General features: G+C 43.0%; 2 protein-coding genes across 3 annotated transcripts; both read left to right on the top strand.

Moving 5' to 3' along the window:
* Window positions 1-17,732: 17,732 nt before the first annotated feature.
* On the top strand, window positions 17,733-25,926 carry LOC311011996 (uncharacterized protein). Of its 2 annotated transcripts, XM_084007256.1 has the most exons (17): window positions 17,733-17,777; window positions 18,545-18,778; window positions 19,210-19,348; window positions 19,433-19,507; window positions 19,604-19,975; window positions 20,144-20,239; window positions 20,329-20,558; window positions 20,794-20,972; window positions 21,064-21,151; window positions 21,367-21,714; window positions 21,830-21,947; window positions 22,478-22,569; window positions 22,658-22,772; window positions 22,905-22,994; window positions 23,538-23,699; window positions 24,167-24,346; window positions 24,442-25,926. In XM_084007256.1, exons 2-17 carry the CDS (start codon window positions 18,716-18,718, stop codon window positions 24,645-24,647), a joined length of 2,553 nt encoding a protein of 850 aa, XP_083863382.1. In that variant the 5' UTR covers window positions 17,733-17,777; window positions 18,545-18,715; the 3' UTR covers window positions 24,648-25,926. The 2 variants fall into 2 exon arrangements, with proteins under 2 accessions (XP_083863382.1, XP_083863381.1); XM_084007255.1 differs by having other exon boundaries at window positions 17,736-18,778.
* Window positions 25,927-29,642: 3,716 nt separating this feature from the next.
* On the top strand, window positions 29,643-34,463 carry LOC311012411 (uncharacterized protein; the record flags this gene model as incomplete). The annotated part of the gene is made up of 6 exons (XM_084007876.1): window positions 29,643-29,699; window positions 30,380-30,659; window positions 32,610-32,708; window positions 32,960-33,039; window positions 33,140-33,183; window positions 34,271-34,463. The coding sequence occupies 6 exons, from the start codon at window positions 29,643-29,645 to the stop codon at window positions 34,323-34,325; spliced, it is 615 nt and encodes a 204-aa protein (XP_083864002.1). The 3' UTR covers window positions 34,326-34,463.
* Window positions 34,464-72,089: the final 37,626 nt, after the last annotated feature.

Raw genomic sequence — 72,089 nt, forward strand, 5'->3', positions numbered from 1 at the left:
GGGGTACCGGGGTCGTTGCTATGAGCCATGCGGTCCTTGAATAACCAAAGTGAGACTTGTGTCCGTATACTTGTCAAAAGGTCAAAGACATTCCCAGTGTGTGTTGGCCTCCGCCAGGGTTGTCACTTGTTATAGAAGCTGTTTGGGATCTTCATAGACAGGATCTCAAGGCCCAGCCGGGGGAAGGGGTGTGTCGGTGATGTGGTTCTGTTGGCTCCTTCAGAACGTGACCTTAAGGAAGCTCTGAGGTGGTTTGCAGCTCAGTGTGAATGAGTCAGTGCCTCCAAGTCTAGGACCATGGTTCTCTGCAGGAGAACTGTGGAGTCACTATGTGAGTCACTGCCCCAAGTAAGGGAGCTCAAGTATCTCAGGCTGTTTTGCACAAGTGAAGATCGAGGACCGGGGGCCATTTCTAACTGGGAAAAGGCCCCCGGGTAGGCTTCAATGAACTTATACAGGTTTGACCCCCACAACACTTAGAATCTCTGTACAGTTTGCTGTTTGGATTTTTCTGCAGATTCCTCCTTCAGTCTGACCTTCTAGAATGATGATGTTGATGATGATGATGATGATGATGAAGAAGACTGCAGCATCTCCATCATTTCTGAAGCTTCCATCAGCCTGAATGCAAACAGACTCCAGCAGGAGGAGGAGCTAAGGCTTCATGTAGAAACTGAAGAGCTGCTGTGTTCTCTCTATTGTTCCTTCAGAACTAGTGAAGATAATGCAGCTCTTTTTAGTTTGGATGATGATGTTCACTTTTCATACTGGTAAGTCAACTTTAACAAGAGAAGTTGAATGTTGTCATGAACCTTTTAATACCATTAAACTCAGTTTAAAGAAATACAAATGTGATGATGAATGATATCTTTGTTCTTTTCAGGATCCTCTGAGGATTTAGTGAAACCGTTGAAAGATGTAATGCTGGCTTTGGAGGGAGACGATGTGACTCTCTCCTGCAACTATACAGGCTCTGTAGATAACCTCTACTGGTATCAACAGAAGTCCAGTTCATCTCCACAGCTTCTCATCAGGGAATATTCAGAGGAAGTTCCAAGGTTGTCTTTAATACAAAACAAACCATCTAAAGAGTTTCATCTGGGCATCTCGTCTGCTGCAGTGACAGACTCTGCTGTGTACTACTGTGCTGTGAGGCCCACAGTGACAGGAAACACCAAAACTCTGTACAAAAACCTTTGGATCAAAGACAACGCAATACTGCACAACATCCACTAGAGGGAGTCACACACTGTTAAATTCAATAGTATTGGTTGATAACATATATTCCAGATACTTTTCACTCATGAGACACTCATTAGAAACAGTGTTGGGCAAGTTACTTCAAAAGCGTAATGCATTATTTATGACTTGTTACTGTCATTTCAAAGTAATTAGTTACATTACAATATTACTGTCTTTGAATTGTAAGGCATTACACTACTTTTACATTACTTTTGCATTACTTTTCGCCAAAATAAAAGGAAATATGGATTCTGTGTTGTCAATAGATCTTCTTGTGTTCAATACAGCTCATTACACAGCAGGATGGGATGTTTTTCGCTTCAAAATAAAAGAACGAAAACGGAAAACGACTCGTTAACTGATATTAGATATTGCGTTCATGAATGGGATTCCGGGATGAAATAACAGTGCCATTTGTCATTCCAGATGTTAGCGTACGTCTTTTTTAATTACCCGGAAGGCGCTGTGTTATGCTGCGAAATTACCTGAAAGCCTACTTTGAGACATTTAGGGGAGCTCTAAAACACTGTTCATAAACGCTCTGACAGCGTCTGACGCTCGCGTTTTGAAGTAAACCTACTGTTTTAAACTCGCACCAAAAGCGTTATGACGCGGACATAAAAGCGGTTAAAAACCGACGGGGAGAATCGGAGCCTCCGCCTCTTCGCCGCCGCCCCTCAGCTGTTGATCCTCGGTGTGACTGCCGGGGTCGGCTGCGCTCTGACCGACCGGGAGCCGCTCCGTGAGTCGGTGTCCAGCTCATGGAGCCTGCTAACAACAGCGCTTAATTAACACAGTGTAGAGTTACACGGACCGGCTTTCACACTTTTCCAAAAGTGGAGCGTATGCACAGGCATGTGCAGGGGAGGGGGGGGCGGAGGGTGCTGGAGCACCTGCCCCTTGATGCCCAAAGTGCCCTTTTGTCAAAGTGATTCCCCCCCCCCTAAGAGTGTGTGTGTGTGTCTGTGTGGCCCCACATAATAAATAAAACAAAATAATAATCATTTAGATCTACCTTGGTCGGTCACATGATCCACAACGTGCCTTCCTCTGCCTGCCCTGACGTGCCCAGACATGCCCTGCTGCTGAACGCTAAGCTGCTGGAGACGGCCACTGCTAGTCTCTCGAAACCTCACTTTTTGACAGACAGGGAGTAAACAACTGGTCCGGTGAGTAGGTTTGCAGCGGTATTCCTTTGTGCACGGTGTATTCTTGCAAGATGACTGACGAAGTGAAGTGAGCAATGAGCATCCTCTGTGTCGTCCAACTCTGCACACTCACCTCTCACAAGTTAGAGCCGTTAGTTAACCACACACAGCCTGCTGTGGGGGAAAAGTATGTCAGGCTTTTTTTAGTTTCTGTACGTTTCTCTTGTCATGAGCAAAGTGCATTAGACAGATATCATGTGTTATTTTACTGTCACGCTGTTTTCTCCTATATCTCCATTAACTGTTTTTAATTGATTTTGTCCTTATCTTTGTAAAAGAAGTTTCTATGATGTTCTGTCAGGATGTGATTCCATCCAACATCAGAGGCCTCCACTAAAGTTGTTCTCTCTGTTTAATCCTTAAACGTTACATTACATTCATGTGACTCAGACTTTTAATCAAAGTGATTTACAGTAAAGAGTTTCTGTAGACTTTCTTCTGTCCTGATGTCAATGGGGAACACGTTGCACCATTGTGGAGCCAGGACGGCTAAAAGTGAAACTGGTTCACACACAGTTTGAACCACAGGAATATACTTAAATGAAAATGTAACCCACCTGATAGGTAAGAACACTGGGCCAGAATACTCTAGACTCATATGAGGGAGTGATGAAGAATAGGATTAGACACCGATTGAGTAAAGGAGACACACAGAGGTAAGTTTAGCAATGCAGTGTATTAACACATGAACAATAAACACATTTACAATATATGGCCGGCCTTCAGTTCGTTTTCTTTTAAAGTGTCTCTTTAAATTGGGTGCACCCTTAAAAAAATAAAATAAATTGTCTCTTGTTCTCCAAGGAAAGGAAAAAATAAAGATTGTTCCTTTAAGTCTTTCTGAGTCTTTCTCAGTCCTACCACACCGACAGGACGACGGACGAAGAAGAGAGGGTCCTCTTCAGCTCCAATCCAGATGTTCACACGGTTAGCTCGCCATCTCCCTTCTGGGGAGAGAATCCAGAATCCAGGGTATCCAAAAAACCCAGCCTGTATAGCACAACAGGGCTTAGTTAATCTATTCACTTCTTTTTTAACTGTACAGTTTCTATTTTCTAAGTATAATCAATTTCACTGTGCAATGTAACTTTTCACTGTTAACTTGTTACAAGATAACTTCTACATTACAGTGTTAGCATATGAATTGTTAACTTCACTGTTTTTAATGAAACCAAAATCATGAAATGACTGATAAACAATCAAAAATACACATGTAAATGATTTTAAACCACTCACAATTAAACAATAAATACCCACACTGGATTAAAGTGAGTAAAATAATGTAATCTTGTAATATTCTGTGCTTATGTGCAACAGCACTATATTACACAAAAGAATTAAGCATCTCATAACCCATGACTCAGCTTAATAATGTCTCTTTACATTCACACAATGCAAATAACAGGCACACGTACTCTTTTTTTCACACACACACACACACACACACACACACACACACACACACACACACACACACACACACACACACACACACATGCACGCGCACACACCTGCGCACACACGCGGTTTCTCTCATCACAAGAAAGTAAACAACAACAACAGGTGAGCTAATGCTACAGCTCGGTGGCTAACACACCACGAGGATATGCTAACTCACGGAGCTAACTGCTAACTACCCACACTTCACAGCACTCACCGGGAAAATAAAAGAATGAACACAGGTAAAGTTCCCAGGGTCGCTTCTCCGTGGTCCACCAGACGCTCAGGTATCGGCCCAAACGGTTCCTTTTCCTCCACAGTTCCTCAATATGTGCGTTATCAAGTATTTTTTCTGACTTTTCCACTCCGACTTCTGTGTCTCGGTGCTCGTCCTGCCGCCGCTCGGTGCTGTGCGTGTATCACTGCGCGTCTCACTAACCCGCAGCAAGGGGGCGGGACATGACCCGATCTCTCCAATTGTAATTCAACTTCACCTCTATGAGCGAATTAAAGCTAGTGCAAGCGAAAATAGACCTCTGGGATAAAATAAATAAATAAATAAAATACAGGATGAAATAAAGACTACAATTATTAATTAAATGAAAATTATGCTCAATGAAAGGAAAATATAAAAATAAAATATTTCTAACTGTTTTTTCTCTTTTTCAGGTAGGTAACAGGTAGGTTCTTTTTCTCATTTTTTCAGGTTACATACTAACATACATCTCTTTTTTCAACAGGTTACAAAAACACATAGAATGATCACTGATTGCTGTTTATCTTTATGTTGACTGTATTCTTCAGTCATGGTCCAATTTCAGCAGATCAGACTTCCCCATACATGTGTTTTGTGGACTTGCAGAAGGCTCATGACCTGGTTCCCCATGCAGACCTGTGGAGATACTGTGGGAGTATTCAGGTACCAGGGTTGTTACACTGTTCACGTACCTACGAAAAGTAACGACCTATCATTCATATATAACCACTGTTATGGTCGGCTCTTGGACCACAACAAATGTAGAAGCCTCACGCAGTTTGGAGCAGTAAAAGTATATTTATTTCACAAAACAAGGTTAAACTATACCAAAAAAAGTGCTTTTAACAAAAAACTCTACATAACAAAACTAATGTCACACAGGAACGCTTAACCTGTGTGACCTAGGAGGGCAACATGTTATCCGGGCCACCCAGGGACACAGACTGGCACAGCTTATGGAGGAGTGGATTGATGGCAGCTGCCGTCAATCCCCAATCAGCCGGTCTCTCCCAACGCCAGACCTGTAAGAGAAAAATAACCCTGCATGGGGCCGTAACACACTTTGCTAGATTAACAGTAAGGTGAGCCTCTGCCAAGCGGTCAAACAGTGCTCGAACACGCTCAATGTGGTCAGACCAATTGTCAGAATATACCACCACATCATCCAGATAAACAGGGCAGCCGTCTAGACCCCCCACCACTTTATTCATTAAACGCTGAAACGTAGCGGCTGCGTTACGCAATCCAAATGGCATGACACAGTACGAATACAGCCCAGACGGGGTAATACAAGCTGAAATTTCCCGTGCTCTCTTGGATAAAGGGACCTGCTAATAGCCTTTAAAGAGATCAAATTTGCTAATATACTCTGCCGCACCAACTTGATCAACGCAGTCATCCATGCGTGGTAAAGGAAATGAATCGGGTTTAGTGACGCTGTTAACCTTTCTGAAATCAGAGCAAAATCAAAGAGTATTATTCGATTTTGGCACAAGCAAACAAGGTGACGCCCAGCTGGAAGATGATGGCTCTGCTATGCCATTTTCCAACATATAATGGACTTCAGCATCCAAAAACTTACGCTTATCATGGTTAACCCAATAAAACCGTTGTCTTATCGGCTCTGCATCTCCCACATCAACATCATGCTCCAAAACATTTGTACATGAAGGAACATCACCAAACAGACAGGGATACCCCTGTATAAGCCCCACTAACTCAGTGCGCTGCGGCCCAGACAGATGATCCAAAACCCCCTTTAAGTATGCCAATACCTCAGAATTCTTAAGCCGACCAGTCAACAACGCCGAGTCATGGTTAGGCAACCCGTCCTCACAAAACGCCTCATCCTTAATTGTGTTAATAACACAAACAGGATGAGCAAACTCTGCAACTGGACCCTGCTCAGAAGACTCCCGCTCATGATACGCCTTTAACAGATTCACATGGCAAAGCTGATGATGTTTAGCACGCTCTGGAGTAGAAATTAAATAATTTTGGTCAGACAGCTGCTTTATCACTGTATATGGCCCCATAAACTTGGCCTGAAAGGGAGAACTAACCAGCGGCAACAAAGCCAGAACCTGGTCACCCGGACTGAAAACAAGCCGCTCAGCCCGACGGTCATAACGTAATTTCATTTTCTTTTGTACCCCCGCAAGTTTCTCTTTTGCCAGCTCCCTTGCGGCATACAGACGCTGTTTGAAACCATTTACATATTCAATTAAGTTCTTCGGCGGCTCCCCGTCAAGCCAATCATCCTGCAAAGCTGCCAACGGCCCCCTTACAGTATGACCAAACACCAGCTCGTTGGGACTGAAACCAGTGCTCTCCTGAGTGATGTTGGGGACCTAACCGTTAGGACTACACAATGCGGCCTACAAAAGCCTACACAATGCGGCCAGGACAAAGGAACAAAGGAGATAAAAACTACAACCACCATTTTAGTGTCACCTCGCACCTGGTCGCGAGATGTGACGTCACACAACTGGTGCCCTATTGGCTGACAACTGCAGGGGACTTTCTCTCTCCATCGTAACTCGCGTTACACCAGGAGGTGAAGATTATATCTGCAGCGTTTTCCTTTGTCCTAGGCCGAAGTCTTTCCCCCAAACTCGCTGGACGAGCAACAGACTGTTTTACCCCTCTTTTTCTCTACTCGTTTTATTTTTCTTTTGTTTATCATTTTGGATCCCGAGGAGACCGCCGCGACAGCGCGACTCTCCCGTTCCCTGCGGTAAGAAGAAAAACTTTCTTCGTCCCAGCTGCCAGCAGAACGGATAACTCGACCGTCTTTGTCTGAAATCAGCTGACTAAATCGCAGAGCCCCGCGATTGTTCATCATTCCCTGCAGAAGGAAGAATTACTAACGGTTTTCTTCAACCAATTGGATCCGGCGCTGAACGAGCGCCCACGAACTACCGTCTTGCCGGCGTCAAGAAACGCCATCACCGCACGGGACGAAACCCTCACATCGACGCATCTCACATCGACAAAAGTAAGAGGCTATTTGTCTGGGCAGAAGGAAGCCGAGATTCGATAGTGTAGGACATGCTTCTTAATGTGTTTTAAGTTCTGATCGCGGACCGCCGAGTCCGTTTGTTCATGTGCTGCTGTATTCGAATGCTGATCGTGTACCCACGCCGTTGGGTTGATTTCTGTAACAGTGTTTTCGACTAACCTCCGCCATATTCGCGAGCTCAGAAAGCCTCTACTATCAGTTAAAAGAGCGGTCTCGCGGAATAAACGCCAGTTCATTCACGCGCGCCCGTGTGATAGCGGCACGCCTTCTGAGCCCCCAGAATATCGCTCGCGCATTCTCTCTCTCTTTGTTTGTGTCCCGCTAACACACACACACACATACACGCCGCACACACGTGTCCTAAGCAAGCTGTTCCCGGCGGACGCTGAGGACGTAGCTACATCTGGTGGCTACACTCGGCCATCTCTCTCTCTCTCTCTCGCTACTCCATCGGACGTCAGTGGCTCCGCCCCTGAACGCTGTGAGGAATAGCTCCATCTGGTGGCCGCACATAGCCATCTCTCCCTCTCTCTCTCTCTCGCTGTCTCTCTCTCGACACACACGCACGCACTCCACATGTGTCTCTCCTTCGGTTTAGCTTAGTTTTGTGTGTTTGGTAGTTAGGTAATGAGGCTTTGTTAATTGCAGTGTTATTGATTGTGATCATTATTACTGATTTTAATAAATCTTATTATATTATAACTAGTGGTCTCTTGTGCTTGTTGTGTATATGTCACTGGATAAAAGCAGGTTGTGAAGGCTAGTGCTTGAATTTCAAGCCCTTCTTAATTGTTAGATTGTTTTTATGCTTCCATGCCAATGATCCCGATGATTGGCATGTGAGTATAAAACCTTTATATTGAGACTGAATACAGTTTTAGGTTATCTTTTCCCTGATCCCAGGGTGGTGCCCCGTTTATTCATGATTATATCATGATAATATATTAAATATAATTATTAATACCGATAATCATATTGATATTAATAATTAACTGTTGATAACCAAATCTGCTCCTGCTACAACCCCAACAGTGACCTCTCTCGCTGCAAGCAATAACCAAGGTAAACCCTCTTCCCAGTCAGCAGCCATTTGCACACAGTACGCACGCATCAACGACTTTAATGTCTGATGGAACCGTTCGAGTACGCCTTGACTCTGAGCATGATATGCAGAGGACTGATTATGCCTGATGCGTAGCAATTTTAATACCTGTGCAAACAGATGCGACGTGAAATTTGACCCCTGGTCACTTTGAATAGTTTTTGGGATACCAAATATGGATATGAATTGGCTGAGAGCACGCACAACCACCTTTGTTGTTAATGTACGCAACGGGTACGCCGCTGGATATCTGGTGTTTTGGCACATAACAGTCAGTAAGTACACCGCACCAGACTTTGAAGGAGGAAGCGGCCCCACACAATCAATAATTAAGTGCTCAAACGGCTGACCAATAGCTGGAATCGGATACAACGGTGCCACTTTAATGGTCTGATTGGGTTTTCCGGTTAACTGGCAAGTATGACATGTTTTGATGTAATCAGCAACACTCTTCTTAACACGTGGCCAAAAGAAATGCCTCAAAATGCGGTTGTATGTTTTAGAAACCCCCATGTGACCGGATTCATCGTGTGACACCCTCAAAACTCTGTCACAAAATGTTGCTGGCACGATAACCTGGTACAACGGATCGCCAATACCCCCTTCACCATGCGGTACCCACTTGTGCAATAATACCTCATTCTGGATGACATAACGGGCCCTTTGGATGGTCAGCCTTTGCCTTGCCTGAAATCCGACCAGCACATGCCACTGGTCTCCCCTGTGTAGCAATGTGCCTGCCACAAGCCTAGCGCACCCCACAGTCTTTTTTCAGTGACCCCTTTTGTGACAAAAATGGCACACATCGTCAAACTCACGGCCGCCACGATCACCTCTCAACCCCAGGACAAAACCTCCACCTGATTGCCCAGAGAAATACCCAGCCTGACCATTTTCCCCATCAAACCCTAAACAGTTAGCGCGGGGACCCATACTTTTGTGTGTCAGCCAATATTCATCAGCTAAAGCAGCAGCTTCTGCCGCAGTCTTTACTTTCTGTTCACTAATGTACATGGCTATTTTCTGAGGGACTGAGTTCCTAAATTGTTCCAGCACCATTAAATTACACAAACCATCAAAATCATCAACCCCAGATGCTGCACACCAGCGAGTGAAGTGAGTACCCAAATCACGGGCAAATTCCAGGTAAGACCCATCTCCCTTTTCCCAATATCTAAAACGTTGTCTATACGCTTCGGGGACTAACTCGTACACTTTGAGCACCGCACCTTTACCTTTTAGAATAAACGGCACTGTCTGCTGTTGACAATGATGACAAAGCCTCCTGAGCGCGCCCTGTGAACACACACTGCAACAAAATTGTGCGGTCGGAGTCCACCCAGCCCCTTGCGTCTGCTACACGTTCGAGTAAAGAAAAAAAAGTCTCTCATCTCATCATCACAAGTTACATTTTGTAAGTTCTGTTATAAATACCAGACAAATAAACACCTCCCACCTCCAGATGGTACAACAGGCTGCTACTAGTCTGTTAACCAGGAGGAAGAGTAACTGAGAGAAGTGAGAATACAGATCTAAGAGGAGATGAGAGATTCAGGGAGGAGCTAAGATGTTACTGAACTATAGAAGAGAGAGGAACTTCTAGATTCAACAGAGTTCAACACCAAAAACCATCAACATTACCTTCATTCAACATGATGTCATCAGACTGTTTACTTTCCCTCCTGTTCATTTCCATTCTAAGAGGTAAGATTCTATGTAAAATAGTTCAATTGCAATATTATTTGAATGTGATCCATTAACTGAGTCTTTTGAGTTTTCTCTCCTTTAGGTGTCAGCTGTGAAGAACTCAGTCCAGCCAAGAATGAAGAGTCCAGTTTAGAAGACAGCACTGTTACTCTGTCCTACAAATACTCCAAACAAGCAACCAGTAGTGATTATTTCTTCTGGTATCGACAATATCCAGGAAAACCACCAGAGTTCATCATCTCACACTCTGGTTTAGGAACTGTATTAAATAATCCAATCACTGGACTGAAGATTAAAGTGGATCAAAACCAAATCAACATGAGCATCTCGTCTGCTGCAGTGACAGACTCTGCTGTGTACTACTGTGCTGTGAAGCCCACAGTGACAGGAAACACCAAAACTCTGTACAAAAACCTTCAGAGCAAAGACAAACAATACTGCACAACATCCACTAGAGGGAGTCACACACTGTTACACTGCAATTGTATGTGATGATAGTATATAGTCCAGATACTTTTCACTAATGAGACACTCATTAGAAATGATACTACTTTAACATATGAGTCTCTTCCTCCTGCAGATTTGACTTCATGGCAGAACTGTTTGATTTATTAAACACCACAATGAAAGTGTTTGTTGTGGTGTTTAATAAAAACGTCAGTTTTCATAAATCTCATGAACTGATCTGGATAGAATGTCAGCAGAGCAACTGAATCCATTCTTTGGAAAGAAAACACTACAGGGACTTTATTTTGCTTGAAACTAATTTCAAGTTTTACTGATCATTCTAAATTTCACCTGTCACACATTTTTAATCAATAATCTTCATAAACTGGTTGTCATCACAGACTCAGGAAATAATTGATCAGGTTATGTTGTTCTGTCAGGCTCTGATTTCATTTGGTATACCACAGGGTCCAAACAAAGTTCCTCTAATTTTGTCTTTGGACCAATTTCCTTGTATATTCAATTGTAATTCAGTAATTAATGTGGCTGCTTCATTTCATGTGAAGTACTGCTGTTCCAAATTTGGTACCCAGACATCAGGCACAAGGACTGTAAGCACGGGGACCCCCCAGGGCTGTGTGCTGGGTGTCCTGCTGTACGCCCTCTTCACCCACGACTGTGTCTCTCCACCCATCATCAAATTTGCAGATGACACAACAGTCATTGGGCTGATCACTGGTGGGGTGGAGACAGCTTACAGGAAGTAGGTGGGTCAGCTGGTGTCCTGGTGTTCACCAATAATCTCTTCTTAAACACGGGGAAAACTAAGGAGATGATTATTGACCAAAGGAAGAGGCTCAGGTAGAAAGGGTTAAAACTTTTAAATCCCTCGTCATCCACATCAGCGAGGATCCCTCCTGGTCTCACAACACAGCACACTGTCAGGAAATCTCAGCTTCTGTAACTTCTTAAGAAAGCTGAGGAAATTTGTATTACCCACCAAACTCCTCAGCAACTTGTATAGATGTACAGTGGAGAGCATCCTGACAAACGCCATCACAGTGTGGTATGGGAACTGCACTACACTGGACAGGAAGACTCTCCAACGGCGGATTAAAACGGCACAATACATCTGTGGAGCAGCCTTCCCATCACTTCAGGACACTTATAACACCCGGGTCATGAAGAGGGCACAACATCACCTCGGACACTACACACCCCAGCACACACTGTTCACACTGTTAACAACGGTACCCTGCTTGCCCATGTGATCGATTTATTTCTGGCAACAAAACAAATGCGTAAAGTTGTAAAGATGTGACTAGATGTCTCCTCGTCTCCGTGGCGCATTTCTCCGTTTTGTTTATGTATATCGATCAGTATTTTCATCCGCCATCTTGCTAGTGACGTATAGAGTCACGTTTATGCATCGGACGCTCGTATTGGTTCCCGTAGCGGCTTTTACAGCCAATCGGAAAGCCTGATTTACGCTTGGCCGTGAGTTGTTGTGTTTGCTCAAACGGGAGACACAGAGGAGTTCAGAGCATTGCAAATGACGGTCAAAGAGTTATTGTAGTGATAGAGAAAGATAAATACATAAATGGCACAGAAGAAGTACACTATATAAACACATATTTAGGGCAGGGAGTGGAAAGGACCATTTCTGGCAACAAAACCGCCCATGGACACTATCCAAAATAATATCCATATTTCATAGACAGAATAAGCAGCTAGAAGCTTGATGGAATGGAATTGTCCTGTTGTAATAGCTCGCCACATGCAGCCCATAGGAAAAGAATGAGACAACAGATTCAACATAGGCCAAGTTATGGACCGGCAGCTTAAAGCAGACGCATAGGGGCGGCAGTGCTAACATGTGACTAAAAGTAATGACTAAAAGTTGACTAAAATGTTTTTACTTTTCGTCAACTAAAACTAGACTAAAAATATGAAGGTAAACAATGACAAAAATGTGACTAAAACTAATAAGCATTTTCGTCTAAAGACTAAGACTAAATCTAAAATAGCCGCCAAAATTAACACTGGTCTCGTTCTTACTCCCAGGAGAAGTCGACTGTCGGAAAGACGTTTTGAAAATCTTCTTCTGCTACGTTTTAATCACTACTTTGAAGAGTAAATGTGAGTGATTTTATTCAGCCTGATCATTTTTGTTCGACATAGATCCAGCTGTTGACATTTCTGTGTTTATAAGTAGCCTAAGCCCACTTTATGCACTTTCAAAAAAAATTCAGGAGTTACCTAATCTTGTTTGCTGCTCATATATAGGCTACCTGGGCTGGGAGGTGTGAATTTTGATTCATATGTTGTGTGATAAAATAAAATATGAATTAATAAAGCACTATGTGGCATATTGCTAACTGTCTTTATTGTTATCCCGAGTTAATTTGGTTGGATCACTGACGTTATTCATCATTGTCACAACTTCTCGGTGCATTTAAAGGAGGCTGTGTGTGTCAGTTAAGTTGCAGCATGTGTGAGACGCTGCAAACGGCTTTTCATTTTTGGTAACGCATGAGTACTCTAACGCGTTACTTTTCGTCACAGGTAACGCTGTAACGTAACTGATTACTTTTAATTGATGTTAACGTTGTAACCTAATCAACTACTTTCCAAAATAACTATACCCAACACTGTCTGTTAACCAGGAGGAAGAGTAACTGAGAGACGTGAGAATACAGATCTAAGAGGAGATGAGAGATTCAGGGAGGAGCTAAGATGTTACTGAACTATAGAAGAGAGAGGAACTTCTAGATTCAACAGAGTTCAACACCAAAAACCATCAACATTACCTTCATTCAACATGATGTCATCAGACTGTTTACTTTCCCTCCTGTTCATTTCCATTCTAAGAGGTAAGATTCTATTTAAAAATAGTTCAATTCCAATATTGTTTGAATGTGATCCGTTAACTGAGTTTTTTGAGTTTTCTCTCCTTTAGGTGTCAGCTGTGAAGAACTCAGTCCAGCCAAGAATGAAGAGTCCAGTTTAGAAGACAGCACTGTTACTCTGTCCTACAATTACCCCAAACTGTCACCTGGTGATTATTTCTTCTGGTATCGACAATATCCAGGAAAACAACCCCAGTTCATCATCTCACACTCTGCTTCAGGAACTGGAGGAAATAATCAACCTGGACTGAAGATTAAAGTGGATCAAAACCAAATCAACATGAGCATCTCGTCTGCTGCAGTGACAGACTCTGCTGTGTACTACTGTGCTGTGCAGCCCACAGTGACAGGAAACACCAAAACTCTGTACAAAAACCTTCAGAGCAAAGACAAACAATACTGCACAACATCCTCTAGAGGGAGTTACACACTGTTAAATGCAATGGTATGTGATGATAGTATATAGTCCAGGTAATTTTCACTCATGAGACATGTGAAGGCTATTTAACGGTCAATCATTTTCATAAACTGATATAATTCAGTAATGGATGTGGCTGCTTCATTTCATGTGAAGTAGCCTACTGGTGCTCCAAACGTTTCTACAATTGAGTAAACTGAGATTGTTTTAAAGCCCTTAAAATTGTATGTAAAAATGTAAACCAGGTGATGTTAAACTTGGAGTTCTGAACTTCTACAGTGAAGATAATACAAATGAGGTCTTTCTTGTGCTTTCAAACTGAAAAGGTAATACATTATCACAGATACCTTCCAGTGGAGATGGGAGAACAACCCCCTACAGTATGTCCAGCTGGGACATCAAGGGGGGCATTAGCTCAGGAGGTAGAGCGGGTTGGCTGGTAACCGCAAGATTGCTTGTTCCATCCCCAGCTCCTCCTAGGTGAGTGTCTGGCGTCCCTGAGCAAGACGCCTCACCCTAATTGCTCCTGACGAGCTGGCTGTCGCCCTGCGTGGTTGACTCCGCTGTCGGTGTGTGAATGTGTGTATGAATGGGTGAATGTCAGTCAACACTGTAAAGCACTTTGGATAAAAGCGCTTTATAAATGAGGACCATTTATCATTTACATCAAGTGTAACTGAGAGTGAAGTGAAATTACATATCTAAGAAGAAAGAGATTCAGGGATCAATTGTCTCAATAAACTGGTTATCATCACAGAATAAGGTATTGATTGATTTTGTTCTGTTATTCTGTCCTGCTCTGGTTTCTTGTGGTGTACCACAAGGTTAAATCATAGCTCCTCTCATTTTGTCTTTGGATCAAATTGTGTTCAAACACAAGATCAGTTTCATTGATTTGCAAATATGTGATTTGAGAGGATAGTCATGACACACGTTAAAAAGAGCATCCCGGACACTCTGGACCCCTACCAGTTTGCGTACCATCAGAACTGGTCACAGTCAACGCTGCCCTCCACAAAGCCCTCACACATCTGGAGAACAAGGACACATGCATGTTCGAATGCTGTTTATCGACTCAAGCTCGGCATTCAACACGGTCCTCCCAACCAGACTGGCCAAGAAGCTCCTCACCCTCAGATTGACACCCTCCCTCTGCAGCTGGGTTCTGGATTTCCTCACAGACAGACCCCAGACTGTCAGAGTTGGTACCCAGACATCAGGCACAAGGACGGTAAGCACGGGGACCCCCCAGGGCTGAGTGCTGAGTCCCCTGCTGTACGGCCTCTTCACCCACGACTGTGTCTCTCCACCCATCATCAAATTTGCAGATGACACAACAGTCATTGGGCTGATCACTGGTGGGATGGAGACAGCTCACAGGAAGTAGGTGGGTCAGCTGGTGTCCTGGTGTTCACCAATAATCTCTCCTTAATCACTGAGAAAATTTAGGGGCCAGTTGTTCAAAGTTAATCTGATCGGATGTTGGTTATCAGATTGGATCAAATCTGGAAAATGGGTTGTTCAAAAGGGAAAGAAGGATTCTGAAATTGGATCATATCATGTAATCCAAACCGAGTTTGGAAATGGATCAAACCTTCAGTTTGTGTTGTTCAAAACTTTTCAGTAGGATTTGGCTAACTTTGATCCAAAAAACAGGATTACACTGATCCCAACAAGGGGTGGATTTCAAGGTGGATTTCAGGAAGAAATTGTAGTAAAACTTTAAAATTGGTCAAATAGTACATTTGTATCATTTAGTGTATATACTAGGCTTCACGGTGGTGTAGTGGGTAGCACTGTCGCCTCACAGCAAGAGGGTGTTGTGTTCGGTTCCCGGGTCGGGCGCGGGTTCCTTCTGTGTGGAGTTTGCATGTTCTCCCCGCGTGGGTTCTCTCCGGGTTCTCCGGCTTCCTCCCACAGTCCAAAGACATGCAGGATGGGGATAGGTTAGTTGGTGACTCTAAATTGCCTGTAGGTATGAATGTGGGCGTGAATGGTTGTCTGTCTCTATATGTTGGCCCTGTGATTGACTGGCGACCTGTCCAGGGTGTACCCTGCCTTCGCCCAATGACAGCCCCCCGCTGAAAAAAACAATATGTAGCATGTGTGAATGGCACTTACAATGACCAGGATACATGCTTCTAACTAAAGGTAGTGAAAATGACCTTAAAACAGCCTAGGGCTCATAGGGTTAAAGTGACCCCATGTTGGCTCTTCTACCTGTTCTTTACATAGCTGGTAATCCAGATTTGGTAATCCTGAAAACTGTGTATCTGGATCAGGGTCATGAAGAGGGCACACAACATCACCTCGGACACTACACACCCCAGCACACACTGTTCACACTGTTACTGTCTGGCAGACGCTACAGGAGTATGAAAGCCAGAACAATAAGAAGAAAGACTCAGAAACAGTTTTCATCCACAAGCCATCAGGCTGTTGAATGACTGTCACACACAAACCAACTCTGTGAACTGTGAACTGTATATTTGCACTGTGCACAATGCACCATGTTCATTGCACTATATCCTTTTATATTTATATCCATATCTTCAACAAACTTAAATACAATCTTAAACAAAAACACAACCAACACAATAGCAACTAAATGGGTTTTTTTATTTTATTTTTTTTAAATAAAAAAAAACTTCTTCTTGCTGAGGAGCTTGTCTCTCTCGACCTTGTTGTCTGTGTTGTCTGCTGGTGACTCCTGGTTGGCAGTGACCTGTTCTTCAAGGACTTCCTTCTCCTGCTCCTGGTCCAGGGTTTTAACTCAGCTCAGAGGCCCTGGTGGTCTTCAATGCCAGTGTGGAGGTTAGACAGCAGCTCCTGGTTGGATGAGACCTGTTCGTCTTTCAGGTCCTCCGAGTCTTTGAGGAGTGCAGCTGTTTTTCCAGAGCCTCCTTTTGCTGCTCCTGCTCCAGGGTCTTGCACTGGTACAGTTTTTTGAGCTGAGCTAATTGGGCTCGGAGGCCTTGAGTGACTTGCTTCTCAGCATGGAGGTTAATGTAGCTCTGCCGTCAGACTGAGCCCTGTAAGTTCAGGCTCTCACTCATGTCATTTAAGGCCTCCTCTTTCTCAGAGAGGTCTTCTTTCAGGGTCTGGATCTCCCCCTGCAGCTGGGGTTTAAGAACAGGCTTCTCATGGGTGACCTCAGCCTGGAGGTTCATGAAGTTCTCCAGGCTGGTTGAGGACTTCAGGTTCTCCTCTTTCTGGAAGTTCTGGGGGTCACTTGCCCTCTTGAGCTTCTCCACTTTCTCGCGGAAGGCCTTCTCCCGATTAAAAAACACTTCTTTCAGGGTCTTCTGCCGTTTCAGCTCGTCAGCAAGCTCCATCCTCTTGCGATGCTCAGCTAGTTAACATCCGATTTATTTATTGTTTCGGTTGTGTGTGTTTTTATTCAAGTGCATTTTTGTTAAACTAGATTGAGAGTCCATTTTATTTATTGTTTTTGGTTGTTTTATTTATTTATTTTGGATATTTTAAATGTTTTCCAGTTCTCATGTTAAATATTCTTTAGAAATAAACGTTTTGATCTTTGAAAGGGTGTACTCGCATTATAGCAGTTGAAAATGGTCTCAAAACGGCAATATTATGGCTTATCGCAATCATTTGTGGGACAATTAATCGCGCAGCAAAATTATTTATCGTGACAGGCCTACCAAAACATACGATTGTCATATGTAAGGGTTTGTCACTATATTTATTGTTATGTTTAAATCCACTGTTTACTATATATCTCCATTAACTGTTTTCGATTGATTTTGTCCTTGTCTTTGGAAAAGAAGTTTCTATGATGTTCTGTCAGGATGTGATTCCATCCAACATCAGAGGCCTCCACTAAAGTTGTTCTCTCTTGTAGCGGGGAGGTCTGACTGTCGGAACCGACGTAGCTCACGGGCTCTTCTTCCGGTCGGGAGATAATTTAAGGACGGAACGGAAGCCGGGTACATCCTCTCCCTTTGATTAACGGCGCGACGCGGAAGCATTGACAGCAGCGTGACAGACGGCAGGTGATTGTTTGCGGTAGGTTCGTAGTCTATCGCTACACTAAGTGTAAATAAAGAGCGCACGAAAAAGACGTTATTAAAACCATGTGCATGTGTTCCCGTCAACCCAGTCTCATAGAAAAACGTACCTTGGCTACGTTGGTCCAAAGTGCAAAACGTAGAGGGACTACAATAATGGCCCCTTTTTTGTGTTACTGTTACATTTTTCTGCTTATACTCTTCCTATTGGTTTGCGTCCAAGTCACGTGACCTTCAAGATTCCGGCCGTGAGAACAAAAAACATGGCTGACGTTTCTCTCATTTTTAGTGGAAAAACCAATATTTTGAGTTAGTTTCTGCATAAAAATGCGTTTTGATTACATTTCTAGCGAGAAACATATATTTTATTTTCATAGTATTTACTCAGTGAATGTACATAATCACTCGCTTGCTCGTTTTTGTGAAGAATTTTCAGATCTCGCCAGGATAATGTGACACTGCAACGTTTTGGTGGCTATGGACGCTGCTATCACCTAGCATTAGCAGTGGCCCCAGATTTCACATAGGACTCCCTTGCGATTTCGCTCCGTCTGACGGTTCAAACCCTCGCCCACTGCATGCGTTGCGTCTGAGGTTGATTTGCTGATCAATACATGGCACGGGAGGAACTAATGCTGATAAAGTGATGATTTACGATCGGATGTTTGTCCGCTGTGTTTTATTTCGAAATCTACCGGATCCTCTGTGCATTTAACTTCCTGTGTGGTGCGATCGCATTGGTGGGTTTTGACCTTTACGCGTTAGGGCCCCACGAAGAAGAAGAAGAAGAAACAGAAGAAACGAAGAAGAAGAAACGAGGGAGAAGAAGCCGGAAAAGGCACAGCCAGTCTACGTATTATATATTAGAAATTATCTGGAAAAGGTAAAAGAGGAGGAAGAGGAAGCGTTGTAAAACAACTTGACCAAGCTAAATAAATGAATCATCTTGAACCTGACGATGCCATATTCCTGGTTGATGCTTTCCTGGATGGGTGCAAGGTAAATAACATTATCTTATTGATGGAAAAATCATACTGCTAATTACAAGGCTACCTTGTTTAATGTCTTTATATTTAAATGCAAGCTAGTGCTGAACTGAGTTCACAATAATTCTGCGTTCACACAAAGCGCGATAGACGCGAATTGAGCGGCAACTCTACATTGAAAATCAATGTAATTGGCGCGATGACACGCCATTATGGCGGCTGGTGTGAACGCTTATAGCCAATGGGAGTTCCATTCAATATTGTGTCATAATGTTTCACTTTCTTTTTTTAATGTAGAAAGGGTTTTCTAGATCTGTCATTACAGTACAGGACCACAACAATTAGACTGAATTTTTACTATTGGTTTTTATATAATGCGATGTTTGTAGCTGGCAATAACCTTGGGGGGCGGTGGGTTATTCTGTGGCTGAATTGTTTATTTAGGTGGATCAGCATGGACACACAAAAGGAGGGTCAAAAAAATCCACAAAGCCGTGTGTTTGGCTTGATGAGGACAAAGATGGTCAACCTCTGCCAAAAAGATGTAGAGCTGGGGAGAAACGAAAGCGAGATTCAGCCACTGGTTGGTTTTTTGTTTGTCTTTTCATCAGTAGTTGCATTCATTATTCATTGAGCAAGTTCTAAATGGATATTCATACTTCTGCAGTGTCTTCAGCAAGCGCAACACTCCCCTCTGCTCCGTCTACCGACACAAGTGGAGAAACTGTGATCATCAATTTAGGTTTTTTTTTTCTTTTTTCCCTTAATACTTGTTTCCTTATTTGTTATGTGGTAATTGCCCAGATTTACCATTGCCTTCTTCGCTTTTCATTTTCAGACTCCCTCATTCAAGATGTCCGAGACCTCTTGGGAAGTGGTGCCGAACAACCTCTCCCCTCACACTGGAGGAACAGGCAAACTTCCTCTCTGGAGAATTGGAGAGTGATGAGGCCCTTCATGGTGAACAATATGTTGTCATCTGAGAAGCCCAAGGAGGGGGTTTGCCATCATTGTGGACACAAGGCTGCAGTAGTGATGTGTAGGGACTGTTTACCGCGATCACTCTACTGCACAGCCTGTGACCTTTCCACACATGAGGCCCTGGTCCTTCATAACAGAGCATCCATGGTGGAGGGGTTTTTCAGACACCTGCCGCCATCCACTTTTGTTCAGCAGCATGAAGAAGGGAAATTCTCCTATCATGAAAAAGGTAGTTTTTAAGTCTCAGGTTATATAGACTATTTTACATTTTTATAGAAGCCCAGGTTTACTCCAACAAACAGGCTGGATGAGGTTTTGTTTGATAGAAACAACACCCTCACTGTTGGTGACTTTTTGGTTTCATTTACTCTAAATCTAAACTAATTCTGCTTTTTAGATTGCATGTTACCAATTGTTGCTCCCTGCTGCGACTGCTCTACTGGACAAACAAGCTTTTCCAAGGGAAAGCCAATTATTTTAATTGGAATGAATGGTAACTTTTTTATTTTATTTTTATTTCTTCATATTGTTTTTTATTCATTTATTTATTTTTGAGAGATTTTTTTTTTCTCTGAATTTCAGGAAGATACAACCTCTTTCTCCCGTCAGTAAACTGCTCCTGTGGAAAAACCTTGCCAGTGACCATAAGTGATCTGGCTGAAAGTGGTTACTGGCCAGCCACTGTCAATTTTGAGACCTTGTACATGGTGGACTTGTTCACCACGTATGAGGATCTAAAAATCACTGCCCCAGGGATGTCGCGACAAGCTTTTGTCAGCATGCTCGAGTGTCGATCAAAACTCTTCGGGCGAGTGAGTGGATTCATGATTTAAGTTATCTTGTTTAGATCACCTTTTAAATAACTGATTCATTGTTAGGACTTGTTCTTACAATCCCCAAAGCTTCAGCACACATTTCTTGACAGACAGAGCCATTTTTTGCGTCATGACCACAGTGTGAAACCGACCTTCGGCACATTGTCAGTTGTGTACTAATAACTGCAGGGTTACTTACTGTTTTGTGTTGTTTTTTCACTTTTGCTCTCAGAGTGGTAAGATATGTGGGGACACAATGCAGAGGGCCTTCCTCGAATGGGCCTATGCCAAATTTGAGGTTGACAAGCTGTCCCAGGTCCAGCATTTCCAGTGCCCTGCATGCACACCCTCAATGTTGGCAGTTGCAGTGGATGGGAACCGCAAATTATATCGTTTCAAAAGCCAACCAGGGTGTGTAACATTCATGTACAATGAAATGCTAATGAGCCACAAATTACTTTTATACTGTAAATGTAACCCACATCTATATATTTCTTTCAAGACCTGATGGGTTTTTTGATGGAGTCTTTTTGGCCAGTGATGCTGAGGTGTCCTCCTTTGTTGATTACATCCATGGAACAACTGGACATGTAAGCTAAATTTATATTTCTTCATGTGTAACACCTCAAATTTCAATTTTTTATGAATGCTTGTAGCCTGTTTTTTCAAATTTTAACATTATTTGGTTTATTTAAGTAATAGAGTGGCATTGCTGTATCCAATGCCATAATACCATGATTTACAGCTTATTTGGTCAAATTTAACTAACTGTGGAAATGTCTGTATTTGCCGTCATCTGTTTAAGAATCCAGACAAAGGGAGATGTGGTGCAGGTCAGTGGACAGCAGCACGAGAGTCTGCCAACAAATCTGCAAGCAAACTAGACGAGGAAGGTGTTGAAGTTGCTGTCTGCCGTCATGGGGTTTTGCTGAAGGGACTGAATATGTTCCGTGGAGAAATATTTGCGTACCCATTATATCTCCAGAAACATCTAGCTTCACAGACCATCCAGTTTTTTTGCTCTGATGTGGTCTGCAAATATTGGCCATATCTGCAGAGAGTTGTGGACCACTGTCCAGAGTTGGAGGACTTGCTGAACATGCGCCCATTTCTCTCCATCATGCATGCAAAAGCGCATTCATGGATGTGTGAGGTAATAATGACAGTCAGATGTATTTCTTACCATTTGTACCACACATTATGATTGTCTGTTCTCTGCCCCCACTTTTTGTTTTACTAATGATAACGTTCATGTAAATGTGTTACAGTTAAAATGGGGAGGACGCAATCAAGAAGGAGCTGGAACAACAATCGGAGAGGAGGTTGAACAGGTTAACAGCTTCCTCTCCCGAGCAGCCATATGTTCCAAGTACATGTCAAAAGCCGGTAAGCATTTGTCATGTATAGTTGTGTCCAAATGGAGACCACAAGCAGACATATTTTTTGTTTGTTTTGAATGTAGCACTATTTCTTATTATCGTCTTTGGTCTTGAAGTGGTTCTGTCAGAGCTTTTAGGTGTGATTGGGGTCGTTATCATGTATTAATCCTTCTCCAAATAGACCAAACCAGACCTCTCTACAATAGAGACATTGCAGGTGTCCAACTCCTGAGTAGACACACAGCCCCAGACTTAAATATTTCCCATATTCCCCCTTCTGAGAAGGGGTTTGAACACTGATGCTTGGCCTTTGCATTTTAGAGTCCCATGCATAGGTGCTCCTTTTCAAAACAATTGTCTGTTCAGCACTTTTACACTTATCAAGATTCTCTTTATAATAATTTAGCTTTTGACACGTTAACTAAGTGTATGATTCTTTCCAGATTTATATGGCAATATTAGAGAATGATCAATGTAGTATCTGACCTTTGTTCCTCACTGTGAACCTAAATTACTGCACATACATTGTGTTTCTAGTTCGCACAGATATGCTAACAATCCAGGCAAGTGGCTGGAACAAGCGAAAGGCAGAAAACCTTGACCGGACACTGGCCAAAAGATACATCAAGGTGCTAACTAGGCAAATATGTACAGTATAATCACATTTTTGTTTTTAAATTGTCTCAGCATTTGTTAACAGATATTTCTTTTGGACAGACTGTACAAAGGATTACAGAGGCAACAAAGGACCTGGAGAAACTCACCGCTGAGTTATCTCTACAGCAAGACACAGTCCAGCAGTGGGTGTCTGATGTTCAGCAGTGGACCTCAGGTACTTTGAAAAAAGTTATTTTATTGCATATTTTAAATAATCATTTGGCTCTGCTCTTGTACAGGGGATCTGAAAAGAGGCTGATTGTAAACTGAGATGGGCATGAATTAATTTGTTTGTTGTCCTCCAAAGGAGCAACAATCCAAAATGACCTGCAGAGGAACATCGAGGGGCTATATATGGGCATCAAACAGCGAAAATTTCAGCTGTATCGTCAGTCTGGTGAGACAAGAAAAGGCCACTAGTAATGCAGATTTTTGGAAAAAATTAATTCACTACTGATTTATACATAGTAAAAACAGTGAAGCCATTTATTAAAAAAAAATGTTGTTGATGTTTGAATCACTACTGGACAGGGTTTGTCTCGTATTTCCGTCTTGAATGCAAAAAAATAAACTAGGATGTGTTATTGTTTTTCACATCTGTAAAATTGCATCCTTAAATTCTAATGGATAAACTAGGTACATGAATTGCACCCTTCAATACTTTATAAGGAGGAATAGAAGTAAATACAATTCATATAGTGTATATAATATTTAGTATTTTAATCGTGATTAATAGCGATTAATCACTGAATTGTAATGGGATTAATCGAGTTAACTTTTTTAATCGTTTGACAGTATTTCCAATATTTCTGCAAAGTGCAGAGATGACCTGACCTACCAATTTTGTCCTCTATTTCAAAATAGTTCAAATTATTTTGTATGGTGCTTTTGTGTGGTCATCATGTGAGTGCTCACTATCATTTTGTGTTTCTCATTGTAGGTGGGAATAAGCGAAGGCATCAACTGAGAAGAAAGATTGCTGTTGAGAAGAAAGCCCTGGAAGTTGCCATCAATGCCCACAATGCTACTGTGGGGGAAGTTGAAAAACTCCCTCCTCCCAATGAGCTCCTGGCTGTGGACAACTACTCCTGGCCATGGGAATGTAAGTACTTCCTCTGAAATGCAATGAATACAAATTGTTTGATGCACATCTGAATGTACATATGAAATCTGATGTAAAAAATGTAAAGACACTGGGCAATATGCCAAAAAAAAAAGAATGCCGTAATTTGTAAATGGCTGTGATCGAACTCCTTTCGCAAAGCGCTGGGGTTCCTCCTAGTCCTTTCAGGGTTTATTTCTCTATTGTAGTAGTACACCCACAGCAGTAAGCAGTTTAGGACAGGGTTGTTTATGAGTTGGTTCGCTGTTTGTGGATAAATAAGACAGAGCATGATCATCATTATCACCTGTTACTAGTGAACATGTTTACCAGTGGAATGATCCCAACAGGTGGTTTGGAGTTGACAAAAATGTATGATGTGGAAAGGGTCAAGCATGCCAAATATTTCCTGTCCCAATATTTTTATAGGAGGTTGTAAGATAACACTTTGATGTAATGTATTGCAGGTCATGGTGATATGGTGCAGAAAAAAACGGTTTTTGACAAGGTAATGCTGCTGGCTAGACTGAAAGAAGAAGAAGTTATTGTGGTTCGTGAAGTCAAGCAGCACATGGAGTACATGAGGAGTGTTGCTGGACTGATTGAAGAGCTTACCTCTCAGCTAACTGAAGACACCAACAGGAAATGTAAGGACAATAAAAAGTTTGTCTTTTTCTTCAATTTGCTTCTCTGGTAACCACTTGGCTTATTTCTTCTTCTTTTTTTAATGTCACATTCTCAGGCAGTACAGAGGGATTAATGGAGAACGGACGTGAGGGACTACTCTGTGTGCTGAAGAGAAGATTGTGTGAAGTTCAAGCACAACTGGCCACAGCACGCACAACATACAGAAGTATTGTTGGACTGCAAACATTGTCTTTAGATGACTTCTCTGAAGAGGAAGACTCAGAGAATACTTCCTCAACTGATGAGGAGTTTGGAGACTAGTTATTGTATTGAGATGATATGTATGACTGTGAAGATGTCTTCACAGTGTCCATCCATCCATCCATTTTCTACCGCTTATCCTGCATTCAGGGTCGCGGGGGGGCTGGAGCCGATCCCAGCTGTCATTGGGTGAAGGCAGGGTACACCCTGGACAGGATGCCAGTCTATCAACATGTAGAGACAGACAACCATTCACTCTCACATTCACACCTACGGGACATTTAGAGTCACCAATGAACCTATCCCCATCCTGCATGTCTTTGGACTGTGGGAGGAAGCCGGAGAACCCGGAGAGAACCCACGCTCACACGGGGAGAACATGCAAACTCCACACAGAAGGAGTTTAACCCGCGACCCTCTCGCTGTGAGGCGACAGTGCTACCCACTACACCACCGTGGAGCCCTTGTCTTCACAGTGTGTTGAACCCAAACATCAGTGCTGTAATAACTTCTATGTGAAACCTGAGGCTATTTTACTGCTGTTGTAAGATGTCTTTGTGTTTAAAGCATGTATTGCAAATTCCTCTGAAGCTGTAAAAATCCATTGTGTTAGCCCATTAGCCTGGTGATTCACAACTGTCAAACATGACAAATTACCTTGTTCTTTTTTCTATCATTACATTTTCGAAATTTATTTTGCATCCCTACATAGCTTCACTGCAGTTGTGTATCGTTACATACCTCCTGCTGTTCACATATTGCATTGTTACTCTTTCTAACTGTGCTATTCCAGCTTGTGTTTCCACATGTTAGTATATTAATACTCTCTCACACTCACTAACACACTCACACACACCTTCTCTATCTGAAGATATATAGTCTTTATTTTGAAGAGGGCATCTCTTAGCTCTAGAAAGCCGACTTTGTTGATTTCACCCAGTAAAGTGAATTGTTGTTTCAACTACAGTCATGTCTCAATTGTTTGTTGTTCATTTAAGTTAGTTTCCTGTTTTGTCCCATTGTGTGAGTTGTTCCTTTCAGGTAAGTCTGTAGTAAGCATTAGGCCTATACTCTAAGGTCTTGAATGAATAACAAATGAAACAAATAAATTTAACCAATAGTCTATAGGTCTATCATATGCTGTTATCTAAGTAGATTTTTTTCTCTGTTCATGCTCTTATGGAGAGACTTGCAGGATGGCAACGAAGCAAGGCAGATTGTGTGATTGTTACATTTTTGCCTATGTTTTGTTTTGTGTCCCAATCACGTCACTCTCAAGGTTCCTGTCGGGAGAACAAAAACGACGGGCAGTGGAAAATAAAGTATCTCTTGTCTTAAAGATATTTGTGTTTTATTATGCAGCACTACATACAAATATGTCGGGTTTAATAATCACGCCTTCAGTTATGAAAATTAAATGTGTCTTATTTTTTTTTATTTACATTTTTGATTGCGGACATTGGCCGTTACTATTGAGATGAGGACAGCAGAGCAGTTGGCGCACTGGTCTCCTGTTTTAGTTCAGATATATTCATTAAACAAACATTGTTGTCTTTTCTTAGCATAGATCATATACATGCAGTATAATTACTTATTAGACAGTGTGTGGTATTTGATATATTGGGTAGATATATGTTTTCACTACCCCGGCACAACTACAATGGGGTGCCAGGCAAACACATTTTTGGCATCAGACTTTAAATATTGGCTTATTCAACCCCCCACCACTTGGTGACTATGCTCACATTATGTTATAGCCCATGTCAACACCTTTCTACAACAGTTGGTCTTATCTATAACCCTTTTTGTCCCATAATATAAGCCTTCAAAATATTCCCTGAGTTTAAGGTTCAAAGGTCAATATCTCAAAGCCAGAATAATATAGAACCTTCAAATTGATATATGTTACTCTCCAGGTCAAGACCTTTCCAGTGATGTTGCATGTGCCCTAACAGGCTAGGGTTCAGAGAGCATTATGAGTGTGTGTGTGTGTGTGTGTGTGTGTGTGTGTGTGTGTGTGTTTGTGTAAATAATGACCTAACAGTCATTCAAATCATTTCTACACAAACAATCTCCCAATACATCAAAGGAGACAAAGGTAGATTGACAACAAGGTAGACTGTTTGTTTAGTAAACCTGCAAAATGACTGCAGTGTGCTCGTCCAAACATTTCACAATCACAGATTATAATGTGCCTAAAAACAGAGAGTGGTCTTTGGGTTAGGCCTACTGTTTACTGCCGTAAATCAGCTATTTTTTTATTTTTTTTGCGGGCACATCCACAAGGTCGCATCTTCACACAGCCGTCTATGCTGCATCATTACGCGTCCATTGTACCATCTATGGCCAGTCCGTCACTGCCCGTGACCAACGCGGCAACAACAGTGGAGAAGTTTTAATCAGGCCACGGACACCGGGACCCAGGTTGACCCCATGTTTGACAAGTGGAAATCCCGTTTTCGGTGCATTCATCTCTCGTGCTGCACTTGTCACTGTGTGTGATATTATGCGCTTATAAAGTGGCGGGTGATATATAAATCGATTTGCCCGGCATCGATTGACTTAGTTTCAGTACCGCAGTGGTGGACAGGTCCCGTTAAGAGCTTATTAAGAAGCTTCTTAGGGGGGATCTTAGTTCTCCTAAGAAGACAGTTAAGAACGCGTAGTTTCAGTACCGCAGTGGTGGACAGGTCCCGTTAAGAGCTTATTAAGAAGCTTCTTTGGGGGGATCTTAGTTCTCCTAAGAAGACAGTTAAGAACGCGTAGTTTCAGTACCGCAGTGGTGGACAGGTCCCGTTAAGAGCTTATTAAGAAGCTTCTTTGGGGGGATCTTAGTTCTCCTAAGAAGACAGTTAAGAACGCGTATTTCTTTCAGCGTCTTTTGCACATGCGTTTCCATTGTTTTCTATGTAGCCGCGCGCCTTGTGGGCGCAAAATCCGAAGCGACGCCGATGCGGCGCGCACGCGGTTCGACGCGCCTTTTTTCGTGCTGTCAGCAGAATGATTTTTAAGTCTATTCTAAATCCTATAGGAAGCCACTGAAGAGAAGGTAAAGTGGGAGAGATGTGCTCAGCATCACTCTGAGAGAGGATATTCCTAGTCTTTATACTAGCTATAGTTATACTGCGCAGGTGAAAGAAGGCAGTCCTAGTCACATGCTTTATGTGGGAGCTGAAGGAAAGGTACAGGTAAAAAATGACTCCAAGGTTCCTCGCAACAGTGGAGCGCGCTCCTATTTACTTTTTTTTTTTTTTTTTTTTTTTTTTCGCGCTCCTATTTACTAAACGTAACAGTGTCACGAAAGTGGCATCACGTTTTTACGTGTGGGCAACGTAGCCGCGGGAGGTCGCTGATTGACATGTGGGTTGCCCTATCACAGAAGCACAGTGGTCAGCAGATTGACAAGTGAGTGAGGGAGGTGTTCCGCTCTCCGCCACGAGTCACGACAATTCATATCGTGCATTCTAAAGGTAGGTAATGAACACGTAGCCTACTATTGATATCAACATATGCTGACGGAACCTGAATAAGAACGATAATTAGCGCTGTCTAAGCCAATATTCATTAATTATTTACCATGATTTTATAGGGATGTGTCCAATGATATCGGGGTTTATCCAGCATTAGCTATAGGCCCTATTTGCCACCGAATTAAACGTTAGCTGTAGTTGGCCGCAATGTGCTAACCAGGTCAAAATGATAAGTTGAAAACTGATTCCAAATTCACATGTCACTGCAGCCGAATCAAAACGAGATAGGAGCTACAGTAAGACAAGTGGTAAAATCATACAAAAACAAATAACGAGATACCTAGATGAAAACAGAAATCAACTAGGAGCTAGTGTATAGGAGACTATGTGATATGGGTTATTGTTGCATAGAATCAGTATTTGCTGCAAAGCAGTTAATTGGATGTGATGCTGTGAACACCATTGAAACAGTGCTACATGAAGTGTTAATGTCTGACATGACTGATAATGCTGAAGTAGGCCAAATTGTGATAACATTTAATAACCAAAATGACAAAGGAACTGCATTATTTAACTGTTGATTGTTTTATCCATTAGTTTCAAGATGCCAAGAGGGTCAACCACAACAACATGTGTCAGCTGCAAAGCAGCAATTGGTGTTGCCACTAAGACGTGCAAATACTGCCAGTCAGTGCAACCGAAAAAACAAAGACTGGCAAAAAAACTGATGAAATTTGAGGCAAGGAAGGAGATGTGGTTGAAAAACCAAAAAAAAAACCAAACCACCTCTCATGTAATGGATGAGGCGTCTGTCTTGGTATGTGTTTAACTTCTGTAGTTATTATTTACATAATTCCAGCCACAATGTTTCAGACATTTATAATTGTTTAGATTTTGTATACATTATATAATATATTTCTTTATTTTCAGGTCGAAAAGTTAAACACGTTAGGATGCAAGGCAATTGTCTTTTTTGCAAAGCAAAAGAAGAAATCAAACACCTGGTCTGCACAAGTCCTCCACCCCAAATGGCAGCTGTCAGACCAGAGTGAGAAATGCCTTGACAGAATGAAGGCCCTCTATGAGGTCTTCATTTTTGGTAAGTGTGTGTGATTATTTAAAATCTTACTTCACAGTCAACATACAAAGAAATGTGGCACAGAGACAACAATTACAGTTGTGAATTTTCTTGGTACAGCTGTCACAGGGCAAACCGCAGTGGGCCAAAAATAGCTATTCACCTGTTGCTTCATCAAATTTGGTCTTCACTTTATCTAATAGGTGTTTCTTTTAGAGCTACGTCAATTAATTGATATTTCATATGATTAATCAAGAATAATAATAATAATGATAATAATAAATGTTAAAGATCTCAAAGTGCTACAAAGTTAAAAGCAAAGTAAAAATGCACACACAATAAAAACTAAATTAGTGTCATATATATTAGTGTTAGCAGTCATAGGCCTTTCTGAATAGAAAGGTTTTCAGGCCTGTTTTAAAAGAGTCCAGGCTCTGGGTAGCCCTCAGCTGGATTGGGAGGCTGTTCCATAGGCGTGGTGCAGCTGAGCAGAAAGCTCGGTCTCCCATGGTGGAAAGCCTGGTGCTGGGGACTGGGAGGAGCAGGGTGTTTGTGGATCTGAGGGTACGGGCGGAGAATTGTAAGGAGATGAGTTCTTGAAGGTAGATAGGTGCATGTCCATAGATGCATTTGTGAGTGAGCAGCAGGATTTTGTAGTTGATCCGGAATGAAACAGGGAGCCAGTGCAGTGATTGAAGGATGGGGGTGATATGCTCATGTTTACGGGCAAAAACTGGTCAGCCTTTTTAAACATTTTCCGATGCTTTATGGACCTAACAATTAATCGATTCACTGAAAAAAATAGTCAACAGATTATGAAAATAACCGTTGTTCACAGAGCTAGTTCCTTTTACTAATCAGTGAGCCAGATAGCTCACTGATTGTCTGCCATACATAGCAAAGGAGTCAACAGCAAGAGGCATTGCTCAACTCATCTTCAAGAAACTATAAACACATATCTCCACTTCACATGATGTAATGAGATCCTACATTTTGCATCACAGTACAAAATCAGCCTGACCTTGCCTCAGTTTTACAGAGAGCATAGAGTCCATAGGTCAGCATTTATGGACAGAAGAATACATTTCCTAATGGAGCACACTCACTGCTAGAAAAAGGGGACATTTTTTCCTATAACATGAGTTTAATAATTTCCTCTTTTGTACCATTGAGGTTGTACTAACCAGCAGCCCACCACCAGTCCTCCTCTCATCCAGCCCACCACCAGTCCTCCTCTCATCCAGGCCACCACCAGTCCTCCTCTCATCCAGGCCACCACCAGTCCTCCTCTCATCCAGGCCACCACCAGTCCTCCTCTCATCCATTCCACCTCCAGTCCTCCTCTCATCCAGTCCACCATCCAGACCACCACCAGTCCTCCTCTCATCCAGCCCACCACCAGTCCTCCTCTCATCCAGCCCACCACCAGTCCTCCTCCCATCCAGGCCACCACCAGTCCTCCTCCCATCCAGCCCACCATCCAGACCACCACCAGTCCTCCCACAGAACTACCTCAGCAGAAAGGTGGTAAGTTCTGCTGATATTTTCAAATAGCATACAAATCATGATTCAGTTACTAGTCATGTTTCTTTTTCATATCTTATTTAATCATGGTATACATGATAACCATATTAAACATTTAATCTGCCTCTCCTTCTTAAACTCCTGAAATAATACTCAAAATGAAGAAATGTATTTAAATTTAGAAAAGACAAATACAAATGACTGATTAGAGTGAGGTGACTTCTGAGGTGTTATACCAGTAACTACTGTAATATGTATGTCTGGATTACTTGCCTTTTAATTATTACTAAAGGGAAATATAATGTTTCAAAATTCTGACAGGCTGATTGACAGATGCTTAATCAAAAACAAACTTTCGGCAAGTGAATTAGTGAGGGGGTATAGGCCACGTGCCACCAGAACAGCTTCAATCTATGTAGGAACTGATGATGATGGAGAGCACAGTTGCACATCCAAAGTCTGCTGTAGGTGTTTGGGGCCTCCTTTTTAGCTGTATAGAATTCACTTGAGTCTACTGTGTATTTGGACAAACTCAGTATGTGCACACACGTCAAAATACATGGCCGTAACAATTCACGTCCTACACTGGTTTGTGTTAATAAATGATGACTCAGCAAGTTTTCATATTGTGTGGGGAGAGTGAATTTATGTCATCACAATCAGTTTCTTATTTCTCAGTTTGTTTATATGTGTTTATACATTTATAAATTAGGCCCCTGGTGATCATACAAACCCCTATTCCTATATTCAATGAATATACAACAAAGACAAGATATTTAATAAAGAAGGACAACCTCCGCGCTTCACCTGACAGACTGGATTGCAGACTGGTGCGTCTCAGGGCAGGAGACAGATGAGTAATAGGTGAGGAAAGGATGCTGGAGCACACGGTGGACGATGCTGGAGCACATGGTGGACAAGTCTTCTTCAGAGCAAGCTTACTCTTCTTACTCTGAAGAAGACTCCACGGTGAAACGTCAGCAACTGCACCTTAATAAATTGCTTAAACTGACCGTGTGCTACAACATCCTTTCCTCACCTATTACAAGATCTGAGAGGTCCTTTTCTTCTTTGCCCCGAGGCACACAACGTCCATGATTTCCAAAAACTATTTTAAATGTGGACAGTACTTGTAGCACTTGTAGTAGCGACAAACTGTGTTAACTGACAAACGTTTTCCAAGGTGTTCCTGAGCCCATGTGGTAATATCTGTTACAGCAGTGATTCCCACTGGCACATAGCATTCCCAGAAGGCTCGGTCATTCACAACCAAGGATGACTTGCTTGTGAATGAATTTTTTTTATGCCCATGATCATGACACTCAGGTGTTTCCAATGAACCTGTTCACCTGTTGATTGTTCCAAACATTCCCATCTTGACCCTGTCAAGATGGAGCATGAAGATTAAATGTCTTGTCTTTGTAGTGTGTTAAATTTAATATAGGTTGATAATGATTTGAAAATTGTTGTATTATGTTTTTATTTTTGTTTTACAATTGTCCCAGCTTCATTGGAATTCGGGTTTGTAAAACCCATTGAATCCAATTGACAGAATCTTCATACATACTCATTCAATGAGACCCTGTGCCCTGTGAACTGAAGCATTATCAGTCTGGGAGACACTACTCCCATCAGTAGTGAAATTATAGGATGTAGGTAATCTGTGTGGGAGGAACTACATTCATTGTTTTTCCCCTCATCTTTCAGGCTTTTCCTTCAATTGGTCACCTGTTTGTACATCTTGTAGTCTATAATCCTTGGTAAAGCAAAAAAAGTGACCATACAACATATGGTTAAACAATTTCCAAGTATTTCAATGAGTGAATGAGCAAAAGATTACAATCTATAATTTTTCAATTGTAATGTGACATTTTATATTTGTTATTGGGATAGAGGTATTTTATTCATTCATAACCGCTCTTAACTGATACATTTCCTTAATCTCAACAGATATGTCTGCAAAGAAAAAAAACAGGCAGAACAATTCTTCAGCCTCAGCAGACGCGCCCTCTACAAGGAGGAAACTGAGGGGGGAAAAAACACCCAAAGGTTATAAAGCTTTCCTAGATTTGCATGTCACCTTTTCAAATCAAACTTCAAATACAGTGATTATTTTGCCTTTGCCAGATATACATAAGTCATACATATCTGTCTAAGCGGCTGAAGAGGAAGGAAGGAAGGATACATATCTGTCTGTCATATTAGTCTGTCAAAATTGTCTGTCTGTCATATTAAATCATCTGTCGGTCATATAAGTCTGTTAAAATCGTTTTAATACTTTTTTTTTTTTGCTCTTTCAGAATGTAACCATGGGATCCTAGAAGGGGAAGCTCAGCCTTACTACCCAGTGAAGAGGGTGATCCGATGCAAAACGCTGAAGGTTAGCTTTACTATGATTAAAAGTCCTAAATATACTCAGTGGATTTGCAAGCACCCCGACTTGAAACCCCTTAACCCCCCAATTTTGATGTTTTTTTCAGGGGATCCAAGTGGAGCTGGTGGAGTGGGAGCCCTGTTCACTCTGGTATGTACAATTTATTTATAGTTTTGATTGGAATAGCCTAATTCTTAGTACTTTAAAACTTCAAGTAATAGCCTTGGCGGCTGTGGCTTAGTGTGTTTGGGCAAGGCACTGAACCCACACTTGTCCCCTAATGTGTCATTGGGTGTGTGAATGCGTGCGAATGGTTAGTCTCGGAAGCCTGTCTGCGAACAGTGCTGTATGAGAACGTGTGTGTCAAAGGGTGAATGTGATGAACATTGTAAAGGCACTTCGAGTGGTCCCAGAGACTATAAAGTGCTTCAGCCACTTACTGTAACTCAACAGGGCTGTATTTGGGATGTGGCTTACCTTTAATTTATTTTGTGCAAAACTCTTGCTCAAATCTAAATGAATTATAATTGGGTGCCTGTGGGTACCATGAGATTAACTGAACAGATTAATTGTTTAGAGTTGAAACTGAAAAATGATGTGTAGCATGCTGCCTAAAGATTACAGTTATCATACATGCTAAGCAGCACAAGGGAGCGGAGTTCCACTATGCCAAGCAGCTAACTGAGACTGAGTTTAATTTATCAAAATGTGCTATCACATCAGGCCAGTTCATGTTTTACAGTATTTGTGTATTTTATCAGTTATGTGGTGCTTAAGGCAGATAAACCTGACTGCCATAATGGAAAGATAAATGTTAGACATAACGAATCAGTTCATTTTAATCAATCTCTCATTTATTCTGAGCAAAGATGTCCTTTATGTTGACATTGGGATGCTAAAGTAACACACAATGGTGAAAGGCATTTACAAAAGTCCAAAGACTTGGGAGGTCTTTCATGACAAAATGTTCAATATTATTATTGAACAGGTCTTTTACAATGGATACCTAGTAATTTCAAATAAATGGCTACACAGTAGGTAATGCATATACAAACCTTAACCAAAATATTACCATGGGCATGTAATTTACTGTTATCAGGTTACTGTAAGTTTATAAATCTACTGAATGAAGGGGGTGGCTTGCTGTTCCTCATTGCACTTAATCTTGTCATGTTTTGAATTTCATTCATGGCTGATGTAAAGACCTAAATGAATAACAATCTTTTTTTTATTACAGTGGGAAAACTTGGCCGCCACAGTGGGTGACAAAGGAGAGCGCCAACGGCAATTAAGAAAATTTGAATTAAGACATGTTCAATGTCATTGATTTGTTTTATAAGCTGCCAAACTGTAAGAAAATGTTTACGTTTCCAATTGTATGTTGTATGTATGTGTATGTTGTGTACACAATATATTAAAAATTTCAAAAGCCTGAAAGACTCCCACTTTGTCTCTTATCTTTCGTTCACACACAGGTAGGTAGATAGATATTGCATACTTCCAAGAAATTGAATAAAATTAACTAACCTCCAAGCAGACAAGAACTTGATCATAAACCAGAAATAAGTTATTACTAAGACCAGACATGTGGTGGCAGCACTGTGTATGTCATAACAAAAGTCATCAGTGGTACATTCTGAAATGCCTGGCTATTTATTGAAATATCGTGGTCGAGGAGTAATATTACAAATAACATAATAATTACATATTCTTTCAAAGTGAAATATTTCAAACAGTTAACAATGATTCCAACAAGCAAGCTGAAAGGGTTTCCTCTTCTCCTCGATGGGGCCCTGACGCGTAAAGGTCAAAACCCACCAATGAGATCGCACCACACAGGAAGTTAAATGCACAGAGGATCCGGTAGATTTCGAAATAAAACACAGCGGACAAACATCCGATCGTAAATCATCACTTTGTCATTAGTTTCTCCCGTGCCAGGAAAGCATCAACCAGGAATATGGCATCGTCAGGTTCAAGATGATTCATTTATTTAGCTTGGTCAAGTTGTTTTACAACGCTTCCTCTTCCTCCTCTTTTACCTTTTCCAGATAATTTCTAATATATAATACGTAGACTGGCTGTGCCTTTTCCGGCTTCTTCTCCCTCGTTTCTTCTTCTTCGTTTCTTCTGCTTCTTCTTCTTCTTCTTCGTGGGTCCCTAACGCGTAAAGGTCAAAACCCACCAATGCGATCGCACCACACAGGAAGTTAAATGCACAGAGGATCCGGTAGATTTCGAAATAAAACACAGCGGACAAACATCCGATCGTAAATCATCACTTTATCAGCATTAGTTCCTCCCGTGCCATGTATTGATCAGCAAATCAACCTCAGACGCAACGCATGCAGTGGGCGAGGGTTTGAACCGTCAGACGGAGCGAAATCGCAAGGGAGTCCTATGTGAAATCTGGGGCCACTGCTAATGCTAGGTGATAGCAGCGTCCATAGCCACCAAAACGTTGCAGTGTCACATTATCCTGGCGAGATCTGAAAATTCTTCACAAAAACGAGCAAGCGAGTGATTATGTACATTCACTGAGTAAATACTATGAAAATAAAATATATGTTTCTCGCTAGAAATGTAATCAAAACGCATTTTTATGCAGAAACTAACTCAAAATATTGGTTTTTCCACTAAAAATGAGAGAAACGTCAGCCATGTTTTTTGTTCTCACGGCCGGAATCTTGAAGGTCACGTGACTTGGACGCAAACCAATAGGAAGAGTATAAGCAGAAAAATGTAACAGTAACACAAAAAAGGGGCCATTATTGTAGTCCCTCTACGTTTTTGCACTTTGGACCAACGTAGCCAAGGTACGTTTTTCTATGAGACTGGGTTGGTTCCCGTAGAGCCCAGGTCGAGTTCGGTCAGCGTGGCCGCCGTAAAGGCACGGCCTTTAATTCCTCTTGGACAAGGTACAGCATGTTGTGTATTTCTATACTCATGTTTGTAATATATCGTTTGCTAAAATATGCCTCAAGGTGATCTGATATGCATGTATTGTTTATTCTTGCAGGGTCTCATGTGTATTTTGACAGTCGCTGTTTTTTTCCCATACTCAACGTATTGAGTATGTATCTACTGGGCCCTTTTTGTTTAATTTGTTTTGGTCATTTTAGTTGTTTTGTTTCTTTTGTTTGTTTTTCTTTTGGCATTAAGTTAGGTTGGGCAGGTGCAATGTGTCACTCTGAATAAGGTGTAAGCCTAAATCGTAGCCTGGTTGAGCAAGCATCATAGACTTGCTGTTATTTTAGTGAGGCCCTCTTGTGCGCTCATAGCTTGGTGGCAGTGTGTGGAACTCTGCATATAGTGTGCCGTGATTTGTGTGTGTGTGCAGTGATATATTTTGCCCTTTTGGGTTGTAGTCTTTTTGGCCACATGTGCGTTGGGTCCTAAATATAATTGCAGCCTTTGAACTCCTGTTATACCAGCACTATATAGACTATTTGCACTAGTGTTTAACGAACTGTCCAGTTTATTGTCTTAACTAGCCCTGTGTATATTGCACAGGTTAGGTCTGCCCCACCTTTGACTAACTGTCCAGCTTATTGTCTTACTAGCCCGCGTATATTGCACAGGTTAGGTCTGCCAAGATCTTGACTAATTGTCCAGCTTATTGTCTTACTAGCCCACGTATATTGCACAGGTTGGCCCTGCCACGACTTTTGACCAATTGTCCAGTTTATTGTCTTAATTAAAAAAGTGCCAGGTAATGTAATTTGCTACTGTGTAGCTTAAGACTGCAGCTTGTTCCCCCTGCCTGGATCTTTCCTGTCTGTCATGGTCTAACCTTTCATCTGAACAGATGCAACAAGGACGAGACCTTTGCAGAAGTACAGCACAGTTTTCAGTCAGGGAGAGGGAGACTTGGGATGTACTATGCTGGTGGAGCCAGAAATTCCTTTAGTGGATGACGCCCCGCTACCGCAGACTCCCGCCATCACAGTATGAACAGGTCAAAACCCACATTCAGGAACTGTTGGACAGGAATGTTGTGCGTCCGAGCTGTAGCCCATACTCTATTCCAATTGTGGTAGTTTTTAAAAAAACTGGAGAAATTAGATTGTGTGTGGACTACCGTCTGCTTAATGCCAAGACGAGGAAGGATGCATACCCTCTCCCGCGAATTGAGGAATCGTTGAATGCCCTCACAGGCGCTCAGTGGTTTTCAACATTGGACCTTGCAGGTGGGTACAATCAAGTCCCTGTGGCAGAGAAGGACAAGTCAAAGACCGCTTTTTGTACACCTTTTGGCCTCTTCGAATTTAATCGAATGCCATTTGGCCTTTGTAATGCCCCCAGCACCTTTCAAAGGTTAATGGAGACCAGAGCTTCCAGTCGTTATTGCTGTACTTGGACGACATTGTCATTTTTTTATTCATCCTTTGACCAGCATCTTCAACGTCTTGACCTGGTTCTGGCTTGTCTCCAAGAACACAATCTGAAATTGAAATTGCAAAAATGTCACTTTTTCCAATCCAAGGTTAAATACTTGGGCCATGTGATTTCAGCAGCTGGCATTGCCACTGATCCCTCTAAGATCAGTGCAGTGGCTGAATGGGTACGACCTACTACATGCACTCAGCTACAATCCTTCCTGGGATTTGCTTCCTACTATCGCCGTTTTGTGGAGGGATTTGCAAAACACGCCGCCCCACTCCACAGATTGGTAGCTTTAATGGAGGGCACCAAGAAGAAAAACAAAGCCCGTGGTAAAAGTGTCATAGGCGACGGTTGGAGTGACGAGTGTGAAAGTGCATTTCAAACACTCAAGGGGCTACTTGTGAGTGCACCAGTTCTTGGATATGCTGATTTCACTAAACCATTTGTCCTCGAAATAGATGCCAGTCATGCTGGACTTGGAGCTGTGTTAGCTCAGGATCAAGAGGGAAAAAGACGGCCTATTGCTTTTGCAAGCAGGGGCCTCCGACCCACAGAAAGAAATATGTCCAACTACAGCTCCAGGAAGCTGGATTTCCTAGCCTTGAAATGGGCAGTGACTCAAACATTTTGGGAGTATCTGTTAGGAAATAAATTGGTAGTGTTCACTGATAACAACCCTCTCAGCTATCTACAGTCCGCAAAACTGGGAGCAGTGGAACAACGGTGGGCATCGGAGCTGGCAGTCTTTGATTTCGAAATCAAGTACCGACCAGGACCAGCGAATCGTAATGCAGATGCTCTGTCACGCCAGTTACACTCTCGGAGCCCAGCTTCTGTTTTCCTTGGCTCGTCTGTGCCAAATGAAATCCACGAACAAACGATCAACAGCTCTAAAGCTGCAGATGCTGCCAGCTGCCAAGCTATTGCTGCTTTTCCATCACGGCCCAAAGCTGACTTAATGGCTCTACAGGCAGGAGATTCATTAATTGGTGCATTTTCGCAGTACTGGCGAAGAGGAAAGCCTCCAACAAAACTGGAACTGGCAAACACTTGCAAAGGAGTGAAAAAGTTGGTGCAACAGTGGGCCCGAATATGATCAAGAGATGGCGTCCTATATCGCCAAGTGCAGGTCCCAGGAGAGGCTCAAGTTTTATTCCAACTGTTGTTGCCCCAGTGTTTGCAGGAAGAGGTCCTTAAAAGCCTCCATGATGATCATGGCCATCAAGGCATTGAACGAACTACGAGCCTTGTAAGGCAGAGATGTTTTTGGCCGTTCATGACACGTAACATTGAACGACATTGTAAAGACTGTAACCGGTGTACGCTGGCAAAAGCGGTACAACCAAAAGTCTGTACATTCAGGGGGAGTCTGTCAGCCTCAAAACCACATGAAGTTATTGCCATCGATTTCTCCATATTGGATAAGGCTAGTAATGGACAAGAGAATGTACTGGTAGCCACTGATGTGTTCTCAAAGTTTTCCCAAGCGTACCCAACATCAGATCAACGGGCTAGTACAGTGGCTAAAGTGCTGACAGAAAAGTGGTTCCACACCTATGGGGTACCTAAAAGTAGGAGGGAGTTTTGAAGGAGATCTTCTGAAACGATTATGCCATCTGTATGGGATTGAAAAAAGCAGAACTACACCATACCACCCTGAGGGAAATGGACAATGTGAAAGATTTAATCGAACATTGCAAGACTTGTTGCGCACCCTCCCTCTGGATAAGAAAAGGAAATGGCCACAATACTTACCTCACGTGCTTTCTCCTACAACACCAGGGAACACCAGTCTACGGGCTATTCACCCTATGAACTTATGTTTGGTCAGAAAGCTCAATTGCCCGTGGATTTTCTGCTAGGTGTATCAAACGATGAACCAACTTCCAGGTCAGCACAGGACTGGGTAGATGAACATAAACATCATCTTAGTTGAGTCTATCTTCGTGTAAAGGAGCAGCTTCAGCAGGCAGCGGAACGGAGAAATAGACATTACCAGCCAACAGCATCTTCTCTTCTTGCTCCTGGAACTCTTGTTTACCGGAGGAGCCACCCCATAGGACGTCACAAAATTCAGGATGCATGGGACCCAGTTGTCTATGTAGTTGTAAAACAACTGGATAATGAAGGACGGGTCTATACAATTCGCCCTAGAGATGGAGCTGCCCCAGAAAGGAACCTTAACAGATCAGAGCTCAAGGCGTTGCCAATGGCTACCATCTGCATGCCTAGGACACAAAATCAACCATTACCTGACCCCGGCCTGTCAGGTGATTCACCTCAACAGTCATATTCCAACCAAGTGGATGAAGATGATTGCTCGGATGGAGTCCTATTCACCATAAAACCAGAACGGCAGAGAGTTTAGGCCCCCTCCCCTATCTCACCTGTCCAGGCTATTCAAACCATAAGCCCAGAATCCCTTTGCCCTGGTAATGCATTTATTGTAGATCCAGTACAGGAAAACAGCCCCAGCAGTGAGGTAAAGGTTATAGAAACAGAGGAGCCGAACATTATCCAAAGGCGGTCTCAAAGAAACACAGCAGGGCATCATAGTAACCCCTTTAACCTTCCAAAGTCAGTTAATCAAATGGTTGCTAGTCCAGTTAGAGACCTACAGGTGCCCTATGCTACAAATAACCAAGGAGTAACTGCATTTAGACCGTGGCTGTAAATTGTCACCGGGACGGTAACCTTCTAAAATGGGGGTAATTGTAGCGGGGAGGTCTGACTGTCGGAACGGACGTAGCTCACGGGCTCTTCTTCTGGTCGGGAGATAATTTAAGGACGGAACGGAAGCCGGGTACATCCTCTCCATTTGATTAACGGCGCGACGCGGAAGCATTGACATCAGCACGACAGACGGCAGGCGATTGTTTGCGGTAGGTTCGTAGTCTATCGCTACACTAAGTGTAAATAAAGAGCGCACGAAAAAGACGTTATTAAAACCGTGTTCCCGTAGAGCCCAGTTCGAGTTCGGTCAGCGTGGCCGCCGTAAAGGCACAACCTTTAATTCCTCTTGGACAAGGTACAGCATGTTGTGTATTTCTATACTCATGTTTGTAATATATCGTTTGCTAAAATATGCCTCAAGGTGATCTGATATGCATGTATTGTTTATTCTTGCAGGGTCTCATGTGTATTTTGACAGTCGCTGTTTTTTCCCCATACTCAATGTAGGCTACTGGGCCCTTTGTGTTTAATTTGTTTTGGTCATTTTAGTTGTTTTGTTTCTTTTGTTTGTTTTTCTTTTGGCATTAAGTTAGGTTGGGCAGGTGCAATGTGTCACTCTGAATAAGGTGTAAGCCTAAATCGTAGCCTGGTTGAGCAAGCATCATAGACTTGCTGTTATTTTAGTGAGGCCCTCTTGTGCGCTCATAGCTTGGTGGCAGTGGATGGAACTCTGCATATAGTGTGCCGTGATTTGTGTGTGTGTGCAGTGATATCTTTTGCCCTTTTGGGTCGTAGTCTTTTTGGCCACATGTGCGTTGGGTCCTAAATATAATTGCAGTCTTTGAACTCCTGTTATACCAGCACTATATAGACTATTTGCACTAGTGTTTAACGAACTGTCCAGTTTATTGTCTTACTAGCCCTGTGTATATTGCACAGGTAAGGTCTGCCAAGATCTTGACTAACTGTCCAGCTTATTGTCTTACTAGCCCACGTATATTGCACAGGTTGGCCCTGCCACAACTTTTGACCAATTGTCCAGTTTATTGTCTTAATTAACAAGTGCCGGGTAATGTAATTTGCTAAAGTCCACATCAGGAGGTCAAGGTGCAGAAGTGGGTCCAAACACACAGGAATTTTACCCAGGAGACCACAGTGTGTGTCATGTGTGAAACCAGAGGTCCATGTTGACTTCTTTGTTACATAACTTCCATACTTTAGTAACATCAGTTCCATAGTTATTTGAACCCAAACCATGATCTTTGCCTCAACCTCACCAAGTAGTTTTATTGACTCAGCAAGTTCTGCACTGCAGGGTCTTGTACAGGTGTACTGGTTGCTCATGTTGCTGGACAATTGTAAGAAAACACAGGGAAATTACCAAATAACCTGTTTAAAATATTATACAAACCACTGTATGAGGATATGTTGCCTGAGTAATGAAGCGAGTTACAAGTTATTTTTCAGATTCAAAATGAGCAAAGGCTGATTCTCTGGACACACACTGACATTGAACTCAACCAATGAGATGGAGCAGAAATGTTTGAGGAAGTCAAATCTCTTGAGAAGGACTGTGCAGCAGAGAGCCTGTTTAGTTAGTTCATTCTACTGCAGAGGAAGAACACTACTCATCTGCTGTCTGTTTGGCTTTAACAACTCCAAAGACATGTTGCTTTACCTCTTTTTACCTTTCTTTGACTTTATAGGTGAGTGTTAGAACAGAGATCAAAGTCTCATTGATCCTGCTGTATTATCCAGGTATTTTAGAACTGAAGGTTTATATGTGGAAGGTAACAATTTATTAGATAGAAAGTCTTTTTAATGCATCTTAAACTAATCAAAGATGAAAGAAAGAGTGAAGAAGCTCTGTTGAACCTTGTGATGTTAAAATCTCTTACAGACTAACCGACATGAACACTCATTTTGCAGCCCTGGGTTCCACCAACAGCATAAAGCCAGAGAGTACCGAAGCACATGTTGCAGAGGGCAGAAACATCAACCTGACCTGTAAATATGATGGGACTAATATCAACAATATCCAGTGGTATCGACAATACGAGAGATGCAGACCAGAGTTCCTGCTCTCCATCACAGAGGGAGGATCCATTCATCCAACTGTTTCTGATTTCTCAGCTCACATTAACAAAGCAGAGAAACGTGTTGATCTGGAGATCTCAGCTGCAGTGACAGACTCTGCTGTGTACTACTGTGCTCTGCAGCCCACAGTGACAGGAAACACCAAAAGTCTGTACAAAAACCTTTGGAGCAAAGGCAAACAATACTGCACAACATCCACTAGAGGGAGGGGCGTGTCCTGTCTTCCTCCTCATCAGTTCAGTCCAGGAGCTGAACTTAAGCTGTGGCCCCTAGCCGGTCTCTGAATGCACCAGTCACTTTACATTTACTCGTTTGTAGGGATTGATTCAATCTTGTTTCACATTTAATTATTAAAACAATACTTCACATTGAGGAGCAGCAGGTTTAGGTTTTCTGGGGATAATATTTAACACTGAGCTTTTCTGTCATCATCAGCTCATTTAATTTGTATCATCACAACATCAGTTTGCCTCGACTCTAAGATATAAAGTAGGTCTTTCTGGTGTTTGTGGACCGTTAAATGGTGATCCATCATCACAAGTAACATTTTGTATGTTCTGTTATAAATACCAGACAAATAAACACCTCCCACCTCCAGCTGGTACAACATGCTGCTACTAGTCTGTTAACCAGGAGGAAGAGTAACTGAGAGAAGTGAGAATACAGATCTAAGAGGAGATGAGAGATTCAGGGAGGAGCTAAGATGTTACTGAACTATAGAAGAGAGAGGAACTTCTAGATTCAACAGAGTTCAACACCAAAAACCATCAACATTACCTTCATTCAACATGATGTCATCAGACTGTTTACTTTCCCTCCTGTTCATTTCCATTCTAAGAGGTAAGATTCTATGTAAAATAGTTCAATTGCAATATTATTTGAATGTGATCCATTAAGTGAGTCTTTTGAGTTTTCTCTCCTTTAGGTGTCAGCTGTGAAGAACTCAGTCCAGCCAAGAATGAAGAGTCCAGTTTAGAAGACAGCACTGTTACTCTGTCCTACAAATACTCCAAACAAGCAACCAGTAGTGATGAGTTTTACTGGTATCGACAATATCCAGGAAAACCACCAGAGTTCATCATCTCACACTCTGGTTCAGGAAAAGTAGTCAAAGATCCAATCACTGGACTGAAGATTATAGTGGATCAAAACCAAATCAACATGAGCATCTCGTCTGCTGCAGTGACAGACTCTGCTGTGTACTACTGTGCTGTGAGGCCCACAGTGACAGGAAACACCAAAACTCTGTACAAAAACCTTTGGATCAAAGACAACACGATACTGCACAACATCCACTAGAGGGAGTCACACACTGTTACACTGCAATAGTATGTGATGATAGTATATAGTCCAGATAGTGTTCACTCATGAGACACCGTTGTGATGAAGGCCTTTAGAAATGATACTACTTTGACATATGATACTAATAAACCATCAACACTACCTTATTTAACAAGCTGTCACTGCACCATTGTGGGTTTCTCTACTGTTTCTTTACATTCAAACACGTATGTTAGAACATGTGAGGCCCACACTGACGAGCTCCTGGAAGCCTTTTCCCCACACTGTTGTAGTGAACCTTTGACCTCCACTAGAGGGCAGCATTATGAAGTAGGCGGTGCACTTCTTCTGCACGGTGTTCAACCATTCAGTCAATAAGAAGTGCTGCTGTGAAGAAGAGAACAATTGTGTGAATGTTGAACATCAGCTACTTTCTCCTGTTGATTTAAACCTTGTTGTAGAGATGGAACGTTGGCTCTGGATTATTCTTGCTGCTCTGTTCTTTGGTAAGATAGAAACAACAACATGTTTGATATTTCCTAAAGATTTACATCAAGTGGAGTTCAGAGCAGGACTCTCTGAACAGTTGGGCTGATTCTGTCCACAGAGTAACACTGTACAGTTGACATTTCCACTCCTCCTGTCAGCCTCATGAACAATTCTCTCTCTTTTTCGAGGACTGATAGCTGGAGACAAAATCTATCCTGTAGAAGATCAAAATAAAATGAATGTCACGTCAATAAAAGAGAGGGAGAATCTGTCTCACTCAGATGTTACTATGAGACAACATCAGAAGAAGTTTGGCATTATTGGTACAGACATCATTCTGACCTCCAGGCACCTCAGTTTATACTCTGGAAAGAAGCTCTTACTGCTTGTATTTTTAAGGCGACGGACTATTGATTAAAGAAATTGACTAAAATCGGCATCTACTGCTACTAACTTGACTACTCCCAGGATTACTCCCGGGAGTCTTGCTATGCTTTCTGGTCCCGCAGAGTCCACTGAGGTCCTCCTGACCGATGCAGACTGCTAACTGGCCTGATGCTGGAAACACCATATAGTAGCTCCACCTGCTGCTGTGTGACTGCTCAACTACTCCTGCTTTTTGGTCTACGGCGACATGGTTGGGATGGATCCATCTCGGTGTGGCTGGGCCTGCTGCCATGGACTACTACTGTTGATACTATCTCTTCTGTTACAGTTTTTTCAGTCGTTAACAAGCGTTTGTCCAACCAGTTGTCACATTTTCAAAACTCTAAACACAATTGTCCTGGCATCGGTCTTTTGTGTCCGTACCATTCACACATTTCATGTCGTTTTCACACAATATGCAGTCAGTGGACACATTTCTACAATGCTTACATTTTCTTAACAGACAAGCTATACCTCCCAACAAAATGATGGATTGTTTTTGTGTTATTTACGAATGTTAACACACAACATCCCACAATAGCAAAAACAATATTCCAAACCTTAGATACAGTATCAAACATCTGCTTCTGCAATGATATCAGTTCAAAAACAATATATCTCAGCTGATAATAAACAAACAATTGAATAATTGACACACAGCTGATTTATGTTGGCTAAATTGGGCCAACCACAGCTGATTCCAGTCTGGCTTAGACTCATTGGCAGGGGTTATATCTTTCTATTACATTGACATTCATACAGTAAAAGGAGGACTTTGAGGAGTGATGTTTTTGGAAACAGAAACAGAAAAAGACTAACTTTTTATCTGGGCTTTTTGCTGTTGTTTTTTTGTTCAGAATGTTCTCGTGTGTTCCATGGATATTTTGTTGTAAGCAATACTGTCAAACTTTTTCTGTTCTATCATACTGTAAACAGTATTTCTACTGTACCTCCTGTAGTAAACGGTAAAGGAAAAAACTGATTTGCTTTTTACTGGAATGCTTTTGAATGTGAACATTACATGTAGACATACAGTTCCCAACCAAGAAATTTAGTGTAAAAAACGATGGATTGCATGTTTTACATGCAAATACCTGTAAAACCGAAACATAAAAGTCCATGCAGTTTTTGTAATGTCAATAATAGCCAGTATTTTGAAGCCTGGTGTACTTTGACTGACTGCATGTACCTTGTGAAGTGTAAACAAGTGTTATTCTTTGACAGAATAATTTCATTTTGAGTCAGATTTCCAGTGTTTTGGTAAAGTTAGTGTGTGCAGAGAAAGATGTGTTCTATTTCGAAATGAAGAGTTAGTATATATTTAACAACATTTCTGCCTAAATGCCTATGAAGGCAGTTTTTCCTCCCCACTGTCGCTGTAACGCTTGCCCCTGGGTGATGTTGGGACTTTAAAATTGTATTGACTCTGAAAATCAGGAGCAATTCTAGTCCTGCTCAATGTGTTAAGTGTCCTGAGATGACTTCTGTTGTGATATGACACTATAAATAAGATTTAGATTTTTGAATAGACAGTGTTTGGTGTTAGTGCAGTGCAGTGTTTGGTGGTATTATATTTTGAAAATGAGTGTTGGAGTTTAATTTACAACGTATGATTTTGAGCATGAAATTAACCGTTTTACCAATTGTGTGTTGTAGGTGTGGTGGTGCGTTAAGAGTTTAGGAAAATTGTTAAAAGTATTGAAAAAAATGTTTTAGCAATCTAAAAAACTGTATTTTGCTTGGATATAAGATTACTTTGTTATGCACTTGTACTTGTGTCATATTTCACCATAACACTACAAGGGGACCGATACTTGTTAAAGATACTCCTTACAGCAGCAAGGAAAGCCATAACTACAAGCAGGCTCAATGGCTTGATCTCATACATATAAATAAAAAAATGGAAAGATTGACTTATGTATAGGTTTGAGGAAAGATATTTATGCAAAGAGATGGCAGAAATGGACACTTTGCTCTGACAAAATAAGGACACTCTTACAACTCTTTGAAAGTAGCTTTTTTATTGTTTATGTGGCTACCATCAGGTTTTCTCACAGGCTCTGTTTGTTTGTTTATTGTTCTTTTTATTTTATTTTTACTTGATTAACATGTCTAAATTAATGTGACTGTGTCCAGTTGGGATGTACTGAAAAAGTAAAAACCAAAGTAAACAAAAAATGCATGTAATAATCTTCCATAAACCTCATCAAATAGAAGAACCATCTCAGTACCATATGAAGATGTTTGTCCTGTGTGTGCAGTGTAGTGAACAGTTTGGTATTAAATGTAAATACATTTTAGTTTTTACACAGAAGTTATTTAAACTTTAAATGTTTGTTTTCTGTAAACATATTCAGTACAAATTGTAAGCACTAAAATCCAATATACAGGTGTGTCATCTGTACTAATACATTTTGATATTAAAGTTAGATTACATGGAAGCTATTGAAAGGAGCTGACATGTTTTTCCTACTTGAAAAACATGGAAAATAAATCAATTACACTCAATAAATCAGTGATGAAAAATATGACTACAAGACAAATTAAGTACATCATTTGTTCATCACTTTAATTTGACAAGATAGGTATTGAAAATATTGTTTTTTAAGCATTAAGGGACCGATCGGTGTTAATGGTATGGACCTGTCATGACTGTGGGTTTTTGTAGTTTTGGTTTCCGCTTTTATTTTGTAGTCTCCTGTCTTGATGTTGTGTCTTAATATTCTTTGTTGAGGGGTGGGTCACCCAATTTTTAGTCTGAGGGGGTAAAACAGCAACATTTCAAAGTGCTTCAACCTGCTCCGGAGCAGGTTGGAAGGGAAGGTTGGAGGGAATGACTTATCCGTGTCAGCGTACAGCCTACTTTCCACTTTGAATTATGTTTTTATATTTATTTTATTTGCTCCCAAGTCCGTTTTACACCGTTGGGATTGCAGCTGAAAGAATGAGGCTGATATTGTTATACACCACGCCATAAAAATACATCTAAGCAACATACTGCATTCATTCAATGTTATTTTTTTGGTCTTTTATTGTGGGAGGACAGCATGAGAGTGAAAGAGGCGAGAGAGAGAGACAACAGGGCCAAACAGCGGATTCGAACCTGGGATCACTGCAGGAGGCCTCGGTACATGGGGCGGTAACGCTACCACTGAGCTATCAGTACACTTACCACATCATTATACGACTATTAACTCACGCATTCACACAGTCGGCATTCATCACTCAATATCTGTGATGTGACATATTGGGTCATATTAATTCTGCCATGTCGATTGGAGGGTCATGTCAAAGTAAATGGTATCGCCAGGGGGATTATGCATAAAGTGATCAGAGGTCCGAAAATCCCACCAATGGGACTTAAAATAAATAACGTACAGTCCCTAAGTCATTGATGATGAGCTAACTGTCCTCCTACTACCAACACTGAGAAATGTTTAGTTCCTGTTGCATCCAGAATCAAATATCTAATTCATAATTTTAATTATCCAACTTCAATAGGTCACTATCCCTAAGGGATGCCTATCAAATTCAATGATCCTTTATATTTAAGGGAAAAACAAGAAGTAAGCTTTAAGTTATGGAAATGATCAAACAAAATCTAGCCATGATGTAACTATAGCTACATGGCTAATAACTACAGCCAGAACGGCTGTGTTCCCAGCCTGGAAAAAGATCCCGCAAGCAAAAAAAAAACATGTTTCTTTCTAAATGCTGCTCCCAGTCTGTTAACAAGGATGAAGTTTAACTGAGAGAAGTGAGAATACAGATCTAAGAGGAGATGAGAGATTCAGGGAGGAGCTAAGATGTTACTGAACTATAGAAGAGAGAGGAACTTCTAGATTCAACAGAGTTCAACACCAAAAACCATCAACATTACCTTCATTCAACATGATGTCATCAGACTGTTTCCTTTCCCTCCTGTTCATTTCCATTCTAAGAGGTAAGATTCTATGTGAAATAGTTCAATTGCAATATTATTTGAATGTGATCCATTAACTGAGTCTTTTGAGTTTTCTCTCCTTTAGGTGTCAGCTGTGAAGAACTCAGTCCAGCCAAGAATGAAGAGTCCAGTTTAGAAGACAGCACTGTTACTCTGTCCTACAAATACTCCAAACAAGCAGCCAGTAATGATTATTTCTTCTGGTATCGACAATATCCAGGAAAACCACCAGAGTTCATCATCTCACACTCTGCTTCAGGAACTGTAGGAAATAATCCAATCACTGGACTGAAGATTAAAGTGGATCAAAACCAAATCAACATGAGCATCTCGTCTGCTGCAGTGACAGACTCTGCTGTGTACTACTGTGCTGTGAGGCCCACAGTGACAGGAAACACCAAAACTCTGTACAAAAACCTTCAGAGCAAAGACAAACAATACTGCACAACATCCACTAGAGGGAGTCACACACTGTTACACTGCAATAGTATGTGATGATAGTATATAGTCCAGATAGTTTTCACTCATGAGACACCGTTGTGATGAAGGCCTTTAGAAATGATACTACTTTGACATATGATACTAATAAACCATCAACACTACCTTATTTAACAAGCTGTCACTGCACCATTGTGGGTTTCTCTACTGTTTCTTTACATTCAAACACGTATGTTAGAACATGTGAGGCCCACACTGACGAGCTCCAGGAAGCCTTTTCCCCACACTGTTGTAGTGAACCTTTGACCTCCACTAGAGGGCAGCATTATGAAGTAGGCGGTGCACTTCTTCTGCACGGTGTTCAACCATTCAGTCAATAAGAAGTGCTGCTGTGAAGAAGAGAACAATTGTGTGAATGTTGAACATCAGCTACTTTCTCCTGTTGATTTAAACCTTGTTGTAGAGATGGAACGTTGGCTGTGGATTATTCTTGCTGCTCTGTTCTTTGGTAAGATAGAAACAACAACATGTTTGATATTTCCTAAAGATTTACATCAAGTGGAGTTCAGAGCAGGACTCTCTGAACAGTTGGGCTGATTCTGTCCACAGAGTAACACTGTACAGTTGACATTTCCACTCCTCCTGTCAGCCTCATGAACAATGTTAATGCTTCATTTTCTCTCCTTTTCCAGGACTGATAGCTGGAGACACAATCTATCCTGTAGAAGATGAAGTCAATAAAAGAGAGGGAGAATCTGTCTCACTCAGATGTAACTATGAGACAACATCAGAAGATGTTTATCTTTACTGGTACAGACATCATTCTGACCTCCAGGCACCTCAGTTTATACTCTGGAAAGGAGCAAGAAGTATAACATCCGATCGTATTCCTGATAATCGATATACATCTGAAACATCGAGAGAGTCAACTGAACTGACCATAAAGAGTCTAACCCTGGCAGACACAGCTCTCTACTACTGTGCTGTAGAAACACAGTGATACAAAGTGTGGAAGAGGCTGTACAAAAAGCTGAACTCAGATATCTGACTACTCTTCAAAGAGGAGGGAAGTGGTATTGAAACCCCAGCTTCATATCAGATATCAGACTCTGATCATTCCTGTTTCATCAGAGTCACTGTGGTTACAGCTGCTCATGAAACACTGTAGGAGGATTCACATGAGCACCGAATCCACATCAGTGCCAAACCACCTGTATGATGGTTCAAACACAAGACTATTTTACAGACTAAATGGTTCTGTTTGCATCACAAACATGTTAGTGTGACCAACCCCAGTCTAAGGGTCTCTGCATAGACCCACAAACAAATTCATCCCCATACAAGGAGAGCCGAAGACGTTTATTCAAGTCAAAAATTATATTTACTATGCAAACTGAAATCAACTGATAATGAAACTGATAATGAAAGAAAGAAAGAACAATAATTAGTTTTAGCGCAATACCTTTAATACCACAACACTAATAAATATTTAAAACTACAAGGTAGCTGAGATGACGTATTACAAAGTATAATAAATAAATCATCAGACAGGGTACTCACCACGGGGAGATTCTATCGCAAGACCCAATAGCAACCACCACGTGCACACCGTGACCACTGCAAATCACTGCACATCACTGCAACAATGGAAGTAAATCTACAAACTACTTTTGCATGCTCGCCACTCTTCAGACCTACCACACTGCATGTAAAGAAGGGTGCATATACCACGGATTCTCCCCGCAGAGCCTCCCACTGCCTGACGACCAAACAAAAGAAAATACAGTATTAGTACTCGGTTGGGTTGCAAATGGTTATCAGTTGACACAGTAAAAACAACAGTCCCAGCAACACCAGACAATAGACGGCTGATGATGAGCTGGTTTACATCCACAACGATAAAAAGACTATTAAGAGGCTTCAACCGGGCCGCATGGCACATCAGCCCAGGCAAAGCAGCAGTCTGGCACTAAATCTGAAAAAAAGGGAAAACACAGCCATTAAATTGACTGGCAAACATACCTCAGAGGGAATAACCCTCCTACGTTACCATACCAGTAGAGGTTACTTTCTCAGTCTGGGGCTCTGTCAGACAATGGCACCGGTGGAGCTGACTGGCTCTATACTGTGACTGAAGGAAAAGGCCGACTCATGTCCTATAGAATTAAATTGGAAACATCACTAATCATTTCTGTAGTCTGATGAGATTAAACACTGGGTTATAAGCAGCCTACCTCTCAAGCATGGGCCTACAGCACATTCAAACTGGACCTAGAGGAAGCAGCTGCACCACGGTTCTGCACAGTCAAGACAGTCCCACCACACTACCAGGACTCAGACAAAGAGGCGCTAATGGCTCACACCTGTCCTTATAAAGAGGGGGAGCTTTCTCTAGCCCTACCTACAAGGGACATGTAGAAGAGTTGTGCATCAAGTTCAGGTGTGGAGTCTGCTCAGTGGTCCCAAGAAAGGTTATTCCAGGGTGCTGGAAAGGAGGCTCTGATCCAGGATCAGACCTCAGATACAGGAGGAGATATTCATATTCTGTCTTGGCCGTGAATCAGTGGATCAGCTCTTTACCCTTGCTGGTCTGTTGGAGCGGTCATGGGAGTTTTCCCATCCAGTGTGCATGTGTTTTGTGGACTTGGAGTAGGCTTAGGACTGTGTTCTGGTGGGAGTCCTGTGGGGGGTACTACAGGAATATGGGGTACCGGGGTCGTTGCTATGAGCCATGCGGTCCTTGAATAACCAAAGTGAGACTTGTGTCCGTATACTTGTCAAAAGGTCAAAGACATTCCCAGTGTGTGTTGGCCTCCGCCAGGGTTGTCACTTGTTATAGAAGCTGTTTGGGATCTTCATAGACAGGATCTCAAGGCCCAGCCGGGGGAAGGGGTGTGTCGGTGATGTGGTTCTGTTGGCTCCTTCAGAACGTGACCTTAAGGAAGCTCTGAGGTGGTTTGCAGCTCAGTGTGAATGAGTCAGTGCCTCCAAGTCTAGGACCATGGTTCTCTGCAGGAGAACTGTGGAGTCACTATGTGAGTCACCGCCCCAAGTGAGGGAGCTCAAGTATCTCAGGCTGTTTTGCACAAGTGAAGATCGTGGACCGGGGGCCATTTCCAACTGGGAAAAGGCCCCCGGGTAGGCTTCAATGAACTTATACAGGTTTGACCCCCACAACACTTAGAATCTCTGTACAGTTTGCTGTTTGTACTTTTCTGCAGATTCCTTCTTCAGTCTGACCTTCTAGAATGATGATGATGATGATGATGATGATGATGATGATGATGATGATGATGATGAAGACTGCAGCATCTCCATCATTTCTGAAGCTTCCATCAGCCTGAATGCAAACAGACTCCAGCAGGAGGAGGAGCTAAGGCTTCATGTAGAAACTGAAGAGCTGCTGTGTTCTCTCTATTGTTCCTTCAGAACTAGTGAAGATAATGCAGCTCTTTTTAGTTTGGATGATGATGTTCACTTTTCATACTGGTAAGTCAACTTTAACAAGAGAAGTTGAGTGTTGTCATGAACCTTTTAATACCATTAAACTCAGTTTAAAGAAATACAAATGTGATGGTGAATGATATCTTTATTCTTTTCAGGATCCTCTGAGGATTTAGTGAAACCGTTGAAAGATGTAATGCTGGCTTTGGAGGGAGACGATGTGACTCTTTCCTGCAACTATACAGGCTCTGTAGATTACCTCTACTGGTATCAACAGAAGTCCAGTTCATCTCCACAGCTTCTCATCATGGAATATTCAGAGGAAGTTCCAAGGTTGTCTTTAACACATAACAAACCATCTAAAGAGTTTCATCTGGGCATCTCGTCTGCTGCAGTGACAGACTCTGCTGTGTACTACTGTGCTGTGAAGCCCACAGTGACAGGAAACACCAAAACTCTGTACAAAAACCTTTGGATCAAAGACAACGCGATACTGCACAACATCCACTAGAGGGAGTGGCGTGTCCTGTCTTCCTCCTCATCAGTTCAGTCCAGGAACTGAACTTAAGCTGTGGCCCCTAGCCGGTCTCTGAATGCACCAGTCACTTTACATTTACTCATTTGTAGGGATTGATTCAATCAATGCAGAATTACTATCTTGTTTCACATCTAATTATTAAAACAATACTTCACATTGAGGAGCAGCAGGTTTAGGTTTTCTGGGGATAATATTTAACACTGAGCTTTTCTGTCATCATCAGCTGATTTAATTTGTATCATCACAACATCATTTTGCCTCGACTCTAAGATATAAAGTAGGTCTTTCTGGTGTTTGTGGACCGTTAAATGGTGATCCATCATCACAAGTAACATTTTGTAAGTTCTGTTATAATACCAGACAAATATACAGCTCTCACCTCCAGCTGGTACAACATGCTGCTACTAGTCTGTTAACCAGGAGGAAGAGTAACTGAGAGAAGTAAGAATACAGATCCAAGAGGAGATGAGAGATTCAGGGAGGAGCTAAGATGTTACTGAACTATAGAAGAGAGAGGAACTTCTAGATTCAACAGAGTTCAACACCAAAAACCATCAACATTACCTTCATTCAACATGATGTCATCAGACTGTTTACTTTCCCTCCTGTTCATTTCCATTCTAAGAGGTAAGATTCTATGTGAAATAGTTCAATTGCAATATTATTTGAATGTGATCCATTAAGTGAGTCTTTTGAGTTTTCTCTCCTTTAGGTGTCAGCTGTGAAGAACTCAGTCCAGCCAAGAATGAAGAGTCCAGTTTAGAAGAAAGCACTGTTACTCTGTCCTACAAATACTCCAAACAAGCAGCCAGTAATGATTATTTCTTCTGGTATCGACAACATCCAGGAAAACCACCAGAGTTCATCATCTCACACTCTGGTTCAGGAACTGTATTAAATAATCCAATCACTGGACTGAAGATTAAAGTGGATCAAAACCAAATCAACATGAGCATCTCGTCTGCTGCAGTGACAGACTCTGCTGTGTACTACTGTGCTGTGCAGCCCACAGTGACAGGAAACACCAAAACTCTGTACAAAAACCTTCAGAGCAAAGACAAACAATACTGCACAACATCCACTAGAGGGAGTCACACACTGTTACACTGCAATAGTTTGTAATGATAAAGTCTTGATTCTTTGTATTGAGGATAACCAAAACACTAAATTCAAAACAGACTGAGGGACAGTTTTATTCATACAACAGTCACTCTGTTGATAATGAGGTGTAGCAGGACATGAGCAATAGTTTGTCATAATATTCAATTTGTCATAATATTCATTGTTATATTTAACTTAATTCTTCACAAATCACACTATTGGAATTAAGGTCAGGTTGTGATTTCATGCAAAAGTTCCTGGCCAATCAGCATAGGAACTATTAAATAGGCTGATTGGCAGCAGGTGAGCCATCAGGCTTCACTCCAGCCCTCCATGTGGCTGAAGTGTTTGGACTGTGGCAAAGCACTAACTGCCATAGTGACTCATCCTCCTGGGGCCTGTACTACGAAGCAGGATTTGGGCTTAGCGAGGTAACTTAAGTGTTAACTCTGGGTTTTCCGTCCTACGACGCTGGTTCACTTCTTTACGGGGTAGATCATCATGGTAACTTACGCTGGATCTAATACGGTGGCCCAGAGGTGTCAGGCCAAATACAAAATCCACAACACAAATGCAAAAGTCACAACACAAATACAAAAGCCACAACACAAATACAAAAGTCACAACGCAAATACAAAAGCCATAATGGAACTGACCCACAACGGAAGTGAACCAAAACACGGATAAACTCAACTTCCCAAAATGCATTGCGGCTCGTCTGACTTCTGAAAAGTTTTGGATAATGGCGGACGAATGCGGTGTTTCTGGCCACAGTCAGCAACAAACCGCGTACACATGTAAGTATACTGTAACATGATTTTTATGTTTTCAGCTGACTTTTAAATCGTATTGATAATGAACGTTACTTTATTGTTGTTGGAATTGTACATTAACGTTACGAATTGAAGGTCCTGCTAGCTGGCTAGCCTACTGATGGTAATCTACCACAGAGGTTCTATTTCGTCCCTACTGACCGCCAGAGGCGGTGCTTTAAGCACTGGATAACTCCGCCCGCGGTAGCGCATGTCGAGTACGAATAACAACAATCTCACCTGTGACTCCTGCATGACCCCTGGGAGGCTATATCTTCCGATGTCAGCAGGCAATCGGCTCCTTCATTCTTCTCGCGACCGCATGTCGAGGTCTACGTAAGTATAGCATGGTCATTTAAATGGCCGGTACAATTATTGCTGGCTTTGTGCAGCCTCGTTCCTCCGTGGCAGGAGCAACGGGCTGAGGCTCGTCCTCCGAGAGGCTGTCGCCAGCGTTTTGCACATTGTATGTTGTACCTGCTCTGGCGTTTCCGCCCCTCACCTTCCAGCATTGCACACAGCTGCTGAGGGCTGTGTTACTAGCAGGTTGAATGCTTATAACTGTTTTGTGTTTCTCTGTTTAGTGTTCACAGTATTATTGAAGGATTCAACTGGGTTGAGGTAGGGTTTCAGTCCCTCTTCAAGCTTAGTTGTATTTTTGTTAAGCTAATAATCTTGTTGGTGAAGGTTGCGTACCTGCCCCCTCTCCCAACTTGGTATAGTGTTTCAAAGTGTTGGCGTTCCTGTCCCGGCGGTGTCACACTTTGTGTCGTTTTTTGTTTACCTGGCTACCTCTCCACCTGGTTCCGGATGGAGCATGCCTGTCGCAGCTGTATGGCGTCCCTGGAGCCTGAGGATGGCCATGACCGGCGTGTGTCCTGTCTTGGTGTGGATCACCTGCAGGAGGCCATCACCGACGAAGCCTGCATAAATTGCAGCATTATGCCGAGGTCAGTAAGGCTGGCCAGGCTGGCCCAAATGGATCCACTATCCTGCCTGCCTTCATTCCAGCCTGAGAGGGTGAATTCCTGTCGAGGTGCTGCAAAGAAGCGGTCTGCCACACAGGACGGAGACGGTGTCCCCGCTGGAAAACAGCAGAGGAAGGCAGACGACCAGCTCTCCTCGTTGACCGTATCTGCTGATATGGAGGAAATGAAGGCACTTCTTCTTAGCCTGCAGACTGCTGGGGGGTTGACACATGCTGCTGTTGCGGCTGCTCAGGGGTCATCTAGCCAGTTTAATGGTTCCCAGGTCGGGTTGGCGACTCCGACTGCACCAGGCTCCTCACATTCTTCAGCCTCGGATTGACGGCGAGGATCTGATGACTCCTCCATGGGGGCAATCATCCGAGCTGCTCTGGCACGCCTGCAGCTTGACGCTCTGAGTCAAGGAAAAGCTCCTAGCGCTTTCTATAGGCACAACCCCCCGCCGGCGAAGACTATGGTGCCGCACTCTCCTGATTTTTTGAAGGAGCTGCATTCCTGCTTGGGAGACACGTCAGCCCTCACCAGGCCTGGGTGCTGAGGCAGTTGGTCTTCTCCACATGCCAGCAGTGGAACCTGCGATTGATGCCCTGATTGTTTCTCCAGAGGAAGCAATGAAGTCGGACCCCAGGTGCCCTTCTGCCCAGTGTAAGATCACTGATGACTACGTCTGCAGAGCTTACAACACGGCAGCGTGCTTCGGCCGCCTTGGAAACACCCTCTCCCACTTCCTTTTGGCCCTCTCATCTTCCCTGCAGGATGCTCAGGTGGATGACTCCATCCGTGACATCTGCGATGCCGCACTGCAGACTTTTGCCTGTCAGTCGAGAGAGTTGGGTCGACTTATGTCGACGCTTGTCCACACTCGTCACGTGTGACTGGCCCAGTCACCCCTGACGGAGGCGACTCGTAGGGTCCTTCGCAGGGTGCCGGCGGAACCTGGTGAGCTGTTTGGCTCTGCAGCTCTGCAGGCATTGGACCGCACAGCCAAAGCCGATGAGACCAGGCGGCGGCTTGCAGGCCTTCACAGCAGGGCGCCTACTTCCAGCAGGCCGAGAGCCTTTCCATCTGCCCGCCACGTTCTCCTCAGCTGCCTCCCCAGAGTGGTCGGCGGCCGTCGCGGCGGGATCCTAAGAAGCCGGCAGGCGACTTTCACTCCACCGTGCGCCGCTCACCACGTCAGCCCCAGGCCTCCAAGCCTGACCGCCGTCCTTCCGGTTCCTTCAGGGGCCGGGGGCAGCGGCGCTAGGGCCACGGGGCCGGTTGTTGGCTGCTTTTCCCAGCAAGCAGATGGAGGAAAGGTGGAGCCGGATGAGCTAAGAAGTGGGGGAACATGAAGCAGAAATACAAGGTGAGTTGTAAGCAGTTTAAAGTATTGAACACTACAGCATAAAAGAAACAAGATGAAGTTGTCTTTCTTATAAATAATCAGGTAAAGTCAGTGCTGGGTAATATCTGTTAAAACATCAGAGTCCATTAAGTTGATCCCATGTGGTACAGTATTACTGTCCATATTCTAATATATGACTAGTGGTGAATAGTGAATAGCTGAATCATGATTATGAGAAGTGTTTGTATATGTTGTTTATAGGAACTGAAGATGTCAGCACTGAGGGAGGAGAGGTCACTGCTGCACACTGGAAGTGTTTGTTGTCATGGATGAGGTGATGGAGCAAAGACCTGCTATTACCCCACTACACCCCATCTCCTCAGCCATGATGCCAACCACTGCAGCAATACGCAACACGTAATGCAACCTGTATATATAACATGGATTATTTGTCGAATAAATTATTCACTAATAACCCACTACTTGTTTATTTTATCCCACCAAACTCATACATGATATTAAAACGGCTTATATTAGCCTACATGTCGGTTGATGATCGAATAATAAAGGTACTTTTTTAAACCAAATAAGTGATATTACTTACTTCAGAGGGAAATCCAAATTCCATGTAGGCTACTCGTGAATAATGTAGCTCCTCCGACGGGCCGATTGCCTCCGTCGTCTCCGTGGTGAAGGTGCTGGTGTTCTGTGGTCGGAGGTGTAATACAATCTATGAACGATCAATGATCGATAAAAGCTAGTCGCTATCGCTGGCGAATGAAAGCAGCTACTCAGGTAAGAGGAAGATAGAGGGAAAGCGTGGGAGTGCACAAATATAAAAAACTGTAGAGAACATTTGAAAATATTTTGAAATATTTAATTAAGTGTAATACTAATCATGCTTTATATTTTGATAAGTAATGTCCAATAAACGGGAGCTAGAACGGAAATCGATTCAGTTACGTGAGAGAAGATGAGGACGAGATGTCAATAAAGTTAAAAAAAATAAAATGTAGTATGAGATGTGTTTGAGGTCACTTCCGTTGTGGCTTTTGTATTTGTGTTGTGACTTTTGTATTTGGCCTGACACCTCTGGGCCACCGTAGATTAATGCTATCCTCTGATCACTAAAAGCATAGTAAATTTCAATCTATAAATAACTGTTTGTTTATGCAACTGAATGGTCACATGTAAAGTACAAAACACATAGACTCACGTGAGGTGTCCTTGTTTGAATAGAGGAAACATAAAAGACGTCAAATTCATGGTATAAATGAATAACCACTGAGGGTTGTCTTCTAAATCTTTTACAAGGACACTCGATTCCGTACGATGCCGTGATAAGTCGATGGCGCATAAAGCGAGGAACTACAAAGTGTTTTTCATATTGATGAATTGAATCAATAACTCCACTTGTGGCATAGTGTAAGAGACTCCCGTTGAGCGTTAGAGAAGAGTATCTCCAGTTGAGCTGTAGAGATAAAGCTGTCCAGGAGGACACAGGGAGGTTTGTTATGTTTCATGTAAATGTGGGGGGGTTTCCTACTTGACGGATTCATATTTTCACTGTGAGTCAGTGTATCGGACAGTACAGACTGCTGGAGAACTCCTGCACTCACACGGATCTCAAGTAGTTGTGTATACGAGGGATTGGAATAGCTAGAATGGGATATTTTAGTTAGGGTGTTACAGAAGTTGGTGAATTAAAACGAGTGAATAGACTGGGAAAACCCTCAACGATAAAGCACACAGTAATAGACTGCTGTGTAGAAGCTTGTTGATCGGGTCCTCACTCAGGCGCTGTGCCATTCACCCTCTCTGAATAACATGTGTAATAGTTCTAAAATGTTGCAGAAACTTGTGGATGAGTGGAAGGAGTGTAAATCCGACTCGTTGGGGTCGGTGCTACTTGAAACAGTAGTGAGATGGCAGAAGAAAGTTCCAAAAGATGAAGAGAAGAAGGGATTAGAAAGGTTTGTAGACTAGATGAGGGAAATGCAGGAAAAGGGGATGTTTGGAGGTTATAAAAACGCTTTTAATAAGTTTATGAAGCAAGCTACAGTAAGTCGAGAGCAGACCACAGCAAAGCTACAAGAGGCAGGAAGAATGCAGAAAAGGAAAGTGAGAAAAGCAGTAAAACAGGAAAGGTTTTAGGCAGACGGCCAATGTTTTCTGGGAGATGTTAAATTTTCCATACAATCACTGTCCTCTGTGCTAACGATACATCAAAGGCCAGTTAAGACCTTGACTCCTCCAGAGACACACCGACCTGAACAAAAGATATGACTGACACACACACACACACACACACACACACACACACACACACACACACACAGCCTGAGACACACAGAACCCAGAGCTCACCTCCTATGAGAAAAACTACAACTCTCTGAAAAAGCATTCGTAGACGTTAAAACAGCATGATCTACAGCCTACACGCTCACAACTACTGTGAACCATTTCATCTGGATGTTGACGTCATCCCTAATCCCTGAGTGTTCTCAGCTGTGCTCCCCTCCCTGATGTCTATATAGTCTGTGGCTGTATCCGAAACCGCATACTACCGTACTGCCTACTACATACTGCGTTAGTATATACTGTATACTGCGTACTGAATGTGGGATTCAGTATGCTACTTCAGCAGACCGACGCCGTTCACACGGCGTATGCAGTATGCAAATTTCCCAGAATGCATTTCGTGGCGACCGGCAGCGGTAGTTGTAAAACAGGCGAAAAGCTGTTTTATTTCCCGCTGTAGCGCTGTTATTATGTCACTTTATTAAATCTTAATATTTTTTCATGCGAGAAAGTAACCGTTTAGATCCCCAATGTGCGGTTAGTTTACCCAAATGACGGCTGTTTAGTAATTTGCCTCGATGTTTTCGGAGAAGTGAAGCTCCGGAAGGAGCGGGTCGTCTCAGAGGCAGCAGCCCGTCTCCAGAGGTGTTCCGCCGGCCAACATGCGTCGTCGTCCCGGGGGAGACAGCAAGCCAGTTATCTTAACCGCTGTTTGTAGCGGACAGTATACAGTATAGCGCTGTCTCGGGAGCTCTGCATGTACAGAAATCACCAAATATTAATAAAAAAAAGTTTGAATTAACAGAGTACTTTTTTTCATTTCATATGTACAACAGCCTGGATTTCTATTGTACCTATATAGCTTTCGTCACAATAATCGTCAAGTAGCCTATGCACTGTACTTATGTAAACAAATATAAACGCCGTACTGCTCCGGCGTTTGTTTTTTGTTTTTTTCGTCCCAGCTCCGGCGTTTGTTTGTTTGTTTTGTTTTTTTTTCGTCCCAGCTCCGGCGTTTGTATTCCCCTGGAAACGCTCTCTTGCTCCGTCATTACTCGATTTATCCAGGCTCCAGCGCATTGCATTGTGGGAAACAGTAGGCAGAGTAGACTGGTCGGATGCATACTGGAAATATTCTCCGAATCAGTACGACATCCGGGAACTTTTCGCATACTGCAGATTTTTCTTTTGTTTGCATACTGCATACTGCATACTACATTTTGGCCAAATCAGTACGTACTAGCAGTATAGTATGCGGTTTCGGATACAGCCTGTGTCTTCCCCTGTCTCGTTGCCAGAGTATCTTGTCCTGCGTGTACTTCCAGCCCAAGACCACAGCCATTGTTTCACGACCAAGTATCGTTTGTATTCAAGATTTTCAGGTTATTTCCTCAAGACGAGTGATTTTCTGTTTGTAATGTTTTAAGGTCCAAGTCAGAGTTAAGTTATTTCGTAGTTAGGTTATCCTCCCCTTGGAGCGTTTTCTGTTCTTTAGCCCTGTTAGTTTGTGTAGCTTCGTATCCTCCCTTTTGGAGTGTTTTTGGTTAGTTCAATTTCATAGTTAGTCCTCAATAGACCAGTATTAGCCTTTTATTTTGTATCCTCCCCTTCGGAGCGCTTTTCTGTTTCGGTGTTTGTTGTGTCTGTTTCCTGCCTTTTCCCTTCCCTTCTCCTCCCCTTCCCCTTCTCCCTTCCCCGTCTCTCCCATTTTCCTGAAGTCAGGGGTCTCAGTTGTCATAGCCGGTTACGTTGTCACTCTGTTTTAGGAGTATTCTCCTAGAATTCTAAGGCTTGGTTCAACTGTTCACTCTCTGCGCCTGAGTCCTCCTTCTTAGCCCAGACCTGACAGTCCTGCTCAATGTGTTAAGTGTCCTGAGGTGATTTCTGTTGTGATATGACACTATAAATAAAAGTGAATTGTTTTGAATTGAAATTGGACAATATAGAAACAAGACAAGCACACATAAGACATGATATGTATCACTGGAGAAGGAAAGGTTTTGTGGCCTCACTGGCACCCGTTAAACATTTGAACCAACTATTCGACCTTTACCATGCATTATTAGAGCCACAACAAGGAGCCACACTCAAGTGCAGAGGACATCAAGTGATGAACCAAGAAGCCCACAGTAGAGGCCACTGTGTGAGCTCAAAAGTAACAGCTCTCATTTCTCAGCATTGGTGGCAACCCCACCTTAAAGACATCACTAAATATTGTGTGCAGTCATGTGAAATCTGTAATCAGTTTAATCTAAAGGTTTAATTAAAGGCAGGACTAGGACGTTTTCTAGTCCATTCCATCCAGCGTCTCAGGGACTAGTAGAAAGGGTTAATCGTACTATCAAAGAAGGATTGGCTAAAGTCTGCACACACAAAACTAACTTAGATCAAAGCTCTAGTGCTATTTAACCTGAGATCCACTCCAAATGTGACAATGAATGTCAGCCCACATGAGATTTTAACAAGAAGGAAAATACCCTGTCTATTTACTAGACCTCTGTTATTACAGTATGAAGATCTGAGTGAGTATGTTAAACAACTGAATAACACTGTGATAAGCATCTCTCAACAGGTCACAGAAATACTCACCAAAGAACAGGACCATGACACATTTCCTGTTGGAGTGGGGAGCTGGGTCCTGAGGAAAGTCAACAAGCTCAATTGGTCCTCCCCCAGGTGGAAGGGACCGTATGCACTGACTCGAGACCCTACAGAGAGGACATTGACTGAGGCTCGGACTGACTTAGGAACCTCACTGACTGACAATGACCACGACTCTAGAAATGAAACCCTACCAGAGACTGGACACGCCTCAACTGACAAAACCCTCCAGAAAGACTCCATGGAGACCAGGTTGTAGTCAGAAGTAGCTTCATGGCAGTCCACCACCATCATGACTCGATTCCTGCAAGTTTAAATGTAGCTCATTTAACTTATCAGAACTCCTTGATCTATTTAGATGCTATTGGATTCCCCAGAGGTGTCCCTGATCAATATAAATTAGTAGATCAAGTCAACGCAGGGTTTGAGTCATCCCTGTTCTGCTGGGCCACTATAAACAAAAATGTGGACAGAATTAATTAAATTAATTTTAATATTCAAAGGCTTATGTGACTAGAGATGTAATTGCTGGACTACATGAACAATTGGCTGCTACTTCCCTGATGACTTACTAAAATAGAATGGCCCTTTATTTCCTCCTAGCTGAAAGAGGTGGTGTGTGTTTTCCCAAAATTGTTGTTTGTTCATTCCTAACCAGAGATGGACAGAGTTCTCGACCCCAGTACTTGAGTAAGAGTACAAATACTAATGGTCAAAATTTACTCCGTTACAAGTAAAAGTAGCTCAGTCGACATGGTACTCGAGTAAGAGTAAAAAAGTACTTGCTTTTAAAGGTACTTAAGTTTCCAAAAGTACATGCTTTTAAATTTACTTTAAGTAAAAGTAAGAGATAGAGTAAATTTCAAATAAAATGAATGGGATCACAGGACTACAGCAGATGTTGCAGATGCAGATGTTCATTAACAATCATTGAAATAGTAACCAAATGAACCTGCACCGTCCAACTAACTCTCTATCATTGGGAACTGGAACCCCCTCAAAGACCAATGTGGTCCCCACACCACTGGCTGAGAATCACTGTTTTACAAAAAACGACATCTCTGCTTTCAATAACTCAATGTTGAGGTCACTTGTCTTTACAGGAAGGACAATATAGGAGCACAACAAACTCTGTCTCCCCATGTATCCTTATGGGGAGGGATTACGTATTTTACGTAGATCCCAGTGGAGAGCGTGCACTGTGATAGGTTTCCTTCTTTGACAAACACAGCTTGTGTCCAATAGTACTTAAAAAAGAAAGAAAGGGGGAAAAAAAGACCAGAAAGTAACAAGTACTTTTCAGCCTTTCTGGAAATTAACTTGAGTAAAAGTTAAAGTATTTGTCTTGGAAATGTATTCAAGTAAGAGTAATAAGTACCAAAGAAATCTAATACTCAAGTAAAGTACAAATCCTCTGGATATGTACTTAAGTACAGTACTTAAGTAAATCTACTCCGTTACTGTCCACCACTGTTCCTAAGAACACAGCCCCAGATGGCTCCATAACTCGAGCTCTCTCTGGTCTCAAAACTATGTCAGAATAGTTATCAGAACACTCAGGGATAGACAATCTGTTATCTGATTGGCTAAACAGAGCCTTTAGCAAGTGGAAAAACATTAATCATGCCTGTGTTACTTTCACTAGTGAAAGTAATGTTGCTGCACACCATGTATCAGGCACCTCTGTCTAAAGTGTATTACCACGGCCATTAATGATTCCCCACACCACCTCCTTATCAATTATCCCAGCATGCAGGTGAAACTGTCCCACTGATCTCCCTCTCTGAGCCCGGAGAGGATGAGACTGAAGCTTACAAGGATGCTGATGATGAAGACCGCTGTTTGTACTCCTGAATAGTCATAGATACACAGGTTTTGGTAAAGTTACCACATACCCACATATAGCATTACATACTGTGACGCCGCAGCTCGTGTCCGCGTCGGCACGCGTCCTTAGTTGGCCGCACCAAACTTTTTATATGCAGGTTTAATAATTAATGGACGTGTGTTCATAATTTGCATGTTTCCCCCCCCCCATTAATATACATTCCCATGGACGGTGTTAAAGTGTGGGGTTTGCGTGTGTTTAAACAGATGGGTGCACACATTTTGTGAAACCATGCCAAACTTTTCACCCACATTTCATTCATTCTTTCAATCATTCAATCGTGATATAATTCCGTTTTGTTACTATGAAATATTGATCACACCTGGAAGTGTAAGGTTTGTACATAATGGGGCGTAAGAAAATTTGTGATTGTTGTACTAGCTGTGTTTATTCATTGTGTTAAAAGCACAACACGCCTTACCGTTGTATGAGTCGTTCTCTTCCTGCTGTGTTAGGAAGCGGGCGCCCGTGCTGGGACGGATTTATGGTTCGGGCGCGTTCATGACTGAAGCACGCGCATCGGCGCTAAATCAATTATCGATAGTTAAATATGAACTGTGAATGTAGTGGCATGTGTCCATACATAAATATTAATTGTAAGGCCTGATCTAGGGATATTTATTGTAGGTACCTTTTTAACTCTGTTTAACGCATATTGGTGTGATAAAACGTAAACACCCCTGTCTGATATGAGGACAATGGTATGAACCAATTTGGAATGTTCTGTCTACCTTTATAAAAGGGATGTGTTTAGTGGTGGAGGGGGGCTCTCTTGATGGAGGAAGCAAAGCTATGCTTACCTGTACCCTCAGCGAAATGAGGTGTTTTGTCACTTAAAGCGGAAATGATAGAAGTGCTTTGGTGTGGCTTATCATAGCGCTAGTCTTTGTATAAAAAGTATTTTTTTTCTTGTTATTTTCTTTTTTTCTCTTTTTTTCCATTTTTGCATTATTTTCCGTATGGATATCCTAAAACACCCGGGGTTGGGGCTCGCAGGCGAGCGCCTGGTGGCCGGGTCTGTGCCCACGGGACCCGGCCGGGCACAGCCCGAAAGAGCGACGTGGGCCCGCCCTCCTGTAGGCCCACCACCCGCAGGAGGGTTCAGAAGGGGCCGGTGCGGTGGGATTTGGGTGGCTGTCCTGGGCGGGTGCCCCGGCGACCCAATCCCCGGACGGTGACTCTAGCCATGGGGACATGGAATGTCACCTCACTGGGGGGGAAAGAGCCTGAGCTAGTGCGGGAGGTAGAGCGCTACCGGCTACAGGTAGTCGGGCTCACCTCCACGCACAGTCTGGGCTCTGGAACCCAACTCCTTGAGAGAGGCTGGACTCTCTTCTACTCTGGAGTTGCCCGCGGTGAAAGGCGCCGAGCTGGTGTGGGCTTGCTTATAGCCCCCCAGCTCGGCCGCCATGTGTTGGAGTTTTCCCCGGTGAACGAGAGGGTCGTCTCCCTGCGCCTTCGGGTCGGGGATAGGTCTCTCACTGTTGTTTCGGCCTACGGGCCAAACGGCAGTGCAGAGTACCCGGCCTTCTTGGAGTCCTTGGGAGGGGTACTTGAGAGTGCTCCAACCGGGGACTCCATTGTTTTACTGGGGGACTTCAACGCTCACGTGGGCAACGACGGTGTTACCTGGAGGGGCGTGATTGGGAGGAACGGCCTCCCCGATCAGAACCCGAGTGGGGTTCTGTTATTGGACTTCTGTGCTGGACACGGTTTGTCCATAACGAACACCATGTTCAAACATAAGGGTGTCCATCAGTGCACATGGCACCAGGACACCCTAGGCCGGAGGTCAATGATCGACTTCGTGGTTGTGTCATCTGACCTCCGGCCGTATGTTTTGGACACTCGGGTGAAGAGAGGGGCTGAGCTGTCAACTGATCACCACCTGGTGGTGAGTTGGATCCGCTGGCAGGGGAGGAAGCTGGACAGACTTGGCAGACCTAAACGCGTTGTGAGGGTCTGCTGGGAACGTCTGGTGGAACCCTCTGTCAGGGAGGTCTTCAACTCCCACCTCCGGGAGAGCTTTGACCAGATCACGAGGGAGGCTGGGGACATTGAGTCCGAATGGACCTTGTTCTCTGCTTCCATTGTTGACGCGGCTGTTCGAAGCTGTGGCCGTAAGGTCTCCGGTGCCTGTCGTGGCGGCAATCCCCGAACCCGGTGGTGGACACCGGAAGTAAGGGATGCTGTCAAGCTGAAGAAGGAGTCCTACCGAGCCTGGTTGGCTCGGGGGACTCCCGAGGCAGCTGACGGGTACCGGCAGGCCAAGCGTGCTGCAGCACGGACGGTCGCTGAAGCAAAGGTTCGGGTCTGGGAAGAGTTCGGGGAGGCCATGGAGGAGGACTATCGGTCAGCCTCGAGGAAATTCTGGCAAACCATCCGGCGCCTTAGGAAGGGGAAGCAGCCCTCCACCAACACTGTTTACGGTGGAGGTGGGGAGCTGCTGACTTCGACTGGGGATATCGTCGGGCGGTGGAAGGAATACTTCGAGGATCTCCTCAACCCCACTGTCACGTCTCCCATTGGGGAAGCAGAGGCTGGAGACTCAGAGGCTCATCCACCCATTACCCGGGCTGAAGTCACCGAGGTAGTTAAGAAGCTCCCCGGTGGCAAGGCACCGGGGGTGGATGAGATCCGCCCTGAGTACCTCAAGTCTCTGGATGTTGTGGGGCTGTCTTGGTTGACACGTCTCTGCAACATCGCGTGGCGGTCGGGGACAGTACCTCTGGACTGGCAGACCGGGGTGGTGGTCCCTCTATTCAAAAAGGGGGACCGGAGGGTGTGTTCCAACTATCGGGGGATCACACTTCTCAGCCTCCCCGGGAAAGTCTATTCCAGGGTGCTGGAGAGGAGAATTCGGCCGATAGTCGAACCTCGGATTCAGGAGGAACAATGCGGTTTTCGTCCTGGCCGTGGAACACTGGACCAGCTCTATACCCTCCGCAGGGTGCTCGAGGGTTCATGGGAGTTTGCCCAACCAGTCCACATGTGTTTTGTGGACTTGGAGAAGGCATTCGACCGTGTCCCTCGTGATATTCTGTGGGAGGTACTTCGGGAGTACGGGGTCGGGGGCCCTCTGCTAAGGGCTGTTCGGTCCCTGTATGACCGGGGCAGGAGCTTGGTTCGCATTGCCGGCAGTAAGTCAGACCTGTTCCAGGTGCATGTTGGACTCCGGCAGGGCTGCCCTTTGTCACCGGTCCTGTTCATTATTTTTATGGACAGGATTTCTAGGCGCAGCCGTGGGCCGGAGGGGATCTGGTTCGGGAGCCACTGGATTTCATCCCTGCTTTTTGCGGACGATGTGGTCTTGTTGGCTCCTTCGAGCCAGGACCTCCAGCATGTCCTGGGGCGGTTTGCAGCCGAGTGTGAAGCAGCCGGGATGAGGATTAGCACCTCCAAATCTGAGGCCATGGTTCTCGACCGGAAAAAGGTGGCTTGCTCCCTCCAGGTCGGGGGGGAGTTCCTGCCTCAAGTGGAGGAGTTTAAGTATCTTGGGGTCTTGTTCACGAGTGAGGGAAGGATGGAGCGTGAGATTGACAGGCGGATCGGTGCAGCGGCTGCAGTAATGCGGTCGCTGTATCGGTCCGTCGTGGTAAAGAGAGAGCTGAGCCGAAAGGCGAAGCTCTCGGTTTACCGGTCAATCTACGTTCCTACCCTCACCTATGGTCATGAACTTTGGGTCATGACCGAAAGAATAAGATCCCGGATACAAGCGGCCGAAATGAGCTTCCTCCGCAGGGTGGCGGGGCGCTCACTTAGAGATAGGGTGAGGAGCTCCGTCACACGGGGGGAGCTCGGAGTAGAGCCGCTGCTCCTCCACATCGAGAGGAGCCAGTTGAGGTGGCTCGGGCATCTGCATCGGATGCCCCCTGGACGCCTCCCTCGGGAGGTGTTCCAGGCATGCCCCACCGGGAGGAGACCCCGAGGAAGACCCAGGACACGCTGGAGTGACTATGTCACCCGGCTGGCCTGGGAACGCCTTGGGGTCCTCCCGGAGGAGCTGGGGGAAGTGTCTGGGGAGAGGGAAGTCTGGGCGTCCCTGCTCAGGCAGCTGCCCCCGCGACCCGGTCCCGGATAAGCGGAAGATAATGGATGGATGGATGGATATCCTAAAACACCTGGTGAAGAAAAATAAATGGCAGCATAAACTTAACTTTTGCCTCACTGCTGATTTTTGTGCCAACCCTTGACACCGTCGACACACTTTTAACACATACACATAGAGGCGTGAGACTCATAGTTTTCCTCTTATGATTATTGTGCTCATAGCAGACATGTTATCAGTAGAGTTATGGAAGGTTGTATTCTCCTGGGAAAGAGGTTCTCTTCCTGGTACCATGATGGCTACTCCTGATATGAATTGTTTAGCTTATGCTTTTAATATTATGATTGTTTTGTTTGATCAACATTGCTCTGTTTAGTACTTCCATATGCATGTGCAATGAAGAACTGCTTGCTGCGAGTAACTGCAACGAAGAACATCTTACACATACTGGCATACATATAGGATGCTCAACGCAATGAAGACATGCTTACATACCCACTATACGATTATGAGACCTTTATTTGTGTTGTTATAATAGAATTGTATCAAAAGGGGGATACAAACCTCCTACCTGGTTGTGTTGCAGCTCAGGACGGTTAGTCACTCACAGTTTGGGGACCTGTTGAGCTGCTGCTGCACAGAGTTGGGACACAATACAGGAATAACATTCCCACCTGGATTTTTGAGTTTAGTGACATAATAAAATGATGGCAAAAGGGGGAATTGTTAGAATTGGCTTTTACTTTGTCCACTTTAGACTTGTACTTTTTCACTGAACTCATATAAATCCCTGGTTGTGCTCATTAGAACAGTGTGACAGTTAACCTGATAAGCAGGAACCCGGTGAATCTTCAAGCCCTCTTTGGCCTGTTTGTTAGGTTTGCTATAATAGATACACGGCTGAAGGACAACACCCATACATGTTTCATATTACATTTCCGTAAGTTCACGTCAGAGATAACTGACCAGTGAGACTCGGCTGTGTGAAAGTCCAACCTCTGTACGGGGCAGACCCAGCCCAAGAAGATAAAATGTGACCAGCACCCAGAAACGGGGCTCGTCTGACTGAGATCCTGTAAGAACTCTGCTATTTTGAGCCCAGCGCTGCCATACTTTACCTGTGACCTGAATAAATATATCTGTAAACTGAAGAGTTCTCCGGTTTATCCTTGGACTTCCAACAAAAGAACTGGGGGTTAATAACCATCACACCAAGGTTTGATTATGCTGTTTTATTTTTGTAATACTCCATTTGTATTTTTTTGATGATGATGATGATGATGATGATGATGATGATGACTGCAGCATCACCATCATTTCTGAAGCTTCTGTTATGACTCAGTCAAGCTGCTGTGTGCTGTGTGTGTGCATGTGTGCCCTGTGTTTTTTCCTCCCTTTAATCTCCTATGCAAATAGGTGTGTACCATACCTGTGCCATGATTGGTGGAGTGGTTCCAGGCCCTGGCTCTTGATTGGCTGCACTCACAAACCACCTGATATATAAAGAGCCAAGATGGCAGACGTCAGCTGGCAGCAGGCATTCCTCCTCCTCCTTTTCCTCCTCCTCTTCTTCTTCCTCTTCGTCCCCCTCCCCCTCCCCCTCCTCCTCTCCCAACCAGCCACACTTCAGTTCAGCTCTATAGTCCTTTGAGTAGTTTAGTTTCTTTTGAGCAGTAAGGGTGGACTGCCTGTTTTGTTAAGTGTTTTCTCCTGTTTATTTAGTTAGGGAGGTAAGTCTTGTGTCATTTGGGTTTTCCTAAGTTTGGTTAGGTAAGGTTTATTATTTCCTAGACAGGAACCTTTGGTTTGTTATTTTAGCCTTAGCCCACACTGAAGCCTATAGCTCAGCATATATCATTATCTATTTTTGTCACTTCAACTATTTTTTTAAATAAATCATTTTTCTAAGTATTTAACTAAGTCATTGTTTGTGGTCACTTGGGACTTGGGGAAGATGGGGCCTTTTCGTGTTGTGTCCTAGTTCCCTAGACTGGGGCATAACACTTCCATCAGCCTGAATGCAAACAGACTCCAGCAGGAGGAGGAGCTAAGGCTTCATGTAGAAACTGAAGAGCTGCTGTGTTCTCTCTATTGTTCCTTCAGAACTAGTGAAGATAATGCAGCTCTTTTTAGTTTGGATGATGATGTTCACTTTTCATACTGGTAAGTGAACTTTAACAAGAGAAGTTGAGTGTTGTCATGAACCTTTTAATACCATTAAACTCAGTTTAAAGAAATACAAATGTGATGATGAATGATATCTTTGTTCTTTTCAGGATCCTCTGAGGATTTAGTGAAACCGTTGAAAGATGTAATGCTGGCTTTGGAGGGAGACCATATGACTCTCTCCTGCAACTATACAGGCTCTGTAGATTACCTCTACTGGTATCAACAGAAGTCCAGTTCATCTCCACAGCTTCTTATCACGGAATATTCAAAGGAAGTTCCAAGGTTGTCTTTAACACATAACAAACCATCTAAAGAGTTTCATCTGGGCATCTCGTCTGCTGCAGTGACAGACTCTGCTGTGTACTACTGTGCTCTGCAGCCCACAGTGACAGGAAACACCAAAACTCTGTACAAAAACCTTTGGATCAAAGACAACACGATACTGCACAACATCCACTAGAGGGAGTCACACACTGTTACAATAGTATGTGATGATAGTCTTGATTCTTTGTATTGGGGATAACCAAAACACTAAATTCAAAACAGACTGAGGGACAGTTTTATTCATACAACAGTCACTTTGATGATAATGAGGTGTATGTAAAAATGCATGTAATAATCTTCCATAAACATCATTAAATAGAAGAACCATCTCAGTACCTTATGAAGATGTGTGTCCTGTGTGTGCAGTGTAGTGAACACTTTGGTATTAAATGTAAATACAATTTAGTCTTTACATGGAAGTTATTTAAAAACAAAGCATTGTTTTCTGTAAACATATTCAGTACAAATTGTAAGCACTAAAATCCAATATACAGGTGTGTCATCTGTACTAATTGATATTAAAGTTAGATTACATGGAAGCTATTGAAAGGAGCTGACATGTTTTTCCTACTTGAAAAACTTACCACATCATTATACGACTACTAATTTACGCATTCACACAGTCGGCATTCGTCACTCAATATCTGTGATGTGACATATTGGGTCATATTAATTCTGCCATGTCGATTGGAGGGTCATGTCAAAGTAAATGGCATCGCCAGGGGGGTTATGCATAAAGTGAACAGAGGTCCGAAAATCCCACCAATGGGTCTTAAAATAAATAACGTACAGTCCCTAAGTCATTGATGATGAGCTAACTGTCCTCCTACTACCAACACTGAGAAATGTTTAGTTCCTGTTGCATCCAGAATCAAATATCTAATTCATAATTTTAATTATCCAACTTCAATAGGTCACTATCCCTAAGGGATGCCTATCAAATTCATTGATCCTTTATATTTAAGGGTAAACAAGAAACAAGAAATAAGTACGGTGGCCCAGAGGTGTCAGGCCAAATACAAAAGCCGCAACACAAATACAAAAGTCACAACACAAATACAAAAGCCACAACACAAATACAAAATTCACAACACAAATACAAAAGCTACAACACAAATGGAAGTCACCTAAAATACGGATAAACTCTACTTCCCAAAATGCATTGCGGCTCGTCTGACTTCTGAAAAGTTTTAGATAATGGCGGACGATTGCGGTGATTCTGGCGACAGTCAGCAACAAACCGCGAACACATGTAAGTATACTGTAACATGATTTTTATGTTTCCAGCTGACTTTTAAATCGTATTGATAATGAACGTTACTTTATTGTTGTTGGCATTGTACGTTAACGTTACGAATCGAAGGTCCTGCTAGCCGGCTAGCCCACTGAAGCTAATTTACCACAGAGGTTAGCGAGCGTAACCGAAGCGGCAAATGTGCCGTTTTAACCGACGTTAATTAAGAAGATAGTGCTTATGTTAAACCGTGGTTATATATTTACTAACGGTGGTAAATAACACGGCGCATCATTGTTCGTTAAAGGGAGGGATGCAGACACCGAGCGCCTCATCTGGTGGAGGGAACGATAAGGAGAAGTTCACCGGCAGGAGGAAAGCTGCTCTGTGAGGCTTCACTTAAGAAAATGTGGTATTAAATGTGATAATTCTCATATGCAGGGCTTAACTACTGGTGCATATTTAGCTACTCAATGATATAAGGTTGAAAACCAGCGTATATAGATGGGAAATGTCCTGCTCTCCTGAGATGTCTACCTGAAACGTTCTG

The sequence above is a fragment of the Eutrigla gurnardus genome (assembly GCF_963514095.1).
Source record: "Eutrigla gurnardus genome assembly, chromosome: 4".
Classification (NCBI taxonomy): Eukaryota; Metazoa; Chordata; class Actinopteri; order Perciformes; family Triglidae; genus Eutrigla; species Eutrigla gurnardus.

Excerpts from the sequence above, each read along its gene's own strand:
- LOC311011996 (XM_084007256.1), top strand. The coding sequence starts at position 18,716 with ATGAATCATCTTGAACCTGACGATGCCATATTCCTGGTTGATGCTTTC. Across the intron at positions 21,152-21,366 it reads TCCATGGAACAACTGGACAT|AATCCAGACAAAGGGAGATG; the intron begins GTAAGCTAAATT and ends CATCTGTTTAAG. Across the intron at positions 21,948-22,477 it reads CAAGTACATGTCAAAAGCCG|TTCGCACAGATATGCTAACA; the intron begins GTAAGCATTTGT and ends TTGTGTTTCTAG.